Source organism: Trachinotus anak, unplaced genomic scaffold (assembly GCF_046630095.1).
Source record: "Trachinotus anak isolate AG129_WGS33_773 ecotype Australia unplaced genomic scaffold, CSIRO_AGI_Tana_v1 ptg000005l, whole genome shotgun sequence".
Classification (NCBI taxonomy): Eukaryota; Metazoa; Chordata; class Actinopteri; order Carangiformes; family Carangidae; genus Trachinotus; species Trachinotus anak.
The window spans coordinates 12606089-12678177 of NW_027273856.1; the positions used below are offsets into that span (position 1 = coordinate 12606089).

The 72089-nt window shown below is 42.2% G+C and overlaps 4 protein-coding genes across 8 annotated transcripts; 3 read left to right on the plus strand and 1 right to left on the minus strand.

Annotated features, from left to right (window-relative positions):
- Positions 1–874: 874 nt before the first annotated feature.
- mcm9 (minichromosome maintenance 9 homologous recombination repair factor) lies at positions 875–17463 on the plus strand. 4 transcript variants are annotated; one of them, XM_071478359.1, is made up of 16 exons: positions 875–1034; positions 1125–1186; positions 2210–2398; positions 3833–3989; positions 4294–4400; positions 6333–6539; positions 6673–6754; positions 7052–7252; positions 7354–7479; positions 8380–8499; positions 8669–8843; positions 10260–10462; positions 11605–11808; positions 12711–12793; positions 14362–14507; positions 15765–17463. In XM_071478359.1, exons 2-16 carry the CDS (start codon positions 1145–1147, stop codon positions 17347–17349), a joined length of 3627 nt encoding a protein of 1208 aa, XP_071334460.1. In that variant the 5' UTR covers positions 875–1034; positions 1125–1144; the 3' UTR covers positions 17350–17463. The 4 variants fall into 4 exon arrangements, with proteins under 4 accessions (XP_071334460.1, XP_071334463.1, XP_071334461.1 ...); XM_071478362.1 differs by lacking the exon at positions 15765–17463 and adding an exon at positions 14785–15716 and having other exon boundaries at positions 876–1034; XM_071478360.1 differs by having other exon boundaries at positions 879–1186.
- Positions 17464–19647: 2184 nt separating this feature from the next.
- On the minus strand, positions 19648–23059 carry LOC139621660 (gap junction Cx32.2 protein-like). 2 transcript variants are annotated; one of them, XM_071478399.1, is made up of 2 exons: positions 22928–23059; positions 19648–21614 (listed from the first exon to the last, which is right to left on the minus strand). In XM_071478399.1, exon 2 carries the CDS (start codon positions 21603–21605, stop codon positions 20841–20843), a length of 765 nt encoding a protein of 254 aa, XP_071334500.1. In that variant the 5' UTR covers positions 21606–21614; positions 22928–23059; the 3' UTR covers positions 19648–20840. The 2 variants fall into 2 exon arrangements, with proteins under 2 accessions (XP_071334500.1, XP_071334499.1); XM_071478398.1 differs by having other exon boundaries at positions 19648–21638; positions 22928–23014.
- Positions 23060–26908: 3849 nt separating this feature from the next.
- LOC139621659 (gap junction Cx32.2 protein-like) lies at positions 26909–29529 on the plus strand. Its single transcript, XM_071478397.1, has 2 exons — positions 26909–27075; positions 28380–29529. The coding sequence occupies exon 2, from the start codon at positions 28396–28398 to the stop codon at positions 29230–29232; it is 837 nt and encodes a 278-aa protein (XP_071334498.1). The 5' UTR covers positions 26909–27075; positions 28380–28395; the 3' UTR covers positions 29233–29529.
- Positions 29530–31280: 1751 nt separating this feature from the next.
- gja1b (gap junction protein alpha 1b) lies at positions 31281–36562 on the plus strand. Its single transcript, XM_071478388.1, has 2 exons — positions 31281–31476; positions 33464–36562. The coding sequence occupies exon 2, from the start codon at positions 33480–33482 to the stop codon at positions 34629–34631; it is 1152 nt and encodes a 383-aa protein (XP_071334489.1). The 5' UTR covers positions 31281–31476; positions 33464–33479; the 3' UTR covers positions 34632–36562.
- Positions 36563–72089: the final 35527 nt, after the last annotated feature.

Sequence of the window (72089 nt, forward strand, 5' to 3'; positions counted from 1 at the left end):
CTATGGACATGGAGGGGCATCGTTGTTCCACCTCTTGGCAGCAGTGTAGGTAGTCACAGAGCCAGATCGACATTCATGTAAAGACGCTGATGCCTTTACACATCTCGCCTTTCAATCTGGAACGATGGCCATCTAAAGTCATACACTAAGTTTCAGGTGCACTTAGGTTCAGATGAGGCCTGCATCCTGTTCTCAGGTTATGTTGTGGCCCTAAAGTAGCAAATGTAATTCTAAAATTCCAAAGCTACGAGTAAAACTATCCAAATTCTATCAACAAGCTCTAATGGCATGGAAACTGTGTTATTCACATAACTTTTCTCCACATAAGTCTATTATTTGGAACAATGAATGTATCAGGTAAAACAGCACATGTGATTAACACTGAACAGAAAAATATTTTCACCTATTTTGAATGTAAAGATAAAAATCTATGCATTAGTGTCAACCTGCTGATATTATTAAGAAATTTCATATTCATAAAGCAAAACTTCTTAAGACATTTCCTTCATTTAAGATGTTTCTAAGTGATCTTGATCGCCACTTTGAGTCTCTCAAAATTGTAATTAACAAGAAACCCACGTTAGCAGTTAATATATACTCCGAAATGTTTGTCTGAAAAAGTCTGTCACTACAATTATATTTGTATTCATTTTTTTTCTCTGTTGCCATTTGTCTATTTATGATGAACTGATCTGTCTGAATGTTTGTAACTTGTTTAATTTTTCAATAAAAAAACAAAACAAAGGAGTTTCCTGTTGCGCTCTACTCGGTGGTTAGGGGTAAGGTTACAGACTTCTACAAAACGCCGGAAAAAGCCACACTCCGTCACAGCAGGTGGCGGTAACGCACAACAACGTCGGTTTCCACCCGCCATTAAAGGGAGAAGAAGACCTTCCCGCACAACGTCAAGCCCGCGAAACACAAGTCTCTTGCTTACACCATGGATGTACATCCATGGTTTACACCGGAGAAGGAGATCGAAGACCAGAAGCGGTGAACGGTGACCCGCTGTCTGTCTGAAGACAGAGCTGCCGGTAACGTCAGCTACATGACGCAAGTGTGTGCGGCTGAAGACAGTTAGCTGTCTCCCGCTGAAAGCTAACCTCTTCACTTCCTGTCAACAGCGTCAGGTGTGTGAAGATAGATGAGAGCAGCGAGACAACAGCTACAGGGACGTATAGCACAGGTCAGTATGATTATGATTATCAGGTTGATTATCTGAGGACGTTGCCGTCGGGCTTCCGTACCGTAATCATCGGCAGCCAGACTGAAAACTTGTTTTTACATTCACACAGACAACAGAACAGAATATCTGAGTTTGGTGTTTAAATTAAAACCCAGTCAACAGCTGTGTCATAATAAAGGACTGAAGGGTGTATCTTACCAGTCCTGCTTGTAAAAAGGCACTGAGGGTAGATTAGAGCCGTCAATTTGTGATGATTGACATAGTTAATGAAATGTCTGGCGCGGTGTGATCTGTGTCAGCTGCACCTCTGTCAAACTGGAGACGGAGACAGCCATCAAAGACTGCTGTAAGAGCGTTACAGGTTGGATATTTCAGGCTATATGACACAGATGTAAGTATCAAAGCTAAAGGAAAAACAACACATGAAAGGTGTGTTGTACTTTTGCAGAGGTGTGTGCAGACACTTGTGCCAACTAAAACTACATGTGGGAAAAAATGTCACTGTTGTTTGATCATGATTTATAATCACAATGATTTACTTCAGCTTGAAATGAGGTAATTTCTATTTGCACTACATGTTCCTCGTTTATTAATAGTTACACAGTGTTTCCCCTGTATGTATTCAGCAGATGTAGCCTGGTTCATTAATATTCACAACAACACGTAAACATGTCAGGTAATAAAAAATATTGAAGATGTTACTGTTGGCTCTAGGAAAATGATGGGTATGTTTACTGTTTTCCAACAGTTTATGGAAAAATGAGTGATTAATGAGGAAATAATGAAAAGATTAATGGATGATGAAAATAATCGTTAGTTGCAGCCTTTTGTCACATTTCAACAAGGACCTTATGGAAAGTCTCATCCTGTATAATGATTCCAGAGGGTGTGTTTGATTTCTCATTCCTGGATGCACATCGACATTTTTATAACAAAAAAAAATCTGCTGTGAACTTGGTTTGGCCATCATGAAATGTCAAAATGATAACTTGTCCAACCCGACCTCTGCATTTCTTCTTCCAGGAGTTCAGATCACATGACTTCAGTATGTTGATAAGCTTAGAACAGGAGGCCCTGATTGGCCGAGTGTTTGAAGCCTATCTGAAGGAGCATCACCATGGTGACATTCTCCAGCTTATTGAAGATACTAATGAAGAGACCCATCAACCTGTTGTTGTCAATGCAATGACACTGTTTGAAGCCAATATGGAGGTAATGTCAACACAATTCAAACACATTCTACTGTGATACTAACAGGAATATTTTCCCTGTACCAATGTGTAATCACATGTAAAAGGATCTGATGTTAAATGAACTGTGTTGCACCGTCCTCCTTTACTTGAGACAGAACTCTTCAAATGTAAAACACAAAACCTTCAATGACTCATGAAGTTACTTTATGATTACACTTTACTCTTTACTTTGGACAGCTGAATTATGAAATATACAGCCTGATCACATCATGTTAGGATACCACTAGAGATGACACAGTCGGTATTACCGTTTGATTTACCGTTAATAATCACTATGGTTAATATGACTCAAGTTAGGTTCTATAGCATCAACCAGCAACAGTCTCCAAAACACATGCATGACAATTTGGATTTGTCAGTGAAAACATGACTGAAGGCAGAGACAGAGCTGCTCTGGAGATTTTTCCTCTCTTACAACTACTAGGTATCAGTGGGTTTTCTAAACGTGGGTAAACCCACTTAAAAAGGCGATCGACTCCTTTTACATTGCCAGACAAGTTGATCTTACCTTACCTAAACAAACACACACACACACACACACACACACACACAGAGGAGGGAAACAGAGAGCTGCTAGCTGCTGTGCAAACTGGATAAAATAGATCTGCAGGTTGGTGCTCCTGTCAGTGTCAGTGTGTATCCGCAGTGTTTCTGGTTTAACAACACCATGCTGGACAGGTGACAGGTGTGTTTATAGTGTCTGTGCTCTGAAAGATGTTACAACTTGGAAAAAAAAAAAAAAAAGAATATATATTATTTGCTATTCCCTTGTTCAACACAAATGTGTTGGATATATTATTGATTTAATTTATCAATTTATTTTCAATCAGTGTAATTATTTGTAATTATTTACTTGTGCTTTCCATTATAAAATGAAAGTATTTCAGTTTGTATGTTATTAGCTACTATGTGAACATTTTCAGAACATTTAACAACACCACGATAATAACCATGATAAGTTTGGTCACTATAAATGTGATAATGAATTTTTATACTGCTTCATCTCTACATCTCTACATACCACTATGGACATGGAGGGGCATCGTTGTTCCACCTCTTGGCAGCAGTGTAGGTAGTCACAGAGCCAGATCGACATCCATGTAAAGACGCTGATGTCTTTACACATCTCGCCTTTCAATCTGGAACGATGGCCATCTAAAGTCATACACTAAGTTTCAGGTACACTTAGGTCCCTTAGGTCTGAGGCCTGCATTCATCGTTTTCTTCAAAGCACATTTATTGTGCCTTGTTGCTGCAAGTTTCGGTTGGTGGTTGAGAGTTTGTGTTTGTGTGTTTGTTTGTGTGTGTGTGTGTGTTTCATTAGAGAGTCTGATAGTTTTAGTACACTGTGTTTGCATTAATTACCTGGTATCTGTATTTTGTGTGGCCACAGGTTGGGGACTATTTCAATGCCTATCCCAATGATGTCCTGTTGATATTTGATAAAGTGTTATACAGAACAGCCATGGAGTTATCACAGGCTGTTTCTCCTGGAGGACACACAACAAAAGAGCAGAGAATGAGATGCACTCTTCATGCACGTATTACAGGTTAGCCCTCCACCTGGAAGTGATGTCAGATGTTACCAGATGTTGCTCAGAGGCATTGTGATGCTTCATGGTATTCAGACTGTCACATACATGAGATTTCTTTCCTCTTTTCTGCCTTGAATATATATTATTTGTTTTTTGGATTATAATCTTCACTTTACTATGTTGACTACTATAGGAAATGGTCCTTATACTAACTGTGGAAGGAGTATAGAGTAACTGTATAGTTTAGTTTGCTGATAATTTGCCTGTTAAATTAATTTGTTGTATTTTTCTGTGGTTAACTGACTCTCTATGTGTCCAGGTCTGCCAGTGTGTCCAGAACTGACCAGAGACACCGTTCCCCGGTCCAGAGACGCGGGGCACTTCTTGTCTGTCACTGGTACTGTCATACGCACCAGTGTTGCCAAGGTAACAGCAAAGTACACTTTCCAGCAAGTAACTGTACTGAATTGAATGCTGCTTTCTCCTCCACTGCTGATGCTTTAACAGCAGCTGTTCGTTTTGACGCAAAACATGGGGAGGGAATGGAATTATTATTTTTTTTAATGCTTTATTTAAATCTGCCAATTACAATAACAGAGAGCTCGTGTATTCTTTGTCACTCAAGACTAAAGAAAACAGTCTGATACTATTTGTTCCTTCCTGATACATGAATTTATGTATCAGCTGATACTGAGTACTAATCTGATACTGATGCATTAAATAGCAACTGTATACTACTGACCCTGTGTGGATGTGATGTGAGTGCTGTTGTTGTGTGGCTCAGGTTAAACCTTTGTAAAACATGAACAGAAACATGAGGCCATAGAATCTCATTTATTGTCTAATTTGATTGTCAGTCATAAAAAAAAATAAATCTAGGAATAAATTACGCTTAAAAATTTACCTTAAAAAAAAAAAAAACTTAATCTGCAGCCATGATTTAGTAAAATAAGACATTTATATATTTAAATAGTAACAATAGTACAATAACAGGATAAAACAGTGAAGCAGCAGCAACTTAAACACTAAATAAATCCAGGAATAATAACTCCAGTAAAGAACTTAATGTTAGAGTCGGTTCCAGTGTTTGCTGCTGCAGTTCGTCCTGTTTCCTCTCATCCGTCTCTTCTGTGACGTGTCGTCAGAAACTTCAGAAGAAGCTGGTGTTGAAACTGACCATGCTGCAGCCATGCATACTGTACACCTTGACTTTTTGCAGACATTTTGCTGACATCTAACATTCGTGCTAAAGTTACACGGTTTACCAAAAATCAATTCTTCTTTGCTGCTCTAAAACAGTAGCTACACAGCGCAACTTCCTGTGCAGGTTACAGTTTTACTGTGTCAAGGACAAATTGATTTCTGGTAAATAGTGTGATGTTAACATGATCATTAGCTGTTAGCAAAATGTTAGCAGTTACAAATTCTATGGTATCAGATCAGTGCATGGACTTGCATACTTGCAGATACCTGACCACATATTTTAGTCAGTATTTTCTTGTTCTCACATTTACTGTATTTACACAGGGAAAGGCCATTGAGAGCAAGCTCTTTTTTTTAAGGATGCCCTGGAACACAGTATATAATATGAGAAATAATAATGCACAAACGTAAAAACCGTTCTGTCCAGATAAGCAATAAACAGTGTAAAGTATAAAACAGTGACCATATATTAATGCAACAAAACATGTAAGACATATGTCAATAAAAGCAACATATGCATATAAAGGTTATGACTCAGATGAAGCACACACACTGACACTGCCATGAGTCAGTAAACAGAGATTTAAAAGATTAAAAGGAATTAACTCATCTGATTGTAAGGTTTTTGCATGTTATTCCACTTGTGTGAAGTGTAAAACTTTAAAGCCAATATCTCAATCTCTGCGCTAACAAGTCGATTCTCAAGAGCTTGAGACCTGGTGCAGTGTGAAGTTGAGCAGGTACCCAGCCAGTTCATCATTAAGTGTTTTCTAGATAGAAAGAAAGCAGTCATCGTCATGCTGATGAGTCCTGAAACTATCTCAGGTATGAATCAAAGGGTGGAATGATGAGCTGCATCCAGAGGTCTAAGAGTAGAAGCAGGAGAGTGCATATAAATGACATCACCATAATCCATAACAGATAAGATTATATAGATGAGGTCCTGTTTTTCAATGTGGCCACTGCGCCTTCTGTTATTGGTGCTATTGGATCTTCCTATACTTTGTAAACAATTCTGTAACCGTTTCACCTTATGTTCTTGTACCTTCTCTCATCTTAAACCTCGTTTTTCAGACATGTGGTCACATGCGAGTGTTGTCTTCATGTCTTTGTGTCCACTTGTATCAGAGTCAGTGCCTTCTCCATTCCTTGTAGGTTCTGGAGTACGAGCGTGATTACATGTGCGCAAAGTGTCGTCATGTTTTCACGATGCAGGCTGACTTTGACCAGTTCTACACCTTTGTCCCACCTGTGGCCTGCCCCAATCCTGATGGCTGTACCTCCTACAAATTCAGCTGTCTGTCTGGAGGGTCTGAGCCCGCTGCCTGCAGGGACTATCAGGAGATCAAGATACAAGAGCAGGTGGGGCAACTATGCATTTCATCCCTATTTCTTCAACTACTGAACAAACTGATCTCTCTGAGAGTATTGTTATTATTGTGTGTTAAATATGGATAATACTATTGGTCAGTATATCACTGCCCCCTCACCTCAGGTGCAGAGGCTGTCGGTGGGCAGTATTCCTCGTTCCATGGTGGTGGTCCTGGAGGATGACCTGGTTGACAGTTGTAAATCTGGTGAGAACTGTAACTAGCAGAAGGCTAGTTATGTTATTAGGCTGCCATGAGGCTATGTCATTACATTGACAGCCTGTGATGCGGCTGAATACACTGTTGCTGTGAATCGCATTTGACTGATTGTTTCCACTTTCCTGGTACAACACAAGCTGTGAGACAAAGCACTGTAGCATCATCAGGTTCAAGTGAACCAGAGTGAGAAACCACAGTGTTGATTTCCAGCTGATGTTGGCAGTGTTAAGTACCATGCTCCAGCTGTAGCTCTCAGTAACTCTGAATTGTGTTGGATGCTCCCAGGAGATGATGTGACTGTCTACGGGGTGATGTGCCAGCGCTGGAAACCCTTCTATGATGGCGCTCGCTGTGATGTGGAGCTGGTCCTCAAAGCTAACAACATAGAAGTAAACAACCAGCAGGCTAGTGCTGCTTTTCTCATGAAGGACGTTCAGCAGGAATTTGAAGACTTCTGGGAAAGCTACAAGCATGATCCCATTGCTGGTTTGTACCAGTTTGCCTCATAACATTAAAAAAATCTTATTTTTTTTCCTCTTTTATTTAATTAATTAATTTTTTAATGTTACTCTCTCGCCTCTCTGCAGGGAGGAACCAGATCTTGTTGAGCCTGTGTCCACAGGTGTTTGGCATGTATGTGATTAAACTGGCAGTGGCCATGGTGTTGGCAGGTGGGGTGCAGAGGATAGATTCTTCTGGGTCCAAGATCAGGGGTAACTCTCTTGTCTTCTTATGTGTTTAAAATTAAGTTTAAGTCCGTTTCCTACCCTCATTTTTAGACTAACGTCAGAAATGGTAGGATCCTGCCTCTATCATTTAAGGAAGGTTTTCAAAATCCATTCATGTTTGAACTTAAGAGACGCAGAAACCATCACAAATGCTTTCATTTCCTCAACAGCAGGGTTTTATTCTAGTATCAGCTAGTTTCATTCTCATTGCAGTCTGTTTCAGCTGGTTTCAGTCGAGTATCAGCTGGTTTCAGTCTAGTATCAGCTGGTTTCATTGTAGCGTCAGCTGGTTTCAGTCTAGTGTCAGCTGTTTGCAGTGTAATGACAGCTGTTTCAGTCTAATGTAAGCTGGTTTGAGTCTAGTTTCAGCTGGTTGCAGTCTAGTATCGGCTGTTTTCAGTCTTGTGTCAGCTGGTTTCAGTCTAGTTTCAGCCTAGTGTCAGCTGGTTTCAGTCTAGTTTCAGCCTAGTTTCAGTCTAGTGTCAGCTGGTTTCAGTCTAGTTTCAGCCTAGTGTCAGCTGGTTTCAGTCTAGTTTCAGCCTAGTGTCAGCCGGTTTCAGTCTAGTGTCAGTCTAGTTTCAGTCTAGTGTCAGCTGGTTTCAGTCTAGTTTCAGCGTAGTGTCAGCTGGTGTCAGTCTAATTTCAGCCTAGTGTCAGCTGTTTTCAGTGTAATGTCAGCTGGTTTCAGTCTTTTTTCAGCCTAGTTTCAGCTGGTTTCAGTCTAATGTTGGCTGGTTTCAGTCTAGTGTCAGCTGATTTCAGTCATCCACCCTCTTCAGACTGTCAAGCAATTAAAAAAGGCAAATGACACCCTCAGACCAAAATATAGAAAGTGTAACATGTTGTATGTGCTGCTGTTGGTTTGTGTGTTTCTGTCTTCTGTAGGTGAGTGTCATATGTTGCTGGTTGGTGACCCTGGCACAGGGAAGTCTCAGTTCCTGAAGTATGCAGCTAAGATCATGCCTCGCTCTGTGCTCACAGCTGGAATCGGATCAACAAGTGCAGGTGGTCTTGCTCACTGTCAGCGTTCAGTCTGTTTCAGTGACTCAGTTTAGACATCTATCAGGAATTTTTCATCACAGTCTTGATTTTATCAGATAAAGAATTATACACACATACATCTAAACTTAACTAACCACTTCATTTGTCACTGGATTCACTGAATTTGCTGCAGGATTGACAGTAGCAGCGGTGAAAGATGGAGGTGACTGGCATCTGGAGGCGGGAGCCCTGGTCCTGTCAGATGGTGGTTTGTGCTGCATTGATGAGTTCAACAGCATCAAGGAACATGACCGCATCAGCATCCATGAAGCTATGGAACAGCAGTCTATCAGTGTGGCCAAAGCTGGGTAGGACAGTCCTTCATCTTCCCTCACTCAGAGGATTCTAGTCTGGCCTGCCTCAGTCACTCACCTGAGGAGGAGGAGTGAGCAATAGATTCATTGAGTACAAATCAGCAGTCTTTGTGATCACTGAATAGCAGTGTATCATCATTCATATTAGAGCTGAACTATTAATCCAAATTTGATCAGAATCACAATATATTATGATTCCATATTGTGGTGCCACAGAGACACCCCGGTCTACAGATCATATTCTCCTGTAAAGGGTCAGATGATGATGTGAGACCCAACAAAATCACATCATCATTTTTATATTTTTTTATGCCTCTGCGCCGGCGACAGGGCCTGGATAGAATTTCTTCAAATTTTGCACAAATGTTCATTTGGACTAAAGGATGAACTGATTAGATTTTGGAGGTAACAGGTCAAAGGTCAATGTCAGTGTGACCTCACGAAACAGTTTTTAGCCACCAAGACTTCACACAGTAATGAGATGGTTAATATTTGATCTGACTCTGGATAAACTAGTCTGAGTCACAGAGGCAGACAACCATGAGGAGTTGAGTCTAGTTTCAGTGAAATTGAAATGAAAAAATGAGCAGTGCAACTGAAATCTGACTTGTATCACAATATCTGCCACGATAATAACAGTATGATTTTTTTTTTTTTTTTTTTCATTTCGTTCAGCCCTCATTTATAAGCATCTGATATATTTGCTGCACAGACCTTGTGGGCAAAGGACCAGAAGTCAGACAAAAAGTCTTCCCACTGGTGATGGAAATATTTCTAAAGAGTTGAGAGACAGGGCTAGTCTCCTGTAAAACATGCAAACAACATCACGACAGGTCTTTTCCCTGTATTTGGAAAAATGACTGTTTAGAGGTTAATATGTTACACTCACCCTGACATTTCCAAAACTTTCTACTTTTTACCACAGATCTGTTAGCTCGGGCTGGCTAACATGATGCAGATTACATTCGAGAGAGACATTAGAGAGAGAAACAAACAATGAATGTCCCAAAACATCAACCAGCAGCACCGAAGCAGTTTCACACAAGTAATGTTAGTGTAAAAAAAATATTAGTGGCCTCAGCTTTAGCCTGACTCACTGGATGTCAGCTGTGGGTATGACCCTGGATCCTCCCTCTCTGCTTCCTCTGCCTGTTTCAACATCCTCTTCACCACAGGAAACAATGACATCCTACAGCTGCAGCCTCCACACTGAAAATGACAAGTTTTGATTTGGAATCACAGTCAACACACATCTTTGTTGTTTGAATGACAGTGTTGTGTTGGCCGCCCCAAGTGTGTCCCACATCTTCTAAAACATTATTGTAGAAATAGGCTGCTGGCACTGAAAAACTGGTTACAACATTCACTCCTTACTCTGTACCCTCCTCTGTTCTCTCGTCTCTATAAAAGCATGGTGTGTAAGCTGAACACTCGTACCACCATCCTGGCAGCCACCAACCCTAAAGGCCAGTACAACCCCAACGAGCCACTGTCTGTGAACGTAGCTCTGGCCAGCCCCCTGCTGAGCCGCTTCGACCTGGTCTTGGTTCTGCTGGACACCAGGAATGCAGAGTGGGACCGCGTCATCTCCTTCTTTATTCTGGAGGACAGAGGTACAGTGTGTTGAGTTTGGAAAGCTAACAGCAAAAAAACACGGGTTCAACAATGAATTCTGAGTGACATTAAAAACCTAATGAAGGTTATTGTGATTTATTATAATACAGTTGAAGTCAGTGTACATACATTTAGGCTGAAGTTATTAAAACAAATTTTTTAACCACCCCACAGATTACATGTTATCTAATTATAGTTTTGGTAAGTCAGTAAGGTCATCTCTATTTTGTACATGACACAAGTCATTTTTCCAACAACTGTTTCCAAACATTCTTTCACTTTTAATTTATTATATCACGATTTCAGTGGTTCACATGTTTACATTAAGTTGACTGAGCCTTGGAACTGCTCCATTCCAGCATTCCAGCGAATGATGTCATGGCTTTAAAAGCTTCTGATAGGCTAATTGACCTAATCTGATTTCAGTGGAGGTTTACCTGTGAAAGTATCTTAAGGAATAATTTCCTGTTCCACGTTCATTTGTACAAACAACAGTACAGAAGTATAAACACCATCGCACCATGATGGTCTCATACCACTCAGGCAGGAGACATGTTCTTTCTCCTAGAGATGAACTTACTTTGGTGGGAAAAGTGCAAATCCATCCCAGAACAACAGCAGAGACGATTGTGAAGATGCTGCAAGAATCGGGTGCAAAACTTTCTGTATCTGCAGAGACTGTGAGCAGCTTGACAAGTTTAACAATTTAAAGTCTGAGCTACCAAATACTAACAAATGTCTGACACACCTTTCTGGAAATGTGATGAAAGAAATAAAAGCTGAAATAAATTATTCTCTTTACTTGTATTCTAACGTTTAACATTCTTGAAATGAAGTAGTGGTCCTGACCTACCTGAGACGGGTAATAATATTGAAAAAATATGCACTGAAAACTGATCTATGAACATTAATTATTGACATTGGTTGGAAGTTGCAGACTGTTGTCACAGGAACACACTGATGAAATAGACTGAATCGAATAATGATTCATGATTGTTTTTTTGGGTATAATTTAAAAACTTCTACTGTAATTTTAATATCTTTACATCAATAATGATGTCAGTCTGTGATGATTATCACAGTATTAATTTTCCCATCATACCCCCTCCCTGAGATGTCAGTGGTCTGGTTCTGTCCTCAGAACTACCTGCTGACTCCTCCAGCCTGTGGTCCATGGAGAAGATGAAGGCTTACTTCACTGTGATCAAACGCCTGCAGCCACAGGTGTCCCAGGACGCCAACAGCATCCTGACTCGTTACTACCAGCTGCAGAGACAGAGTGACGGCCGCAGCGCTGCCCGCACCACCATCCGCATGCTGGAGAGTCTGAGCAGGCTGGCTGAAGGTGAGGGTGGAGTTTGACTTCTGTTTTAGTATCAGATCGGCAACATCCACAATTTAATAACTGGATACAGTCCAGTCCAAATGTCAGGGGAGACACAGACCCGCAGATTAGAACCTGTAGAAACACTGAATAAAATAGTTTCAGTGATGAACCAATACTCCTCAGTGTCACAGGACGTCTCTGAGGGGCTGGGGCAACTCAATGACCGAGTGGTTAGGGTGCATACCATATGGGCACTAGTGCTGAGCTGGCGGTCCCTGATTTGACTCCTGGCCAGGGAGACACTTCCCTGCATGTCATTCCCCTACTCGCTGTCCCATTTCCTGTCACTCTCCACTTACCATGATTAAAATCACAGATTTCTCTGGGAACATTTGTGATGATGTAAGAACACAACTCAAGGTCTGGTTGTTTTTAGACATTTAATGAGGAAAAGTTGCACATGGTAACTTTAAGTGAAGGCAGTGGTCTGCTGATCTGTAAAACCATCTGCTGCTGGTTATGACTGGTCACTTAATTGTAAACCAACCATGTGGTGGTCGGTCATCAGACTGCTGACAGGCTTTCATCTGAAGATAATCAGGCAGGTTAACCAGGCAGCATGGGTTACCATGGCGATCTGCTCCAACTTCGTGATACAGGAAAATCTGAGTTACAGATTTTTGAAGACGTCTGGGTAAATTTCACTGCATTCATTATTGAAGTGAAAGTAGCTCCAACTGCTGCAGCAAACACGCATAAGAAATATTATTGCAATCTTTATTTCATCAACTTATAAAATATGAAAAAAAAACACTTATGGTGTCACATGTGAAAGTTTGGGAGCTGTACTGAAGTGGGTGAATAGAAGTGTACAAAAGCAGCTGAAAGCAGCATCACTCACACTGTGTTTTAACCTGCAGCTCATGCCAGGCTCATGTACAGAGAGACAGTGACTGTAGAGGATGCCGTCATGGCCGTCTCTGTCATGGAGTGCTCCATGCAGGTAAGATGAGTTAGTGATGATCATTGACATCATTTTGCCTTTGTCTTTTTGTTCATTTTAAACATCTGGACTGTTATTGTTACACCTGTACCAGTGATGTATTTTATCCATGATGACAAAAAGCTGGACAATAGACACATTATATACTGTAGAATATGCACGGTGTCTGAAAAGACGCACCACGTGTTGTTGTTAGGGTGTCAGGGCACAGCAGATCAGGACTCCGTCAGAGTGAGTCCATGGATAATTATTATTTATCAGTTAACTTCCTCCAAAGTGCAGTAAAGAGTAAAAACCTGAATTACATCAGGATTTGCTGTGGCCCCCTTTGCCTTTGAACCAGCACTGGTTCTCCTCAGTACTCCGGCTCACATTTCTTCAGGAAGTTCTAGCATCTTGGAGAACCTTCCTCAGTGCCTCCCATATCAGGGCTCTGTGTGGTCCAAACCAGCTTTTGCAGGACTCCTTGTTCTGGTCCCTGAAGATAATTCTAAATCTAAACATCCAAAGGGCCTAAAACGTTTCCACAGTTCTGTGTATTGTTAAGCTGAAAATCTGTGCACACACAGAACATAAACACTACAGCAGATTTTAATCACCTGGGGTGTCACCACACAGAACAGAGAATAAAGCCTCAGTGGTGCTATATAGTAACAGTTTAACCTGGGGTAATGTTGTAATCTTCCAGTCTTCAGTCAGTGTTGCACCACCAGCAACAACAATGAAAACAAATGGACCGTGAGACTTCATGTCCTGTTGCATTTTGTTATTTTTAACTGGGACAGGGTGGAAATCAGCCACTTACTGTCAACAATTCAACCTGGAGGACATGTTATCATTTTTAATTTAGTTTAAATTGATTTTTCTGTTACCAGAAAATCTGACTGTGCAACCAGTGAAATGACAGTATAAGTGAATCTATATATAACCCTGTGTTTTAAAGATTTTGATTATTTATCCAGAGCATATGAAATACACTAAGACATCTCATAAGCATAGTACTGTAGTAGTGATGGGGGAGGAGCTTTGACACTCTGGTTGCAGGGAAGACAATAGCATGTTTGACCATATGAGGGTGGAGGACATGGTGCTGGCTGTGGGAACCCCACAGAGGAGCTGCAGTTTTAAGTGTTACCACTGAAAGTGAGAAACTTCAATAAGGCTAATAACTTAACCTGCCATCTACTGATGACATGTTTCCTCTGTTATGTAGCATGGCACTTTAACCCACAGTAAGACCACCATAACGCCATGGTAACATTAAGATGACACAACTGTAACACCATGATAACACCATGGTAACACCACGATAACACAACCATAACACCATGGTAACACCATGGTAACACCATGGTAACACCATGGTAACACCACGGTAACACCACGGTAACACCACAATAACACCACGATAACACCACGATAACACCACGATAACACCTCGACAACACCTCGACAGATGACGACTAATACAGATCATACCTGTGGTCAGAGGGTCCAGAGACCTTTACATTATCACTGCAGCCTGTGGTCCAGTAGTCCAGCAGTCACTAACTGCTCTCCTCCTCTAGGGCGGAGCTCTGCTGGGGGGTGTGAATGCTTTACTCACCTCATTCCCTGCTGAGCCCGGTCAGCAGTATCAGACCCAGTGTCAGGTGCTGCTGGAGGGACTGAACCTGCCTCTGCTCCTGCAGAGGGAGATGGACAGACTGGCCAGGTGAGTGACACACTGCTTTTTCCATTTGTTCAATGTCAGTGTGTGAAATGCAGGTGGTCTCACACCCCCTAATAAACACCATGCCCCCCCCCCCCCCCCCCAGATGTAAAAATCAAATTTTGTGGGTTCTCCAAATTAAAAATATGACTGGCAGGGAACAGGCAGCTGGTGTAGTCTCTATCAGCTACAGCATGGTCATTCTGTTAACACAGAGCATTGTGCTCACCCTCTATCAGACACAAGACCCTTTATGTCTCATGTCTTTTTTCTCCAACAGAAAAAGACTCTGAACTGTCCTGAAAATATGTTTGGAGATTTGTTGGTCTGCTGCTGCTCAGCTAATGATCTCATTGTGTAAACTGAATCTGTCAGTCAACAGTTCAGTCCTAGTGCTGTGTCCACACTGTGGCAGCTGTGTGTAATGTTACACAGGGTTTTGGAGATGTGAGTGTTTTAATTTAGTGAAAATGTGTAGAGTGATTCTGCCTGTGCAGACTGTGCAGATTTGTCACTGTCTCTAGTAAGTTATTCAACATGTATTTAGCTCCTCGCACGTCACTGCAGTTTTCGTTTTCCGCAAAACTGGAAACATGCAGGAGTCTGGACAGAAGATGAAAAATGCTAAAAATATTTGCAAATTTGTTAAAACATTTTAATTACATGTCTTATTTGTTATCTTTTTGTGTGTTTTTAAAGCACCTCCTGATTAACACTCTTGTTTCACACACTGGTCTCAGTTATTGTGTTAATGGTGGATTAAGGTTCTGTCTTATGTTATCTTTGTATTAAAATCCAAGATGAGATGAAACCCATTGGTATCATCTACACAACCTGATCCAGGCCATCAAACTCTACTCTTCTACAACAATATTGAAAACAAGTTGGGGCGACCCGATAGCTGAGTGGTTAGGGCACAGATGCTGTTAGCAGGCGATTCGCCGGTTATACTCCTGACTGGCCCGACTCTTTCCTGCATGTCTCTCTCTGTCCTCTCTACTGTCCTGTCCAATAAAGGCAAAATGCCCAAAAAATATCTTTAAAAAAAAAAAAAACGTGTTCGTACTGTTGCACTGTTACTGTGGTGAACAGTACAGTCATAGTGTCTCATCCTGTGGTTGTATTTTCCTCAGTAAAATGGAAACCTCTGTCTTTGTCTGTGCTCAGGGACATTGTCATGGTTGAGGTGTTGATGTGTTGCTCGGTAACCACTTGACCGCTCTGCTTCCTTTACCTGTAAACATGTTGTGTGTTCACCAGGCTGAAGAGCAGCACGTCAGACGCCTCCCAGTTTGATCCACCAGCTGAGAACCACTGGCATCAACTCAGAGACGCACACACCATCAACAAAACACACCGACATGACATCAGCAGCGACTGCAAGGGTGATGTCACGGTGGAGAGTGGCCTAGATTGGTTCCACTCCATCACTCCCTCAGTGTCACCAGATCACATGGCCTCACCATTAATTACATCAACCCAAGAAAACCAAAGTAGAAAAGCAATCAAACCTCCAAACGGTCAAACAGACATTCAGAGGAACACAGAGTCCACATCAGACCAGGGCAGAACAGTTGGCATTGCTGCAGAGGGGCTAACACAGTCTGACAGACGCACAGAGCAACAACATGTGCTTCAGAAAGTCTCCAAGAGTCTGAGGGACAGGAGACTCAGGGACCTGGAGCTGAATCATCAGCAGTGTCACACAGGGGGAGGAGGGGGACCTGGAGAGAGGGTGGAGTCTGCAAACATTGCAGGTAAAAATGTGACTGATTCCCACAGTGGCAGCAGACTGTCATCAGGTAACAACAGCCTGATCCAGGACAATCAGGCATCAGGCAGAGACGTGAGTGACCAGACTGGGACTAAGACCACTTGCTCTGTGCTGAGGGAGAGGATGGCAGCTGAGGCTCCAACCGCTAAAGACCTGCACGCAAAGTTATCAGACTTTATATTCAAACCGAGGAAGATGAGACCTTCACTCAGCTCTGAGCTACAGACTGAACGTAGTCCTGAGGAGTCGGCCAGTGCAGACACAGAGAAAAAACGGAACCAGAATCTTCTGCAAGGTGCAAGCAGGAGAAAACATGTGAACTATGTGGGTGAAGCGGGGGAGAGTGGGGGTGAAGGCGGTCCCTGTTTCACATCAGTAGAACTGGATGAAGATGGGTTTTCCTTTGGTAAGGACAAAGTGGCTCGAGGAAGAGGTAGGATAAAGAGGACTGATGATGCACAGGACCTGGGTCACCAACAAAGACCCAGACTCAACACTGCTGATAAGACCCCACCTTTAAAATCAAGCTGTGACATCAGTGAGCCAGCACCTCTCCAGTCAGTCCCCACAAAGTCCTCTGTGGCCTCCTCGACGCTGGCTAAACTCTCACGATTCTCCTTCAAGACCACAAATCCTGATCCTGGAGCAGAACCTGGTTCATCTAAAGGAAACGCTGCTGATGTTAGAAAAACTCCACATTCCCCCGAACACAGTCCCTTAGGAGGAGACATGAAGCCTTTTGTCACCATGGTCAGAGTTAAGGATGTGTCACCCTCCCCAGTCACCGGACTTCCGCCGGAACAGGAACCTGACCGAGGACTGGACTTACAGACTAAAACAAAGACGGCGCCTGTTCATGCTGCTCACAGTCTGATGGATGATGGTCCTGCTGACTGTCACAGCTCTGTCTATCTGAAGAAGAGGAAGTGTTTTGAGCTTGGCCCCCCACCAACTGTCAGTGGGTCGAAGGGTCCGTTCTCAGGACTGTCCCTTTTTGGCTCTGTAGACTTAGGTAACGACGTTCTCGACACTGACTGGGACCAAGAGGTTTCAAAGAAAGTCAGGGTTTGAAATCACAGGTTGCTGTCACACTGAAGAATACCACAATAATGTCACTGGGGGCCCACATCAGTTCAGCTGTGTCACCTCCTTCAGCCTGAAAATAAAACTGACCCAGATGTTCCAGATGTTCATCCTGTGGTTGTACTTTGTTGGGTTCTCCAGCGTTCTCTTGTTTCTGAAATATTAGTGGGTCAGTGGTCAGTAACACGTGTTGACACATCACTTCCTGGTTGTGAGTTATTGGACATTTTAGCAAACTGAGTCACCCCCTCCTGTTGTTTTCTCCACGAGCCAACCAGGTTTCAGGAAACACAGTCTGCTTCCTGGGTTACAGTGTTGAATAATGACCAGAGGCAATTTTACACAACATTATGAAATCATCATGAAGTTGACCTTTTTGGATATAAAATATCATCACTTCATTTTATCCTTACAGACATTTGAGCTAAATTGTGTCATAATTAGGGAATGAATTCTTGAGTTATGGACAAAAACTCTTTTTTGTGAGGTCACAGTGACCTAGACCTTTGACCTTTGACCACCAAAATGTAATCAGGTCATCCTTGAGTCCAAACAAATCAGCTGAGCTGAAAACATGAAGCCTCTGTCTCTGACTCTGTCTTTGTCTCTGACTTTGACTTTGACTCTGTCTCTGACTCTGTCTTTGTCTCTGTCTCTATCTCTCACTCTTTCTCTGTCTCTGTCTCATATTCCGTCTCTGATTCTGTCTCTGACTCTGTCTGTCTCCTACTCCGTCTCCAACTCTGTCTGTCTCTGACTCTGTCTCTGTCACCGACTCTGTCTCTGTCTCCTTCTCTAACTCTCTCTCTGTCTCCATCTCCGACTCCAACTGTGTCTGTGTCTGTGTCTCTGACTTTGTCTCTGTCTCTGTCTCCTTCTCTAACTCTCTCTCTGTCTCTGTCTCTGACTCCAACTGTGTCTGTGTCTCTATCTCTGACTCAGTCTCTGACTTTGACTCTGTCTGTGTCTCCGACACCTTCTCTGACTCTGTCTCTGATTGTGATTCTGGCTATGTCTGTGTCTCTGACTCTGCCTCTGCCTCTGTCTTTGTCTCTGTCTCTGTCTCTGTCTCTCTTGCTGGTGTGGAGGCATAAAAATGAAACACAAGCAGGACAAGACCATGTGTAAGACTTCAACAGCTTCAGTCATGTTTCTATGGCAGTTGAGAACCAGTCAGTTTCCGTCTCTTCAAATTTGGTTCAAATGTTCACTTGGGCTCAAGGACAAACTGATTAGATTTATGTGGTCGAAGGTCAAAGGTCAGTTTGACCTCACAAAACACTGAATCTGAACCTACTACAGGTAACACACTGACTGTACGGCAGCTGAGACAACTCCATTCTGCTGAGATGGGATTGAATACTCAGAGAAAACGAGTAAGTGAGCCTTTGAGTCAAAATCACATGATAAATCCTGATCCTAAGGTTTTACTGGATGACCACATCTGAAAGTGTTTGACTGTCCACTGAATTGGTTAAACATGCTTCCTCATTTTCAGAGACGTAGTTTTCCGCCTGATGCGATTTCAGGAAGTCTGTCTTTAGTAACACACGCTGTAACAGGAGGGGTTGACAACTGTTTCCATGGTGTCATCAAAATGAAACACAATGTCATTGTTACGCTGTAACTATTTACTCCGTGATGCACAGTTTTAACTCCTTTACAGCGTGTGGGAGGAAGAGGAGCTACACCTCAGCTCCTTGGCTGAAGGCTGCAGTGAATCTGTGCAAAGAAGCTGCTGTAGGATCAGCACAGCTTCATAGAATGATAAAAACAATAGTTTGACAAAGGAAAATAAAAAAGAATAGAGATTCTCACTGGCCCAGTATTAACAACCCAAAGTGAATGTAGGTGATTTCAGATGAAATGAAGCTCACTGCTGAAAACACGTTCATCATCATTAACTGCTATGGTAGTGGTACTCTATAGCAGTGTCCAAACTAGGGCCTGTGGGCCATGTGCAGGCCGACACTGCCTGTGAGTTACTGACATGCAGAACCTGCTGTGAACACGAAGCATCACTGACAGGAAGCTCTCGGTCCAGGAGGAGACGCAGGTCAGTCATGAAGACAGTGATGTTTACTGACAGACAGTGTTTTGCTGTCATTCTGATCAACATGTCAGCCTTTTAATGAAGACATTTAAAATCAATATTTAATGTCATAACAGTGATTAATGTGTGGTAAATAGTGTATAGAATGGTATACTGTATGTATGATTTGATCTGATGACCAGCTGTTGACAACTGCTGTCACTATCCCCACATGTATTCCAGAGGAAAAGCTATGAAGCCACATCATCCACTGATTTATTGATTTAATTTATCTCATGATTAAAACCAGAGGAGAAATATTCCACTATACAGCAGCAGAATAAACCACAACATCTGAAGATGAAACATGAAATCAATTGTAGAACAGCATCTTTAATAAATCCCATAAATACACAGACATAAACTGTAAGAAATCAACATCCTGATGAAGTCAGCTCTTAACTAAACATTTATATAGAGGTGAAGTTTTAAATGAAGTGCTTCAACCCCAATAAGATGATTTATATAAGAACGAAAAGTGCATAAATAAAGTAATAAAGTTTATTGTCCTTTTCTTCATTTCTAGAAACTCTTAAAGCGACAGACTCAGACTCACAGATCCAGAACCACATCCATCCAATTTACATTTGAAATTATTTTTCGTGGTAATTTGAGATTCCTCAGATTTGTCTCACACAAGCACATTATTCATTAGTCCCTGGATCAGTTAATGTCACATTTATAATGACCAGTTTGACAGAAGTGGTTGAATACAGTTTATCCTGCTGCTCCACAGACCTCATTTATTTAAAATCTCATACAGTCTGAAGGTAGATGTCCATGTGTTTTTGATTATAAAGCAGGTCTAGGTTCTATATTAATACTGTGAAAGTATCAAAGCCTCAGTCCACAGAGAAATGCACACAGCCTGTATTCAGAAACTGAGCCTTAAAACCAGCCGTCAGGACTTCTGCAACTTTGTGATGTCACCACAAAGCAGTCGCTGCTCTCAGTCACGGCCCAAGCCCCACGCACCTGCCCCACCATCAAACCTTGCAGGATTTGGCTTCTCTGAGTGTTTACCTGAAATCTGATGTATTTTTATTTGATCACTCAGAAAACAATTTGCCAATCAGGATCAGATCCTCTCTTCTGATTGGCTGACTGATCTGTTGTTACTAGAGTTCCAGAGAGAAGCCTGAGAGAGGAGATGTAAAACTACACTGAGATGGTTTTTGGCTCTTAAAATCACAGATATATCTACTGATGGAGAGCAAAAACAGTAAAATATGGGACCTGTAAAGCTGTAAGTAAATCGTGAAATATATAATGAATCACAAACTGACAGTTTGAAACTGGACATGACTCACAACATTTATGTCTAACAATCTTGAGCAAAGCGAGAAGCAGACTGCAGCTGAAGCTGAACGTCTCTGATCACAGTCCTTCAGCACAGTGTGACTCTCTCACTGTGCTTCAGTTCGGTGAGGCTGTACGTCTGTGGGGGGACTGAGCCGCTGCTCCTCCTCTTCCTCTCCTTCATCTTGGAGGTGATCAGGTGGAACATCTCCACGATGTTCAGGACCACAGAGAGGACGGCCATCGCCATCATAAAGACAATGAAGATGGTTTTCTCTGTGGGGCGACTTATGAAGCAGTCTACCGGGGATGGACAGGGGTAGTGGGGAAATGAAATCTTAGTGGGCATTAATATGAAGCCGTAGAGGTAGTACTGGCCTACGAGGAATCCCACCTCAAGCAGGATCTTGCACAGCAGCTGTATCATGTAGCTGGCCAGCAGGACACCCTTGAGCTGCACTTTGCCGTGTTCATCTGAGTACTTTGGAGCTTTAACCATCCCATTCTTACCAAGTTTCTGTTCCAGGCGTCTCCTCAGCTTGTTCTCTTTGCGAATCACCAGCAGGACGTGGCCCAGATAGATGAGTGTCGGTGTAGAGACTATCAGGATCTGAAGGACCCAGAAGCGTGTGTGAGATAAAGGGAAAGATTTATCGTAGCAAGCGTTCCTGCACCCGGGGCTTCTGGTGTTACAGTCCATGTTCGCTTGTTCATCCCCCCATATTGTGTCTACACCAGCAGCTAGGATGAAGATCCTGAAGAGGAACAGGACGCTCATCCAGACCTTCCCCACGACAGTGGAGTGTGACTGCACCTTGTCCAGCAGAGCAGACAGGAAGGACCACTCCCCCATGATGAAAGCCTGAGAGAGAAAACAGAGACGGCACTGATGAGCACAGCCGACAGTGCCAGGTTTCATGTCAGTGAAGTCAGCATGAGGAAACCTCAACACATCTTACGCTTGATTTAGAGAGGACATTGAAGAAAACTGATACAGCAGCAGTACAGTTAGCATCCCACAGTTAGCTGCCTCTCTTATGTGTGAACAGGGAGTTTTGTCAAACCAAAGCTTTAACAGTCACATTGGTGCATCAGCACTACACTGCTACTCCATGAGGAAAGATTTCATTCAGGAGAATGCAAAATAAATGTCAACCAAAAAAAGGCTGCTGGATATAATATATCACAAACTCACAGAACTTGCAAAGGGTCATGAGCTGACTGACGGTTAATATGAGTTTAGGGAGATTTAGGGAGAAGGAAGTCTTAAGGAATATGCAGCTCTCTCCTTTGAGACCCCTTGTCCAGGTGAGACAGGTGTCCACAGCAGGGCTAACTAACTAACTAACTAACTACTGGCCCAGCCTTGTGCACACGTCATCAGATCCCCTGTCAGTGGTCTGTCCAGGTTACAGACATTACAGAGGAGACTTTGTTGAACTGATCAGTGTCACTGGCTTCACTCTTCACCTCCACCACAGAGCTGTCAGATCACGAGTGACTTGTGGAAACAGTCGTATGACTTATTTGCAACACACTGACCAATGACCTTTTTGTTTCAGTTCCAGCGCCTGTAGCTGTAGTTTGAATTTTAGCAACACTTTAGAGATCCATGAAGTTCATGCTGAAACCACATCACCCTAACCCTAATCACATCATGTCATTTATGCTGACTGGACACTGGAGAGACCAAAAACTGAATGAAGTGCAGCTGTATCCCATCCTCTGAGACTAGTGTGTATACATATACATATACATATACATATATACACATACCAGTATATAGATTGAACACACAAACTCATCAGACAAATTACGTACAAGTGAAAGTTACTGAAACACACACTCAGAGAGCCTGTACAAAAGTATTATAGACAGAAAGATTTAAATGACTCCTCATGTGCATTGCTTTAGAAATGTTTTTCCATAATGCACAATACCTCAAACCCTGGATTGCAGTATCTGGACTCACATTTACACACAACACCTCCACGAAAATCTTTTTTCTCAGGTGTGATATTAACATTTTATAATAGCACAGTTTACATTTTCAGACTGTTCACTGATCAAATTTCAGTCTCTGATGGCTGTAAACCAAATATGATTTTAACTGAAGAATAATTGATATTTGATCTGAACAACATTAGCTCTTCACACAGTAATAGCTGGTCCTACCTCAGTGACGACCACTGCCTGGTTCAGTCAGTCCTTTACTGTGACAGGGCTCCTCTCACTTCCCTCTTATAATTCATGCTGATGACAGCAGAACCATCAGAGTCCTCCCTGGTCCACCGGACCCGCCCACCCTCCCTAACCACTACGTGACTGTTGTGTTATAATGGACAGATATTGAGAAATTACAGCTGACAATAACTGACACCACATCAGCTGTTCAACGTGGATGAATAATCCTCACTCCTCTGAGGAGGTCTGCCCGTGTGCCCTTGAGCAATGAGCTGAAGTTCACTTTGCTCTTGAGGACTGGAGCCAAGGCTGGATTCACCGGAGCCTTGAGGGTCCTACTTCATTACCTGGTCTTGAGGCCTTGTCTTAAAGAGGGTCCAGGAGGAATGTAGACCAATTCTAAGACTAAATGTATCATCAAATAACTATGAAACCTGGGACCAGGAAGCCCACAGATTATTCTGGTCCCTGGGGCCCCAGCAGGTTAATGTGGCTGTGACAGTAGACTGCATGTAATATATGACATATATGTGTCCCCATAGCAAGTGAGTGATGAAGTTTATAGCATATATATACTGTGTGTGTGTGTATGTTACATATAACATATAAGGTCTCATATATGCAAGTGTATTAAAACATCAACAGGTTTTGAGGTGGATATATATTTACATAACAATGTAAATAAACATACATATTTGTATGGGATAGATGTATAATAACTTTATTATTACTATTATAGTCTTATATGAAATTGTTACAGTTTCTAACAGCCTTTTTTACATTTTTTAGGCTTATTTTTTACATGTATGTTTTTGTTTTATATGTACATATGTTTTATATAGAGAAATTCAATATATGCACATCTATAACATTTGCACGTGGGTAGGAGACACCAGAGGCACAAACTACATCTGACAGTTCAACACTCTCATCATGAAGCTGCATGAAGATACTCGTTCAGCCACATATCAGCCACATATTGATATGTAACGAGCAGCTGTGGTGTGTTCAGTTCACTAATCAGAAGGTTTGTGGTTCAATTCCCCGACCTCTGATTGTGTTTTATTGATGCTTTTGATTGTTTAAATCATGAAAACTGATTTAACAAACTAAACCAAAGAGTAGCTCCCAGGTTTCTAGTGAGAATCCTGGTCTGACTGCACATCAGACAATGTGAGTTCTATTAAATTGGGTCTGATCTGTTTCATGTGAATAATGGAGTTTGACGAGGTGGCGTTTTGTCTCCTTTTCTTGTTAATATTAATATGGATGATCTGTCAGTGCAGGTACATAGGTGAGGAACAGGGTGCTTGGTTGGTATATCTTTACAGATGATGGTGATTTTCCCTCCATGTAGGGCTGGTCTTCAGCAGTTATTGAGGGTATGTTCACAGTATGGTCTAGAATTAGAGTAATATTAAGATTATGATTGTCAGAAGTTGGGAAAACATAAAACTGGTATTTTCTGACTTCTTCCTGTCTGTATCAGAGTAATGAGATTAAATATTGAGAATGTTACATAACCAATGATCTATCAGATGACAAGGACGTCTGCAGTCAGTGTCGATACACTCAAACGTGTTGGCTCGTAGCTTTAGTCTGTGTTCAGAGACCATTAGGATCTCTGATTTAAAGCTTTGTATCTTGCTCACCTGTGGTGCTGCTACAGGTTTATAATGACAGTGTGAGGCTTTAAGGAAGCTGCAGCTAAATGTTGGTTAATGTTAGTGTCTCCACCTGCTCTGCTGTAACACACATCACACCTGATGTGTAGATGTGTGTAGGTTATCTGAGTCTGTAACAGTTACTGTCTCAGCCCTGACCTGAGCTCCGTCAGGTTCTGGTCTGGACTGTGGACCCACTGGTGCTGCAGTCTGTATGTAGATGTCTGAGTGTTGTGGAAAGTCTTTTGTTTTGATTTCATTGGATTTTTTTTGTGGTTGTTTTCTTCCCATGGACCTCACTGAGCAGTGTCCTGAATAAAGATTTAATTGAATAGACCATGGTTGTGTGTGTGGCAGAAAAGCACAGTATGAATAGAAAATCACCGTGTGACTGTGTGAGTGTGTGAATGTGCGAATGTGGTGCAGTGTGCAGTGCTTTGGTTGACAACATTATTTAAGTGCAGTCCAGTTCCTGTAGACACTGGAGGACACAGTGCGTTCAGTGATCAAATCCAACATTTCCAACATACACAGGTTCTCTTACATTAATTTAATCATTTATCAGTTCATTCTACTCACACCTGTGTTCCAGTGCAGACATAGTCCGCAGTGAGTGTTGAAAATTGTCAAGATATATTTTTCTCAGTAATGAGGTGACCTCTGAACTCCAGCCACTGACTGATAACAGGTCCCCTCCCTCCTGTTGCTCACAGATGTGAATCACTAAGAACTAATTATCCTCCCTACAAGAAAAATCCCTCAAAACAAACTCTTTAGGTCAAAGTATCAGGTGGCAGCTCTGCACATCTACAGACCATGACCTGTCTCACTGACCTGGAGATGTTCTGCTGTTTAAACTACAGACTCCACAGTGACAGTGACTCACTTGTTGATAGCTCCTACCCTCAGGACCACTTTTTCACCTGCCTAACAGTCTCATCTTGACTCAGGGTGTCCCCTGATGTTCAGCTGTGATGTTCAGTCTTTGAGTCTAGTTTTTTGGGGTCTGGGGTCTCGGCTGTTCCTCAGTGATTTACGTGAGAAAAGAAAAAGTCATTGTGCATAGTGATGTGAAGGGCTGAAAGTCTGCATTGCAAAACTCGAATTATTTATTTGGTTTTATTTCCTCTCTGATTATTTAAAAATTTACATGAAATTCAGTAGGATTTGGAGAATGTTTCGCAGTAATAGTAATACTTCTACCATCAGGCAAACTGAATGGTGTGGGTTTTAGATTGTACTCCTGCTGGTGTTAAGATCTTTTATTGCTGACTTTGTGTTTTTGTCTTTGCGCTGTTGAACTTCATGACTAACATGAGCTGAACTTTCTGCTCTGCCTCTATTGTAAAACTTTTTACAGGAGAACAAAAACAGAAGTCTGAATAAAATAAATCATTTTGACATTGTTTGGTCTTAATTTATATTTACTGAGGTCTTTATTGACTTTTAAATTGGTGCTGGAGCCCTGATAACATTCACACTGACTGATGGAGCAGACATCAGGCTTCAGCTTGAGGACCATCTCTAAAGACACTTCAACATGTGGACTGCAGGAGCCAGGAGTTGAACCAACAACCTTCTGATTGAAGGATGAGCCACCCTGCCTCCTGAGCAACAGTGTCTCTCACCCTGTGTGAGGTTATTCCCTCCATGAGCGTCCACGCGGTGACTTGTCTCTGTTTCCTGGCTGCTGGTCCGTTAGTCCAGCTATTCTGTAGTAGTCTCAGCCTCCTCGTTGTGTCTCTCTCCTTCTGCGTTTGTTTCCTTCTAATCTTCGTGTAAATGGTGTGTTTGGTTTGGGCTCTTGTGTGTTTGTGTGGTTGTGTGGTTCAGGTCCTATCTGTTGATGGCACATCCATCCTGACTGTCCATACTGTGAATCTACTATGTTGGACACACACCTATTTCCTGTGTGTCCATCCTGCAACAGAAATCCCTCCTCTGTTTCTCTTCTTGAGGTTTCTTCCTCTTTTTCGAGGGTCTCAGGACGGGATGGGGGTGGGGGTCATACTGTACAGAGGCCTGTGATTTGTGATATTGGGCATTATAAATAAAGGTCATGCTGTTTGACCTCAGACACATTGCTGCACATTAACATGAGACATAAACAGGGCGTGTGCAGACACAGTGTGGGTGTAAAACCTGTGACGGCTCTGCCTCAGTGGGAGGTAAAGCTGACTATGATGTACAGAGTGTGTTAATGATGTGATGTTCAGGGTGATCACAGCTTCCTGTACTGGAACCGAGGGTGATGAAATCTTTTCTCCAGACTCATCAAAATTGTCACGAGTTCCACCAAGTGAAAGGAGAAGCTGCGAGTTTGGGCTCAAGTCGACGTGGTCTGAGTCATCCAGGCCAAACCCACAGGCCTCGGCCGTATTTAAGTCTCCTGCTGGTCAGGGTGTCGCGTCTCTGGTCGGCTGCTCTCTGGCTCCTCTGTGATGGAAAGAGTTTCTGATATCTGAGGCCTGACAGGCAAGTACCTTTTATGTTTCTGTAACCTTGAATGAAAACTCAGCTCAGTGTTTCTGTAGGACAAACTCCATGTTACCTCCTCAGCATGTTTTGTGTGTTCTGTCTGTAAATGACACTGTTATAAAGCTTATAAAGCCGTAGCTCTGAGACAGCTGAGACATGCCTCCTGTTATAAACTGATTCATCTCACTTCATTGTGCTTAAAGTGAGTTTGACTCTTGTGTCTCAGGGATCAGCAGCCTGTCCGAGTCTTAGAGAGCTGAACACAGAGTTTATGATGGACAATATTATCAGAATCAGTGTGAATCATTTACAACAGGATGTTCAACAGGAGCAGCTGCTGCTTTCTGAGGTGTTATCTGAGGATGTGTCAGCTCTTCACCTTTTACCTGTTTCAGACAGCGTCTTCTTACATTCGGTGTTTCTGTTGTCTTGTTCTGTCCCTCGTCTCTCAGCAGCAGATCTGCCTCAGTTGTCTCTCATGTTGTCTCTTCAAACATGCACTTAAAAAAAGATCATATAGACTCTTACAGGTGACACCTCTGAGAAAATATAAGGATTTTTTTAATAAAGTGAACAAAGTGGCTGTGTTGTAGGGCGCATCCTTACATCTGATTGGCTACAATGACCATGTGACTAATCATGTTAGATCCTAAAGGTCCATATATTCTTCTTCTGTATTTTATCTGAAGTGTCAATCTCCATCAGAAGATATATTTGTGGTTTTAAGAACCAAAAACCATCTCAGTGTAGTTTTACATCTCCTCTCTCAGGCTTCTCTCTGGAGCTCTAGTAACAACGGATCAGTGAGCCAATCAGAAGAGAGGATCTGAGCCTCTTTTCTGATTGGCTGACTGTTTTCTGGGTGATCAAATAAAAATATGGCAGATTTCAGGTAAACACTCAGAGTACCCAAATCCTGCAAGGTTGGCTGGTGGGTCCAGGTGTATGACCTATGACCTGCCTGTGACCTTTAAAACTTCACAGTAAGGAGGAGCAGGTGAGGTTAGGCTTTGACAGGAGACACCTTCTCTCACTGAGTCTCATTCTTCATTTTAAGCAAATAACTTTAGAGAGTTGTTGGTATTCTCAGCAGTGTGAAAAGTATGGCTCCATACAGGGAGATAAAGAGGTTTAAAGGCTGAAGCTGAGTTTACTGAATGTTAGAAGCTTCTTTAATATGGTTGTGTCTGAGAGGGAAATGTAGACACCTTGATAAAGTTAGAAAAGGCTCATGCTCAATGATTAATTATCTTTTTATTTTTCATAGTAAGTTTGATGTGTGTGTTTCTCTTTCATTTCAGACGTTAGTTTCCAGCCATGGGTGACTGGTCTTATCTGTCCGCACTGCTGGATAAAGTCCAGTCTCACTCCACTGTGGTGGGGAAGATCTGGATGAGTGTCCTCTTCCTGTTCAGGATCTTCGTCCTGGGCGCTGCTGCAGACAAAGTCTGGGGGGATGAGGTGTCTGAGTTCTACTGCGACAGCCAGGAACCAGGGTGCAAACACGCCTGCTACAACTGGATGTTCCCAATATCCTACATTCATTACTGGGTCCTGCAGATCATCTTTGTGTCCACGCCCACCCTAGTCTACCTGGGCCACGCTGTCCACATCATCCACAAAGAGAAGAGGATGATGGAGCAGCTGAAGAACAACCCGAATGAGAGTGCACTGAAGACACCCAAGTACACAGACGACAGAGGGAAGGTGAAGATAAAAGGCATCCTCTTCTGCACGTACATGACCCAGCTGGTGTTCAAGATCCTCCTGGAGGTGGGGTTCAGCCTGGGCCAGTTCTACATCTTTGGCCCTGTGTTCATGGTCTCCTACTTCCACTGCACCATGACTCCACCTTGTGCCCGGTTTAGCGGAGCCCAGTGTTACATTTCTCGTCCCACAGAGAAGACGGTCTTCATCATCTTCATGCTCGTAGTCTCAGGCATCTCGGTGCTGCTCAACATCATCGAGATCATCTACCTGCTCTGTGACAGGAAGAGAGACGGCAGGAAACATGGGTCCAGTTTACTGCAGTACCCATCCAACCCAACCTGGGGGGGTGTGAGCAGCCAGTATGGAGGCTTCCCACTGCCGCCGCCGCCTGCTCAGGGTCTGACAGAGCTCTGCAGTGATGACAGGAAAGAAAAGGACACTTGATCCATGAGTTCTAACAATGAATGAATGTCTGTTGTAGATGTTTGATCGTTTATTTTCCTTCTTCAGTTACTCTGAAATATTTCACATTAAACATTCCTGTAAATGTTCAATTAATTTATAAAAATGTTCAGGATACTGTGCTCTGATTGGTCAATAACAGCAGTGTGTCACACATGCTGACTCAGGCTCCAGTGAAATCATCTATTATTATTATCTTTATTATGTTTGTAATATGTCGTGTTGTTGTTGTGTTGACAACATGAGTCACATTGTGCTGCAATAAAAGTTTACACTCTACACGTTAAAGAAATAAAAGGAGTGAAGAAAACAGAATGTGAAAGTGAGGACATGACATTTAAACTGACTAACAGTGTGTCTGCAGCTGCCTGTGTTCAGGACAGAATCATCTGGTTGAAAACAGAGCACACACTCACAAATCTGAAAACAAACTTATGAACCACAACTTGTTCACAACTTCTTTGAGAGCTACACTGGTGAAGGTCTGAGGTCAGAAATGACAAACTCCATGTTTCCTGATCTAATACTAAGCAGTTTTTCTTTTTTTTTTTTTTTTTTTACAATTTCTTAAACATGATTTTGAAAACAGGCTCATTTTCTCAAAACACCTAACACAATTCACAAAATCAGACACACAAAGTGCACAACACCTCATATATATTCAAGATTATTGTCTCTATATGTCAGCCCTGTGATAGACTGGTGACCTGTCCAGGGTGTACCCCGCCCTCAACCAGTGTCAGCTGGGACCCTGCAACCCTGTACAGATAAGTAATATAGATGATGGATGGATGTCTGTCATTATCAAACCCATGAGCCACCATCCCATCAGCTGCCACCTCAAACAACAACCAGGTCCCCCTTACAGTGTGTGTGTGTGTGTATGTGCGTGTCTGCAGTCAGTAGCTTGTCTGTGTATGTGTTTTAGTGTTACTTGGTGTAAAACAGTGTGTCCACACACACCTGCACTGCACCCTCTCCACCACTGGGTGGTACTGTGCACTGGTGAAGTGAAGTGTGGTGGAGCCTGTGTTCAGTGGAAAGTTACAACACACATGAACAGTTCAGATTGACTGTAGCAGAGTTGTTTGTTGAGTGTATTCAGATGTATCATAATTACATCTGAACTCTTCATGTCCACAGGAGGCTTTCATCATAAACTACAGCTGAGGAGAAACTCTCAGTGTATTCATCAGCACAGACGGGATGAAACCACAGGTAGAATATGAGTTCAGTTCAGCTGATCTCTACTGAACTGGCTGCTCTGACATCAGCTGTTCATGAAAGAAGATTTTCAAACTCATTAACTCATTAAAACTCTCATGATTTATTAAAGTCACTGGAGGAGAAAGAATCCAGATAAAAACACAGCCTCCTCAGCTGATGTGAGTGTGAACTGTGTTACTCCTGCTGTTGTCCTGTGTTGTGTTGCTGAGGTGTGTATTATCAATGTGTGTATTATCAGATGTGTGTATCATTGATGCTGTGGCTGCCTGAGTGGAGCTGATCTAAACCACGTCATCATCAGTGTGATCTGTGGTCTGACCTGTACAGTAACACTGACTCCAGCTGTCACATGGTTTAAAGCAGTGGTTCTCAAAGTGTGGTCCAGGGACCCACAGGGGTTCTTGAGGGGGTTCCTGGGGTCCTCAGCAAAAAGGTGAATCATTTATTTATTTATTTATTGTTAATTTATTTTCACTGTAACTCCATCCATGAGAAAGACAGAGACAGAATGTGTGACTCTGGGTTTAAACACTTTCTGTACTTTCTGTAAAATGATGAATCCTGTCAGATGGGGCTCTGTGGTCTGATTAGAGTCCGATTAGAGCCTTTGATAAGAAAAAGTTAGAAACTCTGAAGCAGCAGAAACTAGAAGAAGTGAAGTGAAAGTGTCAGAAAACTCCAGAGAAAAAGCTGAGACTCCTCCAGTCAAACAGAAACATCTGTCTTTTTTTTAAAGCGCTGTAGAGATCTGCTGTTGGCACATCTGGACTCTGTTGTTCAGATGAAACAATAGAGTCCGGACTCCACACCTTGTCGGTCCCAGAGCGCGTCTCTGCCTGTGTCCTCCCCGCAGACCCGGGTCGGTCCTGACGTAGAGATCAGGTGACCTAACTTCTCTGACGGGACTCTTAAAAGGGATTTCACCCCCGTCAGAGGGAGACTGGTACAAGTGGCGGAGAAAGTCCCAACGGGCCCTCCTCTGTCTGTGAACCGTCCCAGGTAAGTGAGAGCCGCTTTGTGCTGGACCCTGAAGCGGCGCCGCTGTTTGACTCACTCTGAGAAGTTTCTTCAGAGTGAGTGTCCGTCCGTGTCCGCTCCTCAGCCTGAGGGAACTCCAGACTCACATCTGGAGAAAAGTAGAGAAAAGTTTGGTTTTTTTTTTAATTTACTGGTTGATTTTTTTTTGTTTCATTAATCAGATGACAAATGAAGTCGCTGCGTTTATTTACATTTTTTTCCTGGCGTCCCGCTGTGACCCCGGTCCCGGTCGGTCCTCTGGAAACTTGTGTTTTATCTTCAAGGACTTAGATCACAGAGACCAACAGTCGAGTCCAGCAGAAAACCTCCAGACCGCAGAGCTCCATCATTTGGAGTTTTTTTATTCAGAGTTTATGCAGAGTCCTCAATCTGCTGAGAGCCTCATTGTGCTGGACTCCATTGTTCTGCTCTGTCTTCTTCATTTCCACCAAACAGACCCAGTCAAGTAGAAAGTGGCGGGCTGTGTAACAACAGCCCCTGAAGCTGTGTTCATCCTCTCATTAGCTGCCATTGTTGCCCTGCATGTCTGAGGCTGCAGGTGATGTCTGCAGGACAGAGGAGCCACTTTATCATGAGATAAAGATAAAGATCAGTGAGTTTGAGTTTGAGTTTGTGACCATGTGGGTTAGACTGGAGGTTCCTGTAATCCGCATTAATGTCCTGACGAATGCCTGAATGTGGATCTGCTGCTGCTTCTCCTCTGCAGGATCTGCTCCAACCTGTAACACTTCTGTTCACCTCAGACCCACAAACATTCACCAGATTCCTGACAAGATTTCACACTGAGCTGCTGAGCTGAGAGAGGATTAAATCTGTGCTTCATCATTTCAGTCTGCTTCAAATCACCTCGCTGACATCAACCAGTTTAACTATAACTATACAGATGACTACAACCAGTTTGTTGAACTAAAACCAGTTGAACTACAACCAGTTTGTTTAACTATAACTAATTTATTTAACTATAACCAGTTTCTCTAACTATAACCAGTTTGTTTTATTATAACCAGTTTATCTAACAGTTACCGTGTGTGTGTGTGTGTGTGTGTGTCTGTGTCTGTGTGTGTGTGTGACTCTGCTTCTACAGCTCAGAGTCCAGTTTGACTGGGGCGGGGGGCATTAGTTCAGTGGCTCTATTTAAATCAAATTTGACTCAAACTGGTCAGCGGTCAGTGTTAGTGTGTCTGTTTTACTCGTCGACACCCTGCCGGCTCTGGACTAAGCTGGGTCCTGCTGGTCAACAGGAACTCTGTGAGCGCCACTCTGTTGTTGGGGCACTGGTTTTCCCACAGGAAGTGTTATGTGGATCTGAGGAAAGAGGGTCACCACAGACCCTTCCTGAGCAGTGAACTGCAGACACACACTCTGCCACACACACGGATCAGAGCCGGTGCACAGGCTCACTCTGAGCAGCTCAGCTCCCTGTGTTTTCTGGTCAGATCCAGATCCACATCTGCCTGCACCTGAAGCAGATTCTGTCTGAGAGAATGTCTTCACAGGTGTGAATACATTTGACAGCTGTAGTTATCAGGTGTGTGCAGCTGGAGCAGGTTTAGAGGTGCAGCAGAACAGTTCTGAGGTGGACCCGTCTCTGTGGGTTTACGGATCTGGACCAGGTTGAGGACTGTGCTTGCAGCTGTTTAGTGTTGCACAGGGATTTAAATCTTGACAGAAATCGGATTATTATTTTCCCTGCACAGCCACAGGGTCAGCAGAGATTCTGTGGGTCCCTGGTCTCTGGCCTCCCCGGTGCCTTTCTGATGACGCTCACACTCTGCTGCTCTCAGTACCTGGATCAGCCTGAAATGTCTTGTTGTGTCTCCACAAATAATGAAACTGTTTAAACACAAAATGCTGCTAAAAATAAAGATGCCTGGATGCTGAGGATGTTAGACTGAGTCTGTCTGAACATGAACATGTGCTAACAGCTGATTCTTCTGTCTTTCACCAGCTAACACTCCCTGAGAATGGGTGACTGGAGTGCTCTGGGTCGTCTGCTGGACAAGGTCCAGGCCTACTCTACTGCTGGGGGGAAGGTCTGGCTGTCGGTCCTCTTCATCTTTAGGATCCTGGTCCTGGGCACTGCGGTGGAGTCGGCCTGGGGAGACGAGCAGTCTGCCTTCAGATGTAACACCCTGCAGCCTGGTTGTGACAATGTCTGCTACGACAAATCCTTCCCCATCTCCCATGTTCGCCTCTGGGTCCTTCAGATCATCTTTGTGTCCACGCCAACGCTCCTCTATCTGGCTCATGTCTTCTACCTGAACAGGAAGGAGCAGAAGCTCAACAGGAAGGAGGAGGAGCTTAAAGCTGTGCAAAACGACGGAGGTGATGTTGATATCCCACTGAAGAAAATCGAGATGAAGAAGCTGAAGTATGGCATCGAGGAGCACGGGAAGGTGAAGATGAAGGGGGCTTTGCTCAGAACCTACATCTTCAGCATTTTCTTCAAGTCCATGTTTGAGGTGGGATTCCTGCTCATCCAGTGGTACATGTACGGCTTCAGCCTCTCTGCAGTCTACACCTGTGAGAGGTCCCCGTGTCCACAGAAGGTGGAGTGTTTCCTGTCCCGCCCCACGGAGAAGACGGTCTTCATCATCTTCATGCTGGTGGTGTCACTGGTGTCACTGCTGCTCAACGTCATTGAGCTGTTCTATGTGTTTTTTAAGAGGATCAAAGATCGTGTGAAGGGCAAACAGCAGACCACGCTCTTCCCCGGGGGTGGGGGCACAACGAGCCCCACCACCAAGTTTGCCTACTATAACGGCTGCTCCTCCCCGACTGCCCCGCTTACACCCATGTCTCCCCCAGGCTACAAGATGGCCACTGGGGAGCGGGGAACCGGCTCATGCCGCAATTATAATAAGCAGGCCAATGAGCAGAACTGGGCCAACTACTCCACGGAGCAGAACCGGCTTGGCCAGAACGGCGGAGGAAGCACTATTTCAAACTCCCACGCGCAAGCCTTTGACTTCCCCGACGACACCCACGAGCACAAGAAACTGTCCTCATCAGCAGGACACGAGCTGCAGCCGCTGGCGCTGATGGACGCCAGGCCCTGCAGCCGGGCCAGCAGCCGCATGAGCAGCCGGGCCAGGCCGGACGACCTGGACGTGTGAGCGCCAGCCCCTCCTCCTCCAACCTCTGCCAGTCAGGAAACACTTCATCGCAGAGGTTCACGTGAGAGGTGGGACTGACCTTGTCACTGTCTCCAACATAGAGACTCGTAGTCGATCAGACAGACGTTAAACTAATTATGTAACACTGTCAAAGGTACAAGTTGCAAATACTTTTTCAATGACTTTTACCATAACGTTGTAGTGGAGCTAACCCAGCTGTAAGAGAACTGAACAGCCACAGGGACGGAGTCTGACCGAGGCGGACCAACGCGAGAATGAGGACCACGCTGGTCACAGTGACTGATTTGGTACCTGGTTCTTCTAGTTTCCGTAGATTCTGCTCCTCGTCCACCAGGGACAGTTTCACTGTCTCAGCTGAGGTCTGAAGGTACGGTGACAGCCTGACACAGGGTGCCTCCTCAGCTGGGTCGGTTTAACAGCTGATCCAGAACAACATCTGGTCATTCACTTCTTTCTCCTGTTGATCAACGAGCATTGTCCCTGTTAATAAACTAATCCAGCACGGCAAAAACCAAACCCCCAGACCCACATCCCCCAAATCTCTCATCCAGCCAAATGATGTAAAGCAGGAAAGTCACCCCAGTCCCCGGGTGACGGGGGTCACTAACATCTGTTAGGTTCAGAGGAGCATCTGGATGTGGTGTTGCGGCAGAATGACGTCACACTGCTTCAGCTCAGCTCCTGACAGAGGACGTCACAGCAGGTCTCCACATGCGTCAGGTACTTGATGAGACCAGGACCAGCCCTCTGCTCTCTGCTGTTGATAGACAGGGAGTTGCTCTTACAGTTTGCTTGTGTAATAAAGCTGAATTTATGTGTAAGTCAACATTATTAATACATTTTTAACTTCTATCCTAACTCTCTTAATTAAAATCCCTCTGTAGACAGAAGTTAGCGGCTCAGACTGAGAGTTGGAGGAGAAGCTTAGTGTCAGTTGTAGTGAATATTTATTGATGGCCTCTGTAGGACTCCCACCACTAAGAGGAGGAATTGACTACTATCCAGGATCTCACTCACACAAAACATCTTCCATTAACTCCCCAACAACTGTGTATTTATTGACAGTAAAAACAGTTTGTATTTGTTCTGTAGTAACTGTGTCAGTCAGTGAGGACTGTTGTTTCCTGATAAACTTTGAATTTATGTGGTCTGATGTTTCCACTCTGTCTGTGTGTGTGAGCGGCGTGGCGTGGCGGACTCGTACGTGGGCTCCATAAAGAAAGGCTTTATCACTGTTGTTCACTCTTCACTCATCAGAGTGACTGTCTGTGTTTTACATATGGGAGTGAATGATTTCCTGGTTCTGTAGGTAAAGTTTTGATTTCAGACTCAGATGTAACCTTTGCTGCTTGAGAAATAGATGTTTAGTACTGTAAATCAAGCTAACTGTGTCACAATTAAGATGTGAGTTTTTAGAAGACTGCTTATAGATCTGGACTAATATTTAGTCAGTTATATTAAAATGTAAAATTGCCAATGTAGTTCCACAAATACCCAACACTAGGATGAATCTCAAACTGGGCTTTTCTTTTTTTTCTTTTTCTTTTCATTTGTCACTCGTGCATCACTTTGTCGGTACTTACATGTGTCATGGATCTTTGGGCTACAGCGGCGTTTGCACTGAGGTCTTGGTGTTTGAGATGTAATATGGTGCACACAGTAAGTGGTAAGAGTTTTCTGATACACATTACTAATTTATTTTAATCACTGCAGTACATCACACCAGACGTCTGAGCAAAGACGTCGTCCACTGACAGAACAGAAGTGACAGTCATGTGTTGTAGTCACTCAGATAAAGCTAATCCATGGGGATCCACTGTTGTACAGTGTAAGTGCATGATAGCAAAACAACAACCCTTCATTGTATCTGTGAAAAGCTATTTTAACCAATAAATATTTTTCTTTCTTAATCACTGATTGTTTGGCTTCATTATAGCTCTTTCTCTTTGTGCTTTGACTGAATCAGGTTTAGACTTTAGACAAACGTTTATTAGTCTCTTATTAGTCTAATTCTCAAAAATTAGGTCATTTCTCTTTTTTTTTTGTTTTAGTCTAATTTTATTCCACATAAATAATTTTGTCAAGTATTTTCAGCAGTTTCCATCTGTCGTGTCATTGCTCACCTGTTAGGCCTGTGAATATTCTCATTTGTCCAGGTCATAGTATCTCAAAGGAGTTTTAAATCGAAAGCAACTGGACTTGGTTATTTGTCTAGGAAGACGTTTCACCTCTCATCCAAGAGGCTTCATCAGTTCCTTCTCGCACCTGACCAGGCTGGGACTGGTCCAACTATCTGGTGTGGAGACCCAGGTATTTAACCTCAGGGAGGGGCTTTCACAAGGCTGATGATGTCATTGGTTCCCTTTGTGCTCCATGTGCCATGTGTCGTTAGAGTGACTGTCTTGGTGGAGAGTTGGTTTCGACTTCGTTAGAGCCCTCTTGTGTTATAACGACAGTCGTTGGAGTCACATGCCACTTGTGAACAGTTGTTTCTCTTAGAGGTTAAATTGTTGAATCTCCTGGGAAGGGATGAAAGGGCTCTCCAGGAGAGCTAACTCCTCAGGCTTGGACTCTGCTGTCCACTTACATCTTAAGGAGAAAGCCCACTCCTTTGAGGAGAGCAATGTTCACATCCTGGACAGAGAGGACGGGTGGTTCAAAAGAGGAGTGAAAGAAGCCATCTATGTGAAAGTAGAGAAACCATCCCTCAACAGGGGAGGAGGCCTCAGACACCACCTATCTCCAATTTACAATGCTGCCCTTTGAAACGTCTTCCTAGACAAATAACCAAGTCCAGTTGCTTTCGATTTAAAACTCCTTTGAGATGCTCACCTGTTTACAGCAGAATTTATAGTCCAGACTCACATGCTGTTGTCTTGTTTTAAAGGTCCATATTTTACTCTTCTCCTGTGTTTTATCTGAAGTGTTGATCTCCATCCGAAGATATATTTGAGGTTTTAAGAACCAAAAACCATCTCAGTGTAGTTTTACATCTCCTCTCTCAGGTTCTCTCTGGAGCTCTAGTAACAACAGGTCAGTCAGCCAATCAGAAGAAAGGCTCATAGTCTCTATTCTGATTGGCTGACTGTTTTCTGGGTGATCAAATAAAAATATAGCAGATTTCAGGTAAACACTCAGAGAAGCCAAATCCTGCAAGGTTTGATGGGGGGCAGGTGGGTGGGGCTTTGGGCATGGCTGAGGGTGGTGACTGCTTTGTTGTGACATCACAAAGTTCCAGAAGTCCTGACGGCTGGTTTTAAGGCTCAGTTTCTGAATACAGGCTGTGTGCATTTCTCTGTGGACTGAGGCTTTGATACTTTCACAGTATTAATATAGAACCTAGACCTGCTTTATAATCACAAACACATGGACATCTACCTTTAGACTGGATGGAGCTTAAAAAACTTTAGACTGTATGGACCTTTAAGTTACACTACTCATTGTCTGGGTTTAGTTTGAAACGAGCAGCAACTTCCACAAAATGACTGAAGGTAACATCACCTCCACAGCCTCTTATCAGTACCTCACCTTCTTATCTCAGGAAATTTATTCACTTGAGCTACTTAGGATTTCATGGTCAAAGCTCATGACCGCACACAACACTTTTGTGGCCATAACCCAAGAATTTATACGCTAATTATGACAGTTTCACACAGAGAGAATAAAGTGACAAACTCATGGCATTTTATATCCAAAAGGTCAAAAGTCAACCTTACTGTGACATCATAATGTTCTGTAAATATACATTTATACCTTTTATTAAATCCCTTCAAAGACTTCACTACATACATGAGTCTGGACAGACGTGGATGTTAACTGTAACCTTACTGGTTGGTGGAGGGATACAGTCGTGAGGCAACAGTTCTAATCCTACTTCTGTTGGTGTGCTGCTTTGTTCCAACTGCTTCTAGTCTTAGTTTAGCAAATTTAACAGGTAACTTTTCTGGTTTTAGTGTCACTGTGGAGAAAAAGTCAACACATACTTTTAGTCATAGTTGTAACATCAACTTTTTTTGACCACCTTCAGACTCAGTATTGTGTCACTTTATATGTCTAAATGCTCAGTATAGTTCACTCTGAAGACATTAAAGTGAGTGACCTCTGGCAGGTCACATGATCTAAACGGGCATCTTTGATGTCTCCACAGTGTCGTCATGCTGCCAGCACCATGACTGAGCTGCCTCCCTGTCACACACTGCCGAAGAAAATACTCACACGACCATGTGTCAGAAACACAGTGGACATATGAGGTTTTCACTGACATCACCATGTGACCCTCTTTAGCTTTGAGTTTCAGAATTAATCATATCTGGTGCAGTGTTCAGTTCTGATTCAAACATGTAAATGATGTAAAGTACATCTCACACTGGTGTGTTGTATATTCCTCTGTGCTGCATGTGTGCAGCTCTGCTGCCAAACATAACCACTCTGGCATTCATACATATTGTTTTAACTTTATGATGAGAGTTTTCTGACTTTACTATTGTAACATTTATGGAGGATTGCATCATGTGCTTAAAACGCAGGAAAGCTCTGCCCAGCTAATTCTGCCAAGGCCCTCTGAACACCACACAGACCCAGTCATGATCCAGATTAAGGGGAGTGATAGGACCACGGAGGTATTCAGTCCTGAAGGGTACTGCAGCTCTGATAAAGGCTTCTGAGAGATGCAGTTACATTTCATAATATGAAAGGACATGGCTTTTTTTCACTTCTCCAAGTTTCCTATTTAATCTTTCCACAGCACTAAATCAAACCACATGTGAGCAGAGAGCCGAGCTGCAGCCTGAAGACCACATGTGGTTGAGAGTGAGGTTAAACTCTCATTAATTACTTAATCATTTTAATATCAGTATGCTGATGGTGCATTGACCAGAGCTGGAGCTGTCAAATAATTCCTTTTAGAGCCAGGAGCGAGTAGTGAGTTTGTGCCTCCATTGGTGTTGCCCCACTAGCCTTCATCACGATGAAGAGACATTCAAAGTCTGACCAAAGAAATAGTGAAGAGATAAAAACACTGCATTACTGTGTCCACATATTAAATAACCCTCAGCCAAAGTTCAGTCAGGAATCTCCTTCAGATTCTGTCTGGGTCACAAGCTCCACCACCCGGTTGTCATCCAATCACAACCTGGCACACTCACCTTTAACCAATCACGTGTAACCTGTCAAAGTTTTCTCTCTCTCTGCACCTTTAAAGCTCCATCCAGTCTAAAGGTAGATGTCCATGTGTTTGTGATTATAAAGCAGGTCTAGGTTCTATATTAATACTGTGAAAGTATCAAAGCCTCAGTCCACAGAGAAATGCACACAGCCTGTATTCAGAAACTGAGTCTTAAAACCAGCCGCCAGGACTTCTGCAACTTTGTGATGTCACAACAAAGCAGTCACCACCCTCAGCCATGCCCAAAGCCCCACCCACCTGCCCCACCATCAAACCTTGCAGGATTTGGCTTCTCTGAGTGTTTACCTGAAATCTGCTATATTTTTATTTGATCACCCAGAAAACAGTCAGCCAATCAGAGGAGAGACTCAGATCCTCTCTTCTGATTGGCTGACTGACCTGTTGTTACTAGAGCTCCAGAGAGAAGCCTGAGAGAGGAGATGTAAAACTACACTGAGGAGAAGAGTAAAACATGGAGCTTCAAGATTTTGTATTGCTTCGTGTTCATCTCCTTTCATTCTGCTGCATCCTCCCTCATCAAATATGGCAGCTTAAAAATCTGAAGTGGCGAGCTCTTGCTAGAAGCAGCTCGGTTTCCTGAATCTGAATACAGAAGTGCCCGTACTGCGTCCACCAAAGAGTGAGTATGAGTTACTAGTGTCCCAGTGAAGGGCCTAAGGTCCCAGGGCTCAATCTCTCTGCTTCACAAGCTGGGAGGACCTCAGTATCTGAGACCCAGCGCTGCCTGACAAACACCAGGAAACCAAAGCCATCAAATTCATCTGGACTTTCTACTCCCACCCCACCTGTCCCAGCTGCTCCACCTCCTTCTGTACATCACTTCTGTAATGTTTTTGTATCATTCTTGTTCCTCTGAAACCTGTTGGCTCCTGATGAGCCTGTCATTCTACTGATCTTCTTCATTTCCTCCAGGCTAATGTTGAGTGTTTCGATCTCTTTTTTCCAAACCTGTTTAAAAACTGTTCCTTAGAGGAATTTCTCTGTGCTTCCCTTCTGCGCCTGATAAGAGACGTCATCCCGCTGCCTGTTTCTATCCTCTGTGTATTTATGATGATATATGTTTATAACATAGATGAAATACCCAAACTAAAATTTGTAATTTTCATTTGGTAAAACAGGTTGTGACCATAATGTTATATACTGTATATATTCAACTTATATCTGCATTTTTATTAAAATGTCATACATATGGAAATTCTATGTTTTTCTTATTAATTTCTCACACTGACACAGGCTTTAGGATGGATATATATTCATGCAACAGACATTCATACATAAACATACATATTTGTATGGGCTGTAGACATATATGCCCATATATGACATTGTTTCAATTTCTTATATGTTTTATACATAATTTTACATGTTTTTATTTTATATGTACATGTATTACATTTACAGATGGGTCATCATCACCCGCATCCATTCTCCTGTTTGTCCTTAAATCTAGAGCCTCCTCTGAACTGATGGTGTCATCTCGTCATGTGACCCTGTATATATATATATATATGTTATTACTTAAATAGATGGTAACTGGACTGGACTGGAAAGGTGTTTATGTAGTATAACTGCCCAGATCATCCAACTCCCAAAGTTGACCTAAGGCTGCCCCCCCCCCGACTCCAAATGCTCAGAACATGACTGAGTGTGTAGCAGTTGGAGTCAGGACAGTTCTGCAGTGAGACTGGATTTTTTTCATCAGCTCAACTCTGTGGTTCACATCCTGGTGGCTGCGCTTATTTTTAGCGTGTGAGTGAACACTGAGGTTGGCAGCTGGTAACTGCAGCACCATGTCACTGACTGACTTATACCCACACACCACAGAGCCGGGGCGGACCCATGGCTTAGTTGGCAAAAATGCGTCAGTAGTGTGTGTGTTTTTGTGTTTGTGAATGTGTGTGTGTGTGAGTGTGTGTGTGTGTGTGTGTGTGGGGGGGGGGGGGACGTCACATTGAAACCAGGAGCAGCTGGCAGCATCTGATGTCACATGACGAGCTGACAGAATTTAGGTGGAGTCGTCCTTTAACAGTCCAGTTACTAACTGTTGCACCAACCTCCTGCTCCACTGTGTCTCCCACAGTGAGCTCACACCCAGATGCTGATGAAGGTCATGTGTGTGAGACGTATCAGTGTGTGTCAGCGTCACCTGCAGAGTGAATGGGGGGTGTTCACCTGCCTGTCACCTCAGCTCCTTATCACCTCTGCCTGCTGAAATGTTACATTTCTGCATGTCTGACAAACACACAACCACAATAGTCGCTGCATGTACCATTTGTAACACACACTGACTATACAATAGCCACCTTGTGCAGTTGTGAAAGAGCACATACTACCATTCTCAGCCCTGCTAACTGTTAGCATTAGTCATTAATCATTAATCTTCTCAGGACTCTGGACGTACAAACTGCTGTAATGTTCCCAGAAGTCTATGCAGTCTCTACACAAAACCACTGACTGTTACATGATGGTGTCTCATCACTTTGAACAATGTGGTACTTTGAAAGAGGCAAAGCAGCATCACTATCTGTCATTGGTTTAAATACATTTCCTCTATCAAATGTCTTTATCGATACTCCTGCTATTGTCTACAGAAGTTTGGTTTGATGAAAACTCAAAGTGTGCTTAATGCTAACTAACAGCAGCTAACAGCAGCTAACCCGAGCACCACCTAACCCAGTGTCTGTACAGGGCCTAACCCTAACATGACCTTAATTCAATTCAATTCAATTTTATTTGTATAGCGCCAAATCATAATATACATTATCTCGAGGCACTTTACAGGGTAAGGTCAAGACCTTACTTTGTTACAGAGAAAAACCCAACAGTTCCCACAACGAGCAAGCACTTGGCGACAGGGGGGAGGAAAAACTCCCTTTAACAGGAAGAAACCTCCAACAGAACCGGGCTCAGGGGGGGCGGCCGTCTGCCTCGACTGGTTGGGTTTAGGAGAAGATAGAAAGAGGGGGAGGGGGGAGGAGAGAGGAGAAAAGAGAGAGACCAGGAACAGCTGTGTAGGTAATGGTGTTATCAATAATAACGACAGATAACAGTGGTTAATAGTAAAGATGAGTAGTGGTGGATCTGGATCCTGCTGCTCCAGAGGCAGAGAGACCTGCAGAATGAGGACAGAGAGAGAGAGAGAGAGAGAGAGAGAGAGAGAGAGAGAGAGAGAGAGAGAGAGAGCCCAGTGCATCATGGGAATCCCCCAGCAGTCTAGCTCTATAGCAGCATAACTCAGGGATGGGTCAGGACATACCCGAGCCAGCCCTAACTATAAGCTTTACTAAACAGGACAGTTTTAAGCCTGATCTTAAAGGTAGAGAGGGGGTCTGCCTCCCGAACCCACACTGGGAGCTGGTTCCACAGGAGAGGAGCCTGATAGCTGAAGGCTCTGCCCCCATTCTGCTCTTACAAACTATAAGCTCTCCAAGGTACGATGGTGCCTGACCATTAATGGCTTTGTAGGTGAGGAGGAGGATTTTAAATTCTATCCTGGATTTTACAGGGAGCCAATGCAGAGAAACTAACACAGGAGAGATGTGATCTCATTTCCTAGTTCCTTAACCCTGACCTTAAATCTAACCATAACAATGTGGTGATCTGGGACTTCAGAGACTGATACTCCATAACCTTGTGTTTGTCTGTATGTGTCTGTGTTAGTGTTGTTTGTGGTTTCTGTGAACACACAGGTTGTTGTTGGTGGACGTGCACTCAGGAGAAGACTAATGCTGCTCTTCACAAATAAAAACATCAAAAATAAAAACTCTTTGTACATGACAGCACATTAGTAAATAATGATTTTGGCATCGATTTAAGTGTTTCTGATATTACCTGGTATTATAATGTATTATAATCATATAGTATATTATAGATTTATACATTTATACGTATTATGATACTTTCATGCAAGAGCATCCCAGCTGGGTTAGATAAAGTAACAGCACAGCACGTGTGAATGGCAGTTAGTACAATGAATATGGAGAATTTAGAAACTGTGTTATGAATTTTTCTAATGGATCTTCTTCCTCCACTGATGTCAACAGTACCAAGAGTAAAACTGCTGCCTGAGAACATATGAATATTTTAAAATGAAAAGCTGACAATTAACCTCATCAGGAAATGTAGGGTATGGTGGCTGTTGAGGCTCAAATCAACGCTGCTTTGCTGAAAAATAAAAACTGTTGGACTTGTTTGATCATCAGCTCCCTCAGATGTGTGAGAACTGAACACGTCAGATTTTTAGAAACAGACTATTAGAAAGCAGCTGCTCAGCGAGTGACGGAAGCAGCACGTTCCTCTGAAGCTGCAGCAGCTGAGCGTCTTCATCAGGCAGCCTGAAGATGCTGCGATACATGTAGCTGAGAAACACTGAATGTGTTGTGAACTGTGTATGATTAAAAAACCATCAGGGCCACTTCTCACAGACACTGTATTGTCTTTGTTGTAAAGCGGCAGTCTGAATAAACTTGGTGTTTTGCAGGTGTCCTATCTCTGAGATAACCCGCTGCACACATGGCCCTGGATGCACACAGGGTCTCTGTTGAGCAAGAGTGTGAAGAAGTCTTCATGCCACTCTATAACACTGTAAACTGTTCATCATTGTCACCTTCACTCCCACCTGTCAGTTTTTTCTGTTTGACCAAAACACCACCACAGTCCCATGATTTTCATTTATCATTGAGTTCTGAGGAGACCATGGGGGACCAGCAAAATCTGTCAGCAGGTTCCAAAAATATTCAATATTCAAGAGGCATTGATATTTTCAAACATCTTATTTTCTGATGCATTAATGACAGCAACTTATAAATTAAGGTGAAAAACAAAATATCATTCTAACTAAACTTAAAGGAGCTATATGTAAGTTTTGCTGTAGCCACATAGCTAACACTAGTTACCAGTCTAGAAGAAACGCTGTGAGTTCAGCATCAAGCTTCAACTTCTACTCACCAACATCTGTCTCCAGAGGTGGAGACAAACACCACTGTTAACTCTCCATCATGATCATGTCTTTTTTTCTACTGGAGTTAGCTGGCTAACCAGCTAGCCCCACTGTAGCCTCCACTCTGTCCTGAAGATGTAGCTGCTCAGAGGACGTGTTATAACCTCTTGTAGTGTAAACACAGCACCACCACCAGCTCCCAACAATAAGGAATATAAATGCTATACATAGTAATGATAACAGAAACATATAACCCTATTTGTGGGCTACACTACTTATTATAACCATTAATTCCCATGTAATTACAGACCAAAGCTCTTTATTATGCTTCAGTTTTACTCTGTAATTACCACAGATTGCTCCACCATCGCCATCTTGGCAGTGCCTGACTCCGCCCCTAACTCACAGCTAATCCAAATATGGTCAAAGAGGTGGGGCCTGTGTGGACCTCAGATGTTTCTGGCAAGCATAAACTCACCCACTTGTCACTTAAAGAGGCCACGCCCTCCATTCTTCATAAGTTTAGTCCTTAATAAAAATGTAAACAGGTGAGTTATATAAGTTCAGCCCGTACAGTTGTCATGAAGGAGGAAATTAGCTCTAAAAACCAGAACAGTTTTTGTACCAGGCTGTAAACATTTCAATTTCTGCTGTAAAGTTGGACATTTGAACATGGGAGTCTATGGGGACTGACCCACTGTTGGAGCCAGACTCTAGTGGTCATTAGAGGAACTGCAGCTGTTAGCTCTTCAATGCTGATGCTTCATGTTTCAGATGGAGGTTGATGCTATTCAATTTTTTACTGTAATTATCCTACTACAACCTGCCATTTATTGGTTTTATTGAATTCATTTGATTATTATGTCTAGGCAAATTCTTCACTTTACTAAATAATTACTTCATAATTAAGGACCTGTAAATAAAAGGGTCACCAAGTGATGTTATAAAAACACGGTGAAGCCCCACACAGGAATGTCAGCTAAAGAGGTTGAGATATGTTGACATTTTGTGCTGACTTTCTTAAATATGTTTAAAACACTTCATCACTGATTACCATGGTAACCACTGCAGATGCACGGGTTTACACTATATATGGGATGGATAAAGTAAAAGGGTAAGGGGTCACTGAGGCAGGGCCCAGATTTCTGTGATATGACTCATTTTGTCCTCTTAGTTTATTTAGTCAATAACAATTAAGCTTATAGGTAAATGTCCCCCTCATTTGCATAAAGTAAACAATTGAAATATCATTTTTTAAAATATTGAAAACATCACTGAAAAGTTGTCAGCGTTTTCCTGGTTTTCACTGGTTGTTATTGTCCTGCTGCAATAATCACTTTCCATTACCTGTTCTTTTCCTCAGGTGTGTTTCCATCTGAATCTGTCTCGACTTCTGTCCTAATCAGCTGCACCTCCAGGCTGTCCAGCTGACACTTACTGGTCATACAGCTTTAATGAAACACATGCTGTTTGTTAGTACACACGGCAACATCTACAAGGTGTGTGTGTGTTTGTGTGTGTGTGTGTGTGTGTGTGTGTATCAGTGTTCTGTGTAGGAAAATGGCTTAAAGTGCCTTAAGAGGCTAAACCACATGATTATAACATTTAAGTCCAAACACAAGACTGTTCGTGAAGGAGAAGAAAATGGAAACAGGTAGATGGAAAGTTTGGAGTTTAGTTAGAGGGTCGCACACACACAACACAACCGTCCCTCATCACTGTGTCCCTGACCCTCGTCTGTCAGTGGATCAGAGAGTGACCACCATTTCTGAGCCTTGTTTCTGCGATGGCTGCTGAGATTTCAGGGTTTCTAAATAGCCCTGTTTGTGTGTAGAGTGACCTAATCTCCCAGGCCCCCTGAACTACTCATGATGCATGTAGGTTTGCTTTTTCACAGATTAAGTGAGCATCAGCACTGTGTTTGAATGACATGTGGAGAGAGCCTTAGACTTGTGGTGAAAAATGAAAGAGAGGTGGATGTTTGATGAGTCTGTTGGAGACACATGATCTTCATTATGTTAATAAACTAATGTGGTTGTGCTGCAGCTGTCAGCTCAGAGTGTCTCCAGGGATGATAATGTCCATCAGTCCACCATTTTGATCCAAACTGAATTATCTCATTAACTGTTGGATGTGAGACATTCACAACACAAACAACAACAAAAAACATCTCAAAGTCAAAGTACGTTTCAGTTTTAAACCCGTCTCTTCTATGTTTTAGTTTTAAACTCATCTCTTCTTCTCAGTTTCCTCCTCCGTCCACTCTCCTCCAGAGTCTTCAACCCCTAAAACAGAGACTTTCAGAAACGCTGCTGGACCCCTTTTAATCTAAACCTCCAGGGTTGTGTTGTAGTCTGGACGGACAGAAACACAGACCATTGGAAACGATGACATAGACACCCACGGTGGCTCCTGATTGGCTCTCATCAGCCTGGACTACCAGTGGTGAAACAACATGGATAATGAATTAAAGTGTTACTAACCTTGTTGTCTTTGCAGCAGCTGTTGTTCAGTTCAGGTCTGGATTTGAACTCTACAACTGTCTTTGCTGTTTCTCCTTAAGAGGATTTACTGGAACTAACCAAGAGGAGACAATGCGCTTCCTGTTTACACTGGCTCGCATATGCTCAGTATAGGTGAATGGTGATGTGATGTGTGTTTTCAGGTGATTAAGATGGTGTTTTAAAATGAAAAGGTGGACGCAGCCTAACTCAGTCAGCATCGTGTTAACTGATGTTTTAACGCAAGTTAGGATTTCCTCACGTCTGTGTTCAGAGGAACTTTCTTACTTTCTAGTGTTTGTTCATTCACTCCTGTTTTGGCTGGAGTTAGTTGTAACGTTCAGTCCTCTGGTGATATGTAATATCTACAAGGTGGAGAGAAAATAAAATTCTCAGGTTCCTTTTTCATATGAAGGTTGAAGATTTCCCGCTCTCTCACATAACAAAATTGTTTTCCTACTCTTCATCCTCGGTTCCTCCACCCTCCTCTGTGCCTCTGTGAGTGAAGCAACAAAGACTTAAACTGTGTGCCAAACTCTGGATGCTTTTATGGAGGTTTAAAACAGACACCCTTCCAGCCCAGAAGTACGTATTCCATTTGCTTTGTTGTTTCCTATTAATGCAGCAATTATAGTCCATTATTAATGTTCCTCATTATGAAGCATCCTGTTAGTGTGTACACAAGCAGCCAGTGAACTCACACTGTTAAACAGGGTGATATAATTCATGGACTCCTCATGCTTCCATTATTTCCACGTTTCCAGCTGGTTGTGTGTTTGACTGCAGAGCTGGAAGAAGGAATAGTTCGCAAAGTAACAATACTCAGCTACAAGAAAATTTCCTTCAACATGATTCTCCTATTTTTGGTTGATTATGATTAAAGAATCAAAAATAAAGAGTTTGTTTCTGCCAGTTTTATTGCTGAAAATTACTGACTGAAATTATTTGATTGAAGGTATTTAAAGTAACAGTTCACGTTCTTATGCACCTGATGTTCCTCTGTGTTGTAAACTCTGTAAAATCCTCTGCTACCATTCATATTTAGTTGAACATAGTTAGTTTACAAAAACTGGTCTGATGCTCATCTACTCTGACCTCCTGATTGAGACACCTGGATCAGGCCTTGGCCCCGCCCACCACCTGCTGGCTCCAGGTGTCCAGGTGAAAGAGCAGAGAGGATGAAGATGTTAGAGGAGGAAACATCAGAGAGACTCAGCCTCATGTTGGAGCCTCAGTCAGACCCAGACTCAGATGAGGAGTCTGTTGAGACCAGAATCAGAGACTAGCAGACGGATCAGAACAGTTAACGTAGTTAGCATCTTTTATCTGTTTATGTTGTTTGTTAGCTTGTAACTGGCAGTGGCTGACACAGTGTTAATAGTTCTGCTAATGCGAACTCTGGCGCTCTGTACTGACAAGGTATCAGGTGTATTTATCCCGCCCCCCATCCACACAAGTTGACAGGATTGGTTCCTTAGGTTCAAAGAAGTATGAATCCCTGGCTGTCTGAATCTGTTTTTATGAGACTGTCATTGGTTCTCTGCAGTTCAAGGTGGAAACACTTAGTCATGGTGTTGACTAATTATTTCACTCGTCATGTGTCTTTATTATATAAAAACCTCATAACACATATCTTTAATGGCTGAATAATACAAATGATTATTCAGCTCTTCCGATGGTCTGCTCAAGCTTTAGCATTTTGCTCTTTCAGGATTAGGATCCAATAGCTGTTTGTAAAATGCATGAAAAAGTCCCTGTTCTGTTCTTAGCTTAGTAGCAAATTAGTTTAAACAGTACACATATTCATAGTAATAAATTGTGTTACACTATTTAAATGCAACAAAAGTCTTTGATGAGTCTATAACTGAAAATGTGTGACTGCTTTAGGCTCTGTCATTGTATCGTGGCCCGGACAGCAGATAAAGTGACCCGTTTGTATCTTGTTGTAGATCATGTGCCTGTTAACTCATGATTCGTCCCGATTAGGAACAAAGGTGTAGTCTGATGTTGGAGGTCCATGTGGATCCAACTGTCTCCAAAATGCATAACTTTGACTTTGTTTCCCAGTGTTGAGAAGGTAACTTCTGAAATGTGATAGGTAACACATTATTAATTACCCTGTAAAAATGTAATAAGTAATGTAACTTTTAAGTAGTTCTTTAAAGTCATATAACTTATTACTTTTGATTACTTTTTCATTTTTGAGAATACTGGTGACCTGTAGAAAGGTCTTCTCCCCTAGTTCATATTAAAGCTCCATATTTTAACTCCTCCAGTATTTTATCTGAAGTGTTGATCTCCATCAGAAGATATATTTTTCTCAGTGTAATTTTACATCTCCTCTCTCAGGCTTCTCTCTGGAGCTCTAGTAACAACTGGTCAGTCAGCCAATCAGAAGAGAGGATCATTTTCTGAGTGGTCCAATAAAAATAATTCAGGTAAACACTCAGGGAAACCAAAACCTTCAAGGTTGGATGGTGGGTCCAGGTGGGTGGGGCTTTGGGCATGACTGAGGGTGGTGACTGCTTTGTGATGACATCACAAAGTTCCAGAAGTCCTGACGGCTGGTTTTAAGGCTCAGTTTCTGAATACAGGCTGTGTGCATTTCTCTGTGGACTGAGGCTTTGATACTTTCATAGTATTAATATAGAACCTAGACCTGCTTTATAATCACAAACACATGGACATCTACCTTTAGACTGGATGGAGCTGAAATGAAAAAACAATGCTGAATGAAATGAGTGTTACCTCACACCCGTCACCATTTGACCTGTGTTGTCCACTGAAGGTATTTCTGCTAAACAATTCAAAGGCACAGAATCAATATTATGTCAGCTTTTCACGAAAGACAATATATCCAGATGTAACCACCAACTACATTTATTTTGCAATTTCATTTTGTGATCCTGTAATTCACATATAACAAAAAACTGTTTCTCCCATCACTGATGATCCAACAGTCAGCTTTGGTAAAATAGTTAACGTGTAAATAGAGTGTAAACACACAGAGGTTTGGTGAGAAAACAGGTCATACATTCTGAGAGATGTGGTTGAGACAGACTCACACAGACAACACGTGAAAGTCACAGAGAGCTTCAGCCTTTATTGAGGCTCTGGTGAAATATTTATGTGGTTTTAATAAAGCAAACGTCAGTGCTCCTCATGAAATACAGGGCTGCTCTCAGCGAGAGGCTCAAACTTCCATCATGGATGGGGTGGGGGGTGGGGGTCCTGCATTCTGCCTCCTCAGTTACCACAGACAAACACTCAGTGCTGCCACTGACTTGTTTCCTCAGGTCCATGTTTCCTCAGGTCCTTGTTTCCTCATGTCTTAAACTCCTGCTTGTGCTGAGCCAGGTGAGAGGTGTTGCTGAGGTTCAGATCAGTGTAACTGTGGTATGACACTGCGCCTGGACTTCTGTCTGCTCAACACAACACAATGCAAACAAACACAAAGGCCAGATTTTGTGGTTTCACGTCAACCTTTTTAATGAATGTTAGAAGGTGACTCTCATCCACAACAGTCATTCCACCTGTAGCCATCAAACAGCAGCAGTGTGATACACAGCACTGGAACCTTCTTCTTTAAGTATTTAAAGCTGAGACACAGCAGGATGTAAGAGAACAGGTGTGCTATCCTCTTTGCCTTCCTGCTCCACTGTTGCACTCAGATTCACTCAGGACATTCATTCACATAGTAGCAGGTGTCGTCAACATGCATCCAGAGCTCCAAGAAAGTCGTGGGACAGATTCTTTGAAACTCGATTATAAAAACAATATTTTCTCTGGTGTGAGCAGGAGGAGACGAGCAGATGTGAAGCCCGCTCCAAAACTGCCTGCTGTGTTCCTCTGATGTACTCCAGTCTGGACCGCTCTGTTCAGGACTCAGTCTGAGCCTTAGTGCCACTAACTAGATTGAACACACAGCAGCTTGGTAACAACACCTCGATAGTGAACATCTCTGCTCAGGGGGAGATGAGACGACTCCCTCACCTTGAGTTGCTAAAAGCTCCAAATCCCCAGAAAAACCCACAGAGGACATGACCTTGGCGTTCTCAGTAGAACCTACAGCCCTGGAAACAATTAATGCTGCAGCACTGGCAGGAAACAAGACATGTTTTCATTTACTGGAGCTGTGAATGAGGGATAATCTGACACAGAGTAAGACAGTGCTGAGCTTTATTTAGGTAGAAATGTTGTTGTTTTCAGAATTTGGAACAATAAAATGTTCATTTTGTAAGGGCATACAGGCTGCCAGTCCATCACAGGGCCGACACATGGAAACAGACAGAGAAAACACACACAGGGACAAATGTGACTAATCATTGCCACCACATATCTTAATGAAAAATACACAATATAATAAATATTAGCATTTAGGGAAGTAGGAGACACTGAAGCATAACTCAAATCAATACGTCTCAGTACTGATTTAGCTACAGGTATTGATTTAGAACAACTTGTCTCCTAAAAACTATTGTCATACCAGTGGAGTAAGGTAAAAAATATAATAATGACAACACATGATTCTGCCATGAAACATTTTTTTGAAAATGAAACAAACAAGAAAGAGGACAGAGAAGTGACTCCAGTCTTTACCGTTAAGGACCTGATAACCTTGGTTTGCCTTCACTCACTGCACTGTTACCAGCCCTCAGTGCTACAGGCCCTGCAGATGTCAGGAAGAAAATATTCAATATGAATATCTGTCTGTTGAGACTTCAAGTGTAAACACACACCACCAGATACAGTGTATTGACTGGTGAGCTCTGGTGTCAGACTGATGGGCAGGTCTGCTGAGTGTCTCTATCAGCCGAGAGAACTCACTGTGTTTTCACTGCCACATTGTGCGCTGCAGTAATCGTACTGAGTTGTGTGTGCAGAGGAAATGATCAGTGCTCTGCCAGCTGAACACTTTACATGAGAGGAGACAGGAGCACTTAGGAGGAACACTCCTCTAGCCTCCATAAGTGCTGTTATCTTTGACTAAATGGGACCATTTATGTCCTGAAACACAAACTGAGAGACTTGATGTTGATGGAAACCTACCAAAGCTAATGCGTGTTTAATCTTTCTCAGATGTATTCCAGCAACAACAGCCCTGAAGTAGGTTAGAAACAATCTGAATGTGAAGTGACACCGATGAAACCTTGTTAGGCTTTTCAAGCAAAGTGTAACACAGTTGTTTATCTTTTGTGCTGATGATTTAACGAGGAGAGTTTCATGTCAACCTGAGACTTCAGGAGGTTGTCTATTAAGAAACAGGGTTTTTCAGGTGTCCAGGGCTCTGGGTACCTGAAAGGGGGTTAGGGTTAGCGTTACCCTTCACATGTTGAAGGCTGAGACAGCTGCTTATTTCTCAAATCTCATATCCTCCAACAAGAAGAATCCTAAATTTCTGTTTGATACCCAGCACCCCCAACCTGCTTGTCTCTTCACACAGTGACTGCAACGCCTTTCTTAAATGTTTTATAGAGGAGGGGGTAAATGTTAGGGTGAACCTTTTAGCCTTATCCACTCCACTCACTAGTGGCTCCTCTAAACCACTGATTCTGGACTCCTCTTGCCCCTCTGCCCATAGATAACATTTCAGCTTTGTTGGGTCAATTGAAGCCCTCCATCATTTTAACTCCATCAACCTCTTCACATTTTAAATAGTTGTCTTTCATGTGTCCCCAGTTATTTTTAATGGGTCCTACCTTTGTTAAGGAAACCAAACCTGGACCCCTGCTTGCCAGAGAATTACAGACCTATCTCTAAACTACCTCTCTTCTCCAAAGTTTTAGAAAAGGTTGTCGAAAAGCAACTTGTCCAAACACTGGAACTACACGGGGTGTTTGATAACCTTCAATCTGGATTCTGTAGCATGACTTCCCCTGAAACAGCTCTCCTAAGAGTTCATGGCTGCAGATACAGGTGATTGCACAGTTTCCCAGACAGCAAAATGAAACTGGCCCAGTAGACACTCTGGTTCCATGGCCCATGTCTGGCCCATATGCTGCCACATCCCAGTAGATTCCAGCTGGGAGTATACTGGGCCAGCAGAAAACAAGCCTTAGGCCCAAATATGGGCCAGATGTATCTTGCTATCTGGGTTTTAGTTTTACTGGATCTTGCCACAGCCTCTGACACTGTTGACCATCATATTCTAATCCACAGGCTCCCTCTAATGTGTTAGAAAAGGGTTCACACCTTTGGTGTTTCACATCAAACCTGGCCTAACCTGTGTTTGAATTCATGAACAACCAATGAAAAAACACACTAATTATCATCCAGTAAATAGTTTTATCTGTTGAAGCAACTCATTCATCCATAAATATAACAAATAAATATAAACCCGATATTTTATATACTTTAGACCTCAAGTAACTCACAGTGTACAAATCATTTTCAAATCATCATATTTGCTGTGTGCCATTCTTCATTCAAGTTCCAGTTTAAAATTACTACACAATATTATTATACTATTATTATAGGATCTTATTACTATCATTTTTGTTTTGTTGTAATTTTTGTTATTCATGATGGTTTGGAAATATTTATTATTCATTTCTCTGCAAACACAAACACACAAAAACAACCCATAATTACTAATCAAATAAAAAAAAAAAAGTCAAATCTGACCCATAACACCACAGATGTAACTTTTTTCTTTTTTTAAAAAAGAGAAAAATGATCAAAATATGTTTTATTATATTTAGTAGGTCATTGTTTAGGATACCATGAAGTCTTTTTTTGATCAGAAAAAATTAAAGGTATGTTCATATATGTAAACTTGAAAATGGGTCACACGTAATTCTAACACAAAAGGAGGGTTAAATTCCATTAAAAACTGGATGTCAAACAAACCTCCTTCTATTCTGGTCCATATACCTGTATTTGTTTTCATTTATATACTTCTCCTGAGACATAGTTTTCATCTGATAGAAATTTTAAGTTAACCTGTAACTGTTCCTCATTAAATGTCTAAAAACAACCAGACCTCTGTTCTATATGTTGTTGAGTTGTGTTCTTACATCATCACAAATGTTTTCAGAGAAACCTGTGAGTTTAATCATGGTAACAGTCCGTTTCATTGGTCGCCTGTCAGTGATGTCATATCCTGTCTGCTCATGTGTCAGTGTTGTGTTTGTCTGACAGAATCAAATTGACTTTGATTAAGTGTGAAGTCTCATGTTTCAGATCCTCTTTTTTCATCTTGGTGGTTTTCAGCTCTGTGTTTGAACCAGATAAAGGATTTTAGTCATTGGACGTCTGGATCTGAAGTTATCAGAGAAACAAGCTGAGGAAATGTCAGCTTCAGTGTTTTTACTGGTACTGATCAGCTGCTCTGTTTGTTGTGGAGAGGAGGAGATCTCTGTGGAGACACTGAAGGATCCAAACCAGGAGAAGACTACAACTCCAGCAGACTGTCCTGTAACAAACAAGCCCACAGCTCGTCTGTCAGCAGGTTATTATCATCCATAGTTAGATTTTGTTGCTAGGCGACATCTAGTGGTCGTAGTAATGATGACAGGAGCAAAGGGAAAAGTATGGTGACGTAGTTTATAGAGCAACAAAGTCCACATCAGGAGGAGGTTGGGGTGAATGGATGGGTCAGCAACACACAGGAATATGACACAGGAGAGCCGTGTTCAATTCCCATGTGAAAGTAGCAGTTTATGTTGTTTATATTATCCATGACCGATTGTTGTTATTATTGTAACCATGACAACAGAGATCGTCTAATATTGAGAAAGTACTTATTTTAACCCAAAACACCATCTTTTCCTAAACCTGACCAAGACATGGCCGTTCATAGAGTTACCACATTGTAAAACACAGTGGAGAGGTCAACTGTGAGGTCGCCATGGTAACTCGTCTGAACAGCATGTGTTTCATGACACATATACAGCAGCAGCTGTAACAGTAGCAGTAGGACGGCCAAACGTGGTGAGGAGAACAGTAAAGATGAAATTCACTCAGGAAAATGTGTGTGCTTTGAAAAGGTTGAGAGGTGAGGTCATAAGAAAGAGTCTGAGAGTCTTGAAACAGTGATTGTTTGGAGCTGAGGCAATTTATTTGGTTTTCTAGTTAGCATGTTCGTGGCTCTTAAATGCCTTGTGAAATTGTTTGGGATTTCCAGGCAGTGCAGTCAGCATGAAGCAGAAACAAAGAAATTATCCCTTTTAAGTGTTTTTGGCTGTTGACTGTGTCCCTCCCCCTGACATGCACACACACACACACACACACACACGCACGCACGCACACACACACACACACACACACACACACACGCACTCTTTATCTGCCTCCCCTTTTCTCTCTCTTTCTCTCCCACTGAGTCCACAGTCTGAGCTGTAAAAGCATCTTTTTTAAAACACTGGTTATAAGGCAAACACTAACTTGATTACCATAATATCTAATCTAATCTAATCTAATCTAATCTAATCTAATCTAATACTTGCTTCAAGTTTAACCTTGTGCTCTTACATTCCTGGTCAAAATTAGTTTTGAGTCAAAATTCATTTTTAGTTAGAATATCCTAATCTGAATATTTGAACAAAATGTCTGTGGTTACTGAACACAAGACAAACAAAGTAAACTAAAACTAAATTAGTTCCTCAAACAAAATGACAAACAGATAACTCACCTGTGTTTAATCTTCAGTGTTCATATGACCTGAATGAATCACTCAGTGATGGTTTTAATCCATAAAAAGGAGCTGATTGTTCCCAGTGTTGTCCTCATGACGATGAAGACGTATGTGGTGGGTGTGTTGTGGATATTCACCCCACACTGTTGAGCTTGGACTTCCCACGATTCCGAGCACCTCTGGCCTCTCTTTCATTTTGGATTAAAGTTTGAACATGACAGTTCCAGTGGTGGTGACATTATTCATTTACACTTTTTCAACATTTGAAGAGCATCACTAAAGACTACGTCATGTAAGAGCCATTAAGAACACATGAAATGATCAAAGTTGTCATATTGACATTGAAGGTGTATTGATTGATTTCCAAACATGCAAGAACACATTCCACCTTAACAGTGTGTGGTAGCTGCTGGTAGCCTCTGAGCTGCTCAGTGATGAAAAAGTTAATTAGTGAAGATGAAAAGACAGGAAACATCCTTTCATTCATCCTTCACTCCTCTGACATTTCTGTATCTGTGATGATTCACACACAAACATGACAGAGTCACACTGTTACACTGGAGATCAGCCTGTTAGCTTAGCTATGTTTTCATAACCTAGCCTGTTAGCTAGGTACAACTAATGGTTGTACAAAGTAATGGTATAACTGTTAAATCTTTTCACTTATTCCCTTCTAAACTAAACCATTTAATCCATACCAGGATGATTCGTGTCCATGTTTTTATTATATAAACATCTTGTAGTCTTGTAAAGTTAATATTACAGTCACACCCTGATAAAACCTTCGATCAGATACCTCAGCCTGAACAGGACCACCCCACCAGCTCTCCCTTGCGAAATGCTCTGAGGCCGACATAGCAGAGAAGATCCTAGCTCCAAACCTCAGCCTGTGATTACAGCCTCTGATGATTATAGTTTTCAATAGGGTTACTGCAGGGCTTCGTCTTAGCCACCTCACCACACTGTGATGACAGGGGCGTTGTCTACGATGCAGCCAGGAGGAGCTCAGACTACCTCTCATCACCTCTGGTTCTGGAGAACAAGGCCATGTGGTCTGTGGATGAAATGACTTCCTGTTGAGGCTGCAGTTATTGTCCTGAGTTACCCACACCAACAGACAATGGGAAATGATTGTCTCTCTCTGGTATTTCTGGTAAAAAACTCAGTTGAATTTGGAGCTGGCTTTAATGTGTCCTGGCCTACAGTGCTTTAATAAAAGGGCAGTTTTGAAACAAATTAGGACAAAGACAGAAAAAACAGAAAGTATTCATGCTTGTTTAGCCTTTTTATACCAGAGAAAAAAAGACATGGGACCACATCAGACAAGAAAACAATGCCCACAGCTTGTAATTATGTTTGAAATGTGGTAACTAGAATATCAAGATTTCCAATTATTTTCAAAGAAGACAAGAAAGAAAACAGCCTTCAGGAGATATAAGTCTCTGCTTCACATGGTTCCACTTTACAGGCTTGAAGAGAAACAAACAAATTGCACCTCATTTGGTTGGGCTGGGTATTTTTAACTGCTTTTGGCTGGCAAAGCCACAGCACAATCAATTGCATGCTCGAGAACAGCACTGACTCGGCAGAAAAAGCTATTCCATGTGTCTCACAGACACACACACACACACACACACACACACACACACACACACACACACACTCAGGCCGTGTACAGTATCCAGTGGTTTTACATGAGAAAGTTGCAGCTCTTTCTGTTTGTGGCCTGGCTTGATTCTCCCTAACAAGACTGAGTCAGCAAGTCGCTCCAGCAGTAAACTGACTGGACTGGATGGATGCTGTGCATTGGGAGTAACACTGACCATTACAACTCTAACCCATGGCACGCTGGTTCCACTTGTAATGTAAGCTACATGTCCAGATGAAGGCCTGTGAGGTCCTGTGCTTTCTGTCCTCAAACATCCAGGCTCTGCTCTGAAACCTCTGAAGTCCTCCCACCTTTTGATTCCTCTGCTGAGGGTGTGTGGGCTGTCAAGGAGGTACTTTCTCAGCTGTCTCCCTGTGTGTGTGTGTGTCACAATAAGGTATCTTTGATAGTAGAATAGAGTGGCATTTGTTCTCACAGCCAAGATACTCTGTCTGATCTCTGGATGTGTTTGAAAGGATAGTTGATGACAAAGCAGCAGAGCCTGAGGTATCCTGACCTCCTGACCACCTGACTTCCTGAAACTCCAAAATACTGATCCTACATTTCCAAAAGTGCAACCTGATCTTCACTAACATGTCACCTACTAACTGTGACTGAACATGAGACTATGGGACGTCCCTTTAAGCCCAGAAACCATCACATGAGATACGATGACTTAATCTTACTATCTTCATTTCACACTCTGAGATCAGGTCACTAGTCCTGGTTAGTGCTCGTTAATCAGTTATACAATGAGTCTTTGGATCTTGTCTGACAAAATAACTCTGATGATATCATGATGTCCACTAATGTCCACCTGCTTAATAAACTGGGGGTGTGGCCATTCAGCAGGGTGGGAGCTCCTGAGAGATTCCATAAATTGCATGATGGGAAATGTAGGATGCAGTTTGTTTGCAACTGGCACCATATGTAAGTGTCAAGATGGGAAATGTAGGATCCAATGCATTTGGCGCTGGCACTGTAGGCCTTTATAAATTGCATGATGGGAAATGTAGGATACAGTGTGTTACTCCATACTATGGATCTCTCAGACTCAACCATTCTTCGACTGACCCCCCCTTGGGATCTGTTGCTACCTTTTAAAGGAAATATGTATAAAAAGGACTATTAAAAATTATATTTTTAAATGCTTAATAACTAAATTAACGTAATCAAAGTCAGCCGTGGATTTCTTTGTTTGCTTCATTGCCCTGGAGCAGCTGTGCAGCTCAGATGAGCGTCAGTCTGGCTGTGGTGTCAGGAGGTTTTCTCACCACAGGAACGAGCTGATCAGAAGTTAGCCACAGCTCTGTCCCTGCGCTGAGCCGAGCTAATCCTGTATTATTTTATCAGAATGTTTTGCAGCAATTCCAGAGGTGCAGTTGTTGTAGTAGATTTTACACTTTACGGTTCTTACACAATAAATGGCTTAGTCATGCATACAGTCCAATCGCTGTCTCTCTCCTCTGCTGTGACTCTGTTTCCTCCCTCACACATGTACACACACACACACACACAGTGGTTTTATAAATCACTGATGCATTTTTGTAATAGCAAAAAGAGCAAAAAGAGCCCTGACAGTGAAACTCATCCAACATAACAAGTCACGTCGTCTCATTTTCGTTTGTCTCACAAACAGAACAAAATGCCTGTGGAATGAGATTAACCTTCACTGTAGTTTCACATGGTTCAGGGTTTTCTAGAAATGAGTGTCAGTGTTCTGAAGCAGACGGAGGCAGATTGTGGTCTGCTGACCTTGCACTTACACTTCCTGGTTTTGTTATCCTCCTGAGACCTGGGAATTCATTTTTGTTCTCTTTGGGGGACATGAGTCTGAGACCTCATATACAATCTATTTGGGTCTGACTGTACTGTCAAGAGGACATCCTGGGCTTTCTAGTGATGTCACAGTTGTGGGGGTGTGGCTAACAGACTACTTGGACTTTCTTTTTAAAATGGTAGACATTGCAACATCCTCATTTTATGGCAAAAAGGGAGGTAACTGATCAATTCTCTGCAGAAATTATGTTTCTGTTGCCACTGATTAAATACAAGAGACTAAACTTCAGTTTGGTAAAAGCTCAGAGGTGTACAGTAATTTTAACCCTTTCAAAACACAACTTTATTTAATGTCCTGTGTTGTGGACAGCAGGACATTCTAACTCCTGTTGTTAACTGCTTTCCATTGTTCAGGGGCAGTGGGGGAGGGACAGGAAGGTGACAGCTCAGAGGACACATCAGCTTCAAGGAGACCGTGAATGAACAAAGTGACCACACACACACAAACTTACAGTACACAGTAAGATAAAAGCTTTATGTAGCAACCTGTTGACCTGTTGTTTTATACATTTTGTGTGCAAAGTGCATTAAACTACACCTCTCCTGTCTTTCTCAGCTACGTTTCAATCCAGCTGTGGAGGACACAGCCAAGACTGGAGTCTGTCTGATTACTTCAGACAGCACACAGACGACCTGATGTCAGAGCACACAAACCAGTGGGAGTGTACTGTATCAATATCATTACAATCTGTGATCAAACATGTCCACCATAAAAAGATAAAACAACAATAGTTTTGAAATTTTTTTCTGTCAAATGTTTCTTTCAACTACAAAGAAGGAAAAAAAATCAAACTTTTGTTTTTTCTGGGTCTCAGTGACAAATTTCTTCTTCTTTTGAAAAGCATCTGCTAGAGGTCTATATTCAGGAAAATAAAAGCATGAGTTGTTATAAGCTGTTTGACCCTCTGTATGTTTTATATATATATATATGTGCGTATATGTATGTATATATATATATATATATACACACACACATATATATATATATATATACATACATATATATATATATATATATATATAGAGAGAGAGAGAGAGAGAGAGAGGGTTAATACACTGGAACAGCAACAGATTCCACAATGACCCTGGAATTGTTTCAACACTGAAACAGGTTCAGTAAAATATTCTTTACATTAGAACCTGCATGAAGGAGGGTTTCTTACAGCACTGTTGGATTATACTGTTTTACTTTTAGCTAGGTGTTCCTAATAAACTGACATATACAGTATATACTATATGTATACATGTATATACTGTATATATACTTCCAGACAGGTAAAAGTCCTCCTTGCAGGCTGAAGATAGGTGTGTCCTGGGTCATCAGCCTCTTAAAGATTTGTTGTCAGATAAAGTACATCAGGGAGGAAAGAATGAAAACTGGTGATTAAACTTTTTAACAAAGTCTGTACTCTGGATCATCATTTTTACCTCAGTGCTCGTCACATCACCAGCTGAGTGCTTCCAGATGTACTGTGTAGTACAACACAGTCTCTGGCTTCTCCGTCACACCTGAGATCACACTGCACTCCCCTCACCTGACACGGCCCCTGTGGCTTCCACTGTGCACTTTGCTTTCTTGGTGCTATCACTATGTTTGGTGTCTGTGGACCTCTGTGGTCCAGAGACCTGGACCTCAGTTAAAGTCAAAGTCATAAATAATGATCTGAAAAGAGAAGCTTTGTACTGGATTTAAAACTCACAGCTTTGTTTCTAACCTTCAAACCACCTCACAATGATATCATTAGAAATGATGATCCGCTCCACAGATTGTTCAGGTGACAGGTGAACAGTGACATTGTCTCACTGTTGGAGTAAATACAGGATTTAAATCTCCTACCTGAATGTCTGGGCAATGTTGTGTTGTGTTCTTGTTTTGGTGTTAAAATGCTTTAAAATACTGTAACTGTAAACTTATCCATGAAATACTAAACTGCAGATTTCATAAAAAGATTTGCACAAAAAACAATAACACAGCCAAACATGTAATTACACACATTACTGTACCCCCCCACAGACCCACAGCAGGAAAACCCTGAGGCGACTGTGGACTGTGGTGAGTCTGGTCTAGATCCTCCTAAATCCACCAAACTGGCCCAGAGTCTGGTTTGGTGAAACCATGAAGAGGCCGTGGGAAAGAGAGTGTGAGTGTACATGCAACTACACTGTATGTGTAGAGAAACACACACCTTCATGTAGAGTGATATGGTGCAGCTCTGAGCCCCCCCGCCGCCCCTCAACAAAACTCAGACAAAACAGAAATCTGTTTACAGAGAAAACAGACTCTACATCATGTCTCTGTCACATTACTTCAACATCTCTGAACCCACGTCATAAGGACAAGAGGAGGTTTTTGATAAGAGGGTAAGAAACAGCAGTGAGTGACAGTAAAGTCACCAGATGACTCTCCATGTACACAAAGACACAACAGAACGACAAACAGTCCTGACCCACATTTCACCTCACACTTTTAAAAGCAGTGGATTCTGCTGAGCCTGAGCAGTGTGGGACATCATGATTACACTGTATCATACATCACACAGCTCACACATACAACAATCACGCACAAACACTGACACGCACAATGAAACTAGTTTGTCACCAGCAGCTGAACCCACATGAGTTTGTTATATATTTTTTTCTTACAAGCCAGTCTGAATAGGAGGAATGATTACAGCATGAACAACTTGTTCCAGTGTTCACAGAGGAATCTGGCTGATGTTTCAGAGGAGACTTAAAAAACATGAACCTGTCCTTTAAAACTTCTTCTGATAGTCTATATATTCTGCAGTATACATCCACAGGAACCTTTTCAGCTGTGCACATACAGTATGATCCTCCTGTATTCATCAAATATGAAGAATAACGCACGAAACCAACTTGTACAGGAATCATAAATCTAGTTTCCAAAACCAAGAACCTAGTGCACTCATTAACAGTGCAGCTCATACTGCATTACCACAACACAGAGGGAGTCCTTCCTGTTGTTCACTGGACACACTCCAGCAGAGCGGGGCTGAGGTCTCTGAGTGCATATGTACGTTTCCTATGTTATGTGATTACATCCACATTCCCCACCCACTTTCACATAGTTGTCTGTTTTCCCTGCAAAGACTGATCCCACCCTGCGGACTAATCAACCTGAGCTGAGAGGAGATGACAGGTGAAGACTGATGTAGAGCTACTGCTCAGTGTGTGTGGACTCAAACATGACTTATGTTGTTTCAAAATATCATTACTGAGCTAGAGGACATTATGGAATTGGGGAGATATTTGGTGCTATAAATGAAAAATAATAATAAATGAAATATCAAATATCAACATATTAAATAACAGATTTTGAGAATAAAGACGAGTAAAACCACAGAGGAAAATGTTTTATCTAAAAGATGCATTTTAGTATGAACATGTTAGTGAACAACAAAGAGTCAGCATCAGGCAGAAAGGAAGTGGACTCTGGGCGGGTCAACTGTAGTCCTGCTTTGATCGTTGTTGAGTGTCAGTGGAACGACCTGATGATCAGCGCAGGCATTTAGACACATCCTGTCATCAGAGCGTAGAAGGATATCAGAGCCATGTCACACTAACATGTAGACATGAACCATTCCATTACAGGCTACAAGGAGTTGATTAGGATGAAGTGACTCTCCACAGCCTCAGAGGACAGACAGTGTCTAATCATCTGTGTCAAATCTCAGCTCTCTTGGTAAGAAGGCTCAAGCTGTCAGTCAACAGGTGGGAGGTCACACCTTGTTTAAAGGACATGTAGCCATCACAGACTACGAAGGCCAGACCGAAATGAGATTGTCTGCCCTACAGACAATTTTGCTTTGCGTCTGAGCTGTTCCTGCCCTTACTGTTGTGTCACAAGGTGCGCCTCCTGTTGCCTAGCAACCTTGACAACACCAACATTATTTCACAGTAACTTGAGATTTTAAGGTCCTTGGTTTTTACAGTTGTACTGTTACTGTTGAATTGAGCTGAAACACAATACTGACATTTAACAGTGTGATCCTCAGGCTCTCTGTCTGTGCTGTTTGATGACTGATTATTTTCATTACTAGTGTGCAATGAATCTTGGGATATGTTGGGCCAAAAAGGATTGTTCCATTTTTGAAAGTAAAATCCTGCGAAATTTGACGTGTATGTTTACGTCATTTATAAACTATGTCCTCAAAGTGCTGTGAATTATATAATGTAAAGTAAAACCAAACCAGTTATAATCTACAAGTGGATTAGAGAAGTTTATCATTTAGCATTAGACTGACAAGCTGAGAAAACACACGTATGTTTGTTTTCTACGGGTGAGGACAACAATGCAGCGCTCCAGTGGCTCACCTGGTAGAGCACATAATATAAAGGCTTAACTGCAGCAGCAAGGATTGCAGTCTGACCTGTAGCCCTTTGCTTCATCTCATTCTCTCTGACCTTAAACAGCAGCTGCAGGTGTTACCAGTGTCCAGCAGCTAAAAAGCAGATTGCACGGTGAGAATGAATCACTTACCTCCTGTACCCCAGACTTCCTGAAGCAGACATGGTACAGCCTATTGTTTAATTTACTCTATATTACCAACTGTAGCCTACATTATAGTCCATGTTATTATTATACAATAATCAATAGAGGCAATAATCAGCAGATTGATCTGCTACTATTCCATCCATTTATTTAGAACTAGGGCTTAAGATTAAGATATTTATGTATTTTATAATTCATAAATATGATTGAGAGCCTACATTATTCATATGTCAAAACACAATTTCAATCATCTGCATAAATAACCATATCAATCTATCCTGTATAGACAGAGCCGACACATTTAAAGAAAATAATTCTAATATTTTTTTCTAGTTTAGAAAAAAAGTATCTGTCCTTTTGTTTTTAATATCAAATCTAATTTAAATCTAATAACTCCTTGTGGCAGGTAACAGCTGTATAGTTGATCCATGTTTATCACACTGTTAAACACAACCAAATAACTGCACCGGTGGGCACAGAAGCTCAACCAAATAATTAATTGTAAATCAGTATTAAGCTACATTTTTGTTACTCTTGATAACTTGATAACTCTTGATAAATCTTTGCATTGCAGAAGGTGGCAACCCTACTGCTTTGTGTGCCTATGTTAAGTTCTTCCTCTGCCTCCTTTAGTATTAATGGTACATGTGATGACGGTAGTTTATTTGCCATAATGGTTTTTAAGCCAACAAGCGAAATGAAGAGGAAATATTTGAACTGTTATTGAATGTTAATATATTAAAATGTCAACAATGCTAGCTAGTTAACTTTATCTTTAAGCTAAAGGTTAGCTAACTAATGTTAGCTAGTTGATAGCGCAGACTTTCATTTCCAGTGTCATTTCATTCCCAATATAAGATGTCATATATGATCTATGGTAGCAAACACTGGAGACAATGGAGGATCAGTTGTTATACAGATACGTGTTGACATCAATACAGAGTTTATTATTTCATATTAACAGTCTTTGTGTGTCTATGGTGGTTCAGGCTTTTACCTTTTTGATATTAGCTTCTATAACAGACACCTCCTTTTTCAGTCAGGAACTCAGGAGTTGGGTCATTGAAGTAATTGTATTAACAGTGATGGAAAGTAATTGAGGTACTTACTCTTAACTGGAGTTCCATTTTACTTTCCATTTTATGCTACTTTATACTGTAATATGACTTTAACGTGACTTTCACCTGGAGAAAAGGCCCCCACCCCAACACAACCTTTAACAAAAGATCTATCCAACATTTCTTCTTTTAACTGTGAGTCTGTAGCTCAGAGGTTATTAATAATACATGTTAACACAGTCTGCAGTTTCCGAGGTTAGAGTCAGCTATTAACATATCAGGCCAGTTTCAGTGTTAAGATAAATGTTTTTTATACACGTCAGTCAGTTTAAAATTAGAACAGCTACTGAAATAGAGATAATAAAGATCATTAGACTCAGGCAGGAGACAGGCTGTGGAAACATACAGGATACAGAGACTGTGTGACTGGGAGGAGCTGGTAAGAACAAAAACACCATGTTTAGACTGTAGAAATCACACCCTTACCCCACACACACACACACACACACACACACACACAGTGGCAGGCTTTTTATTTTTGTTCTCTGCAGCACTAAACAAGCAATTAGTTGTAACTTGAAAACTTTATGATGTGAAAAAGCTGTCGTTAAAAACATCGGTGACTTTCATTTCACTGTGAGGCACCAAAACAAATGTTTTAATTGCAGCTCCATCTCTTCTTATAGACAAACCAACAAACCAGACATAAAAACAAAATGCTGCCTGGGTACAGCAGCACTGGTCAGAGATTGGCAGAGGGCAGTTTAAGGGCTGGTTTAGAGATGGAGCCTGATCTGGGACCAGTTCTTCACATTTTGACAGCCAGGAGCACTGGTTCGAGAGTGGCACCTACACTGTGCTGGTCTAGATCCAAGAGCTGCTGACGTCACGGGCTAGGGTGGGATTATCATGAGCAACAAAACAAACCCAACCCAGAACCAGTGTGGTGTCTACTCTCCCTAATCCACAGAATAAGAACAACCAGAGCTTTAGCATGGACGTGAAATCAAAGCAAAACACTTGTAAAGAGATGATGCGGTCTGCCATTGTTGTTTTTGCTGTGTTTGGCACAAGTGTTGCTAGGAAAGTGAAGACGTATACTGATGTACACAGTGATGAAATGACATGTCTCTGTGATGGCTCTCTAGCCTGTGAAACTCAAACTGGTTCTTAGAGGGTTTGCAAGTTGAACCAACTCTGAACTGGCACCAGCCCAGAACTAGCTCCTGGCTGGAGTTGGTGGAGTGAGGATATAAGACCACTGGAGCGACTGTAACTTAACTTTGAAAATCTTCATTACACACTTTGACTGAAGGTAAAACTATGTGGAGTGAACAGGACTTTAGAAATCAAAGCATCAAAGCTGTGAAACTAAACCTGCAGATAGTCAAAACACTCCGGTGGAGACATGCTGAATTCTGCTAATGTACCTTTTGTTGGTCTAAAGGTGGTCAAATGTAAATAATTAGAGTCTAAGAAATAACTGGCAGAAGCTTATTTAAAAAGTGTTTTTAAGTGCATAATGCTGCTAAAGCTCATAAATTCCTAGACAGAATCAGACATGACCTCATGGTCCTCAGTGGCCCCCGTGACTGAGCAGCTAGTCTGCACTGAGGACAGCTACAGTTTCTACAGCATTATAAGCATTATGTGTGTGTGTTTATAGTGCATATAGTGCATTTAGGCCTACACACAGGCACACACACAAACTAGCTTCACTATCCCTGTGGGGGAAACTCATTGATATAATGCATTCCCTAGTAATGCTAACTATAACCATCACAACTAAATACCTAACCTTAACTAATCTAACCTAATCCCTCAAACCTTGCCTTTGCAGTCTCTGTGGGGACCTCAGTTTTTGTCACCATGGTGACATAAAACCCCCTGGGTTGATGTCTAATCAGGCTGAGGTCCTCCCCCACACACAAACTAAACATTCTGTAGGAAGACGTAGATCATCCATGTCAGCGTTCAGCCCTGAGCGGGGAGGAAGGAAATGGACCAATGACCACAATACCAGGCCTGTGTTTACACTGACGTTACAGCTACACCCACACACTGCCATTCATCTGCCCCTCAGCACTGACCACCACCACCACCATCAGGCTGCTGTTCAAACACATTTTCACTGTGAAAAAGGAGCTTCATCATTATACATATAACTCATCAGGTGGAGAAACAGCTGGGCATCTCCTCAGCTGTGTGTGGAGTGGCTTCATACTGACTGTCCAGAGTTGGACTAAAGTGAAATCATCTAAGAGAGATCAGCTTCATAAAGACATTTAGTCCAGACCAGGAGAGAAAATCAGTCGCTGTTGCATTTTGGCTCTCATTTGGTCCTCGAAAGACAAAGCAACAGGAGGAGAAAGAGGTCTAGGTCTATAGCAGCATCACTAAAGGATGGTCCAGGGCTCACCTGAAGAGACATGTTGGTTAAGCCTGATAACAAGGACATATAATAATACAGCCTTGAGGTATCAAAGCACGGAACAGTTGTTCTGCATCTTGTAGAGACAAGATGTGTCTGACTTTTACAGCGTTACACAGGAGAACAAAGTCCAAGTCCTGATCAAAGATAACTCTGAGATCCCTGACGATGGTGCTGGAGGCCAGGATGATGACATCTACAGTAAGTATATCATTAGATGATACGTTTCCGAGTTGTTTGGGGTCAAATAGAATAACTTCAGTTTTGTCACAGTTTAATAGCAGGAAACTGCAGGTCATCCAGATCTTTATGTGCTTGAGGGAAGTTTAAAGTTTAGCCAGCTGATAAGTCTCATCAGGTCTGATTCACAGATATAACTGGGTATCATCTTTGTTTCCTAATGAATTTAACATTGTTTCCTGAACAGCTCACAATCAGCAGATGGATTTATTAGTGGTTTAGCTTTTGAATTCATGTTAATCTATATCGCACATCTACTATCACAAAATACAGTTTGGTCTGTTTGCCTTCTTGGTGTGGTTGTTTGGTCGACTGCAGAGTTTGGTGGACCACATTCTCACCAGACCAAAGGAACCAAAACTAAGTAGGCAAAAAGCTCCACAGTTTGTTTTAACTGAAACAAACAGGTGAAAACACCCTTACACCATATGTGGTGAATATTAACTGTGCTACAGGATTTGATAAAAAGATGTTGAGCTGCAGCTGATGTTACTGGCTAAATTTGACCAGACTTGATTTACTGGACTTTGAAAACATAGTGTGGTACAGGTGATGATGGTACCACTAAAGAGTTGTTATCTTGACCCTGCAGTTCCTTGACCTGATGTGCTGACGCTGATGAAAGGTGAATATTAGGTTTTGTTAGTTGCCACACATTCCAGTCAGAAAGGAGCTGACTCTGTGTGACTGTAAAAAAACAGAAATGTCTCTAAAGCTGTTAACAACACTGTGTTTTCCTCATTTGGCTGTGAAGCCCAGTGTTGGTTGGTGTTGTTGTAAAACTGAGTCTTTTCTCAGGTTTGGACCAGATGCTGTTTCCTTGTTCTGTGTGGTTTTACAAACCTCTTCTTTTCATGTATTGTTTTTGATTTATTATTTTTCTGTTCAGGGAGTAAGAATAACAGAAAAAGAGGGGCTCAGCACATATTTTGAAAGTATACATTACAGAAAACAACCTGCTTTTCTTAGGTATCTGAGAAGGACATCACCATAGGAGCCCTGTGTGTGCAACAGTGTGGTCATGTCAGGGGCCTTGTTGACTTGTTGGAGGCCATGAGCAGAGAGCATTTCAAGACCCCATGCACTCCTTGAACTCCAGTACTCTGATTTCTCCTCAGTGTTAGAGACTAACAGTATGTGCCAAGCTTCAGAAACACTGGATCCTATATTTCCATTTACATTGTGAAACGTGATACTGTTTTTTCATTAGACCCGTCCTTACTGGTAACCACCCACATCTTTAACTTTAACTTCACACCTCTGAGACTGTCCTCCAGTAACAGGTTATTATGACTCATAGTTAGGTTTTGTTGCTAGGTGACATCTAGTTGTCATCGTAATGATGACAGGATCAAAGGGAAAAGTGCGGTGACATAGTCAGGAGGAGGTTGGGGTGGATGGATGAATATGACACAGGAGAGCCGTGTTCAATTCCCATGTGAAAGTAGCAGTTTATGTTGTTTCTATTATCCTTGACCGTTTGTTTTTATTATTGTAACCATGACAACAGAGATCGTATAATGTTGAGGAAGTACTTATTTTAACCCAAATCACCATCTTTTCCTAAACCTAATCCAGCCATGACAGTTATAATAGTAACCATGGCAATGAAGGTAAGTATGCTGCGCTCTGTACAGTTAGTGTGTTTATTATTGTAACCATGACAACCAAGGCCTAGTATGCCTGACACCATAGAGGTGCTTTGAGACACTGCTAAAGGTCGAATCAGAGGGTTGATGGTCGATCAGGTTGGAGGACTGGTTGGAGGACAGGTTGGAGGACAGGTTAGCGGACAGGTTGGCAGACTGATTGGAGGACTGGTTCAAGACTGGCTGGAGGACAGGTTGGACCTCCAGTTTTCTGTTATAGACTTGTACTTCCTGCATTGGACCTAAGATAACCTTCATGACATGTTTAAATTCTGGGTCTCATACGTGGCACTACAGTAATGTAATAAAAAGCTTAAGGATAACATTGGCAATATTTTATCTTTTTACTGTTATCAACAATTCACATGAAAAGACCAAACCCAGCAGTGAACGGAGCCTTCTGAAAGGTATTGTGTGTATCCTGATAGGCCTTATTCCTTTGACTGGCTGTGGTCATTGCAATGAAAAAAAAAGTGCAACTACACTTCTATTGGTTGAAAATGTTTCAAAAAGTGTCTGACTCAGATTAGAATAATAGACTCCTGTGACTGCAAATACTTCAGAATGAGAATCACATGAAAACAATACTTACATGACAAGTATTATTAGATTGAAATAAACACTCTCATGTGCTATCGGCATTCAAAACCCTCAAGACACATCAGTGTCTGTGACCTTGTGTGTCCCAGTGATCCTGGGAGCTGTGTTGTCAGGGGCAATGGCTTCTGGTAGGGACCCCAAGGCAAACTGGTCTCAGTTAAGGGGCCAGAACTAGCCAGTACGGATTGGCTAAGAGGTAGCTGTGGCACCTCACCAAGAAGCCAGACCCCCCCTCCTGTAGCCAGACCTGGGAGGGGAGCCCACTAGTGAGCATCTGGTGGCTGGGCTTTGACCCGTGGGGCCCAGTTTGTGGCAACCAAAAGAGCTTAGAATCAGGACCTGTGCTGGAGGTTTAGCCATAACAAACAGATATGGTTGGGCTCACCTCCATGCATAGCACTGGGTCTGGAACCAAACTCCTGGAGAGGGTCTGGACTATCTTAACCTTGCAAGGCAGCTGGATTTCTCACAAGTAAGTGAGAATCCACCTTGCCAAACTCTAACCTATCCACTTGTGGCTGAACCACACTAATTCGGACCAATCAGAATTCTATGACGGAGGAACCACTGGCAGCTGTGGAGAAGCAACAGTTTTCATAAAAGTGCTTTGTTGCACAAATACATTGTTATCTGTCCAACAAAGACACCATGCTAACTAACTTTCAAAGCTCCTCAGACCAGCTGGTTGTTGGGCTTCCTCTGCAGTGCTTGCATCTTATGATAGACAGATGGATCATCCAGTCACCTGCCAAGTATTTTTTGAATGTGCTTGCTCTTTCCAAACAGTTTACAGCGAAGCCTTTCCAGATGTTCTGTGTAACAAACACCTGGCGCATCAGGTGAGGAAGGATGTTTGATCTGTCTTTGTTTCCTTGTGTTTTAATGGCAACTCTCCTCTGTTACAGTGTACCGATATCTTTATTTAGTGACATGTATTATCAGCTGATGATGTTGATGTTGATTCTGAATCTGTGTAGCACTTGATGACAGTAAAACTTAGTTGACTGAGGTTAACATATAAACATAAACAGAAGTTAAACCAAAGTTCTTCAGGTATGAGGCTTTCATTCATTGTTCATCACTACAAACAGATTTCCACCTCTCTCTGCAGCATTCATCATTCTTGTTTGTGTTTGGCCTCTGATGGATTTAAATCACATGAAACACCTTCATATTTGGCGTCATAACAACCATGTGACCGTGACAATAATATTTTGGGGGTAAGACAGTAGATTATTGTTTCTGTTTATTCAGTGGCTACATAGCTTATTTTCTCCAACCACTTAGCAAGTGTGACCACGCTGCCATGTTCTTCATACTTCTTTCAAGAATATGAAAAGAAAACAATAAGATTGTGATGATGAGAGAGGTCAGGTGTTGGACAGTCCTATCATAGCTCTGCTGCAGGACGCGGTGATGACTACCAATCCAGACACCATGGCCAGAAGGATCCAGAAGGTTTGAACTTCTACACAGGTCCATGACTGCTGGTGTTGTTTCCAAAGTCAAGACTGAACTGTTATGTGTGGGTGCCAATACGTAATTGAACAAGTGCTGGCTGTGTGCAGCAAGGTAAGAGTCAGCTCTACCTGTGTCCTTCATTTGGAGTAAAGGAAGAGAAATACACACAAACATACACACCCTGAAAAATCCAGCTGGACAAACAGCTCGACAACATCATTCATCAGAGAAGGTTAAACTCACTGTTACTGGTCCTGTGCTCTTGGACTGAATATGAAGTGTTTGTGATATGACAGCACTCTCCTCATTATGTGTGAGGAGCAGAGGGACTCTCAGCCAGTCATCAGGAACTGCAGTGTGGTCACAGTGTTGCTATCTAATTAAAAGCTAACATAACAGATGACATATTGTTTTTGTCATTTTTCTGATAATATTTAATTATTGTGTGAACATCAGGTCACATCTGAGGCTGCCAAAAATGATTTTAGAGGAACTGTATAAACACAGAGGAACTGACTGTATCTTTAACTGTTTTTCTCTCTTTCTGCAACATGATTATTAGCCTCGGCAATCGCAGCTGAATCTCAATAAACAAATTAATCATCAGTCGTCAATCATCAAATTAGATTATTATGAAATGATGGGCTGACTGAATATGTCCTGTAGTTGTGTCTCTGTAAGATCTGTTTTTATAGTTTCAGTCTAAATTCTTCATAAACCTGATCTCAGAACAAAACG

What these genes read in the sequence shown, in the direction of transcription:
- mcm9 (XM_071478359.1), top strand. Translation starts at nt 1,145, where the DNA reads ATGAGAGCAGCGAGACAACAGCTACAGGGACGTATAGCACAG. An exon ending in CAAGCATGATCCCATTGCTG is followed by an intron (nt 7,253 to 7,353) that starts GTTTGTACCAGT and finishes GCCTCTCTGCAG; the next exon opens with GGAGGAACCAGATCTTGTTG. An exon ending in AATCGGATCAACAAGTGCAG is followed by an intron (nt 8,500 to 8,668) that starts GTGGTCTTGCTC and finishes AATTTGCTGCAG; the next exon opens with GATTGACAGTAGCAGCGGTG.
- gja1b (XM_071478388.1), top strand. Translation starts at nt 33,480, where the DNA reads ATGGGTGACTGGAGTGCTCTGGGTCGTCTGCTGGACAAGGTCCAGGCC.
- LOC139621659 (XM_071478397.1), top strand. Translation starts at nt 28,396, where the DNA reads ATGGGTGACTGGTCTTATCTGTCCGCACTGCTGGATAAAGTCCAGTCT.
- LOC139621660 (XM_071478399.1), bottom strand. Translation starts at nt 21,605, where the DNA reads ATGGGGGAGTGGTCCTTCCTGTCTGCTCTGCTGGACAAGGTGCAGTCA.